Source organism: Cavia porcellus, unplaced genomic scaffold, assembly GCF_034190915.1.
Source record: "Cavia porcellus strain 051 isolate PalLab524CR breed Dunkin Hartley unplaced genomic scaffold, mCavPor4.1 scaffold_9, whole genome shotgun sequence".
In the NCBI taxonomy this organism is placed as follows: Eukaryota; Metazoa; Chordata; class Mammalia; order Rodentia; family Caviidae; genus Cavia; species Cavia porcellus.
In genome coordinates this window covers 65,203,312-65,267,870 of record NW_026947492.1, presented here as the reverse complement: position 1 = coordinate 65,267,870, position 64,559 = coordinate 65,203,312, and the positions used below count along the sequence as shown (strand labels likewise).

The 64,559-nt window shown below is 33.8% G+C and overlaps 1 protein-coding gene and 3 pseudogenes across 1 annotated transcript; all 4 read right to left on the bottom strand.

The window, feature by feature from the left end:
- Positions 1 to 7,343: 7,343 nt before the first annotated feature.
- LOC100712807 (olfactory receptor 51V1-like) lies at positions 7,344 to 8,960 on the bottom strand (annotated as a pseudogene).
- A 6,432-nt stretch (positions 8,961 to 15,392) lies between these two features.
- Positions 15,393 to 16,295, bottom strand: LOC100731814 (olfactory receptor 51V1-like; annotated as a pseudogene).
- Positions 16,296 to 23,770: 7,475 nt separating this feature from the next.
- LOC100732084 (olfactory receptor 51V1-like) lies at positions 23,771 to 29,988 on the bottom strand. The gene is made up of 2 exons (XM_013147603.2): positions 29,984 to 29,988; positions 23,771 to 24,725 (listed from the first exon to the last, which is right to left on the bottom strand). Exons 1-2 carry the CDS (start codon positions 29,986 to 29,988, stop codon positions 23,771 to 23,773), a joined length of 960 nt encoding a protein of 319 aa, XP_013003057.2.
- Positions 29,989 to 36,647: 6,659 nt separating this feature from the next.
- On the bottom strand, positions 36,648 to 37,687 carry LOC100713075 (olfactory receptor 52A1-like; annotated as a pseudogene).
- Between the last annotated feature and the right edge of the window lie 26,872 nt (positions 37,688 to 64,559).

Sequence of the window (64,559 nt, the reverse complement as noted above, 5' to 3'; positions counted from 1 at the left end):
TTGATAATATCGAGTCTAAGAGTAGAGGCAACCACTCCTAAAATGACAAGATGTAATAACATATCCATTCCAGTTTGATTATTAACTGCTTTTGAAGTCCTACAATGTCTCCAAAGTAGTGTTTTTATTAAAATAGCTATGTAATGCAATGTTCAATTATTATATGTCTGATGATGTGGACAACTTTATTGAAAATAACACGAGAAAGCATAGTAACTACTGTAGATCATCTAATAATGTGGTTTTATAGGTCTTTTTCATTTCATGTTTTTCTAAGAATTTGATTTTTTGTCTTGTTATGATCCGTTTTCCCCTAGAATACAGAAAGGATAGATATACATGTTGTATTCACACATGGGGAGAATTTCTAAACAGTTTCCAGGAACAGATTATATAATCACAATGTAATGAACAGATACTCTAAAGAAGAAAAGACACTAAGAAACCCAGTGCTAATTCTGTAACATTATGATATAAAATTTAGATAAACTATTATTCACTGTTCATAGTGATATTAGTCTAGTCTCTTATGTTCAATTTCAATGTACATAAAGATAAGGACATCTACTGTGAGGAGACATTATGGCAGTCACTATTGACTTTCCCAATGTCAGATCTTGAAAACCTAAAAAACCTCCATCACCCTGTTATGATCAGATTAGTACTATAGTGTTCAGTATGTATTCACTGTGTGTGAAGATGGGGACAACTATTTGGAAGAAAGCTAGAGACAATATGACAGTGAAGATCTTCAGTGGACTTGCATTGAAATCAGTGTTTCTTAAAATTGGTTTCCCTATGATCTGTTTTGTTCTGTTTGGTATGTTTAATCTTACCCTCTTTAAGATATGGGCAATTCTTTTGAAGAGAGCAAGAGACATTATAGTAGCTATTGTTGATCACCTTGTATTTTATTTTTCCATCATATGCTATGTCTATTCTTGTTTTAACTGACTCTATTTTGTTTTGTCACATTTGGTTTTATTCTCTTCAAACAAAGTAATAAGAACTAGAGGAGTAATAAAATCTAAAATATCTAATTGTTACTATAAAAAATAGAAGAAAAGAAAGTGCTCTAAAGAATATAACCGCATGTATGGTTAAGTGTGTAAAACAGGTAACCATATTATTAATTTTTGTTGGATCATTGAACAAAACTGTTTGCAGGCTCACTGTTTAAATGTCCACTTTGTATGCTTTAATTTTGTAACTAAGATGACAATATGTAATCTATCAACCAGTGATTTCTTACTGTTTTTTTTTTTTGAAATTCTGTATTACTTCTACCCTCTTTTCTGTTTGATTTTTTTTCCTCTTTAAATAAAATCCTTTATTAAAAATTTAAAGAAGGCTAAACCCATGTATTTATTATAGATCATCAACCATTGGAAGAAATGTAATAAATGTATTTTATAGGACTAAATATTATAAAAATCTCTTACCTGAACAAATACTCCACATATGTGTAAGAAGCGTATTTACTATTATCTTTTCCTGTTTAAACTGGGAATTCTTTTAATTTTCAAATTCTGAATCAGTGGATCCATGATGGTCTATTGAGTATTGACTTTCTAATATAAATATAACCCATTAATAATTCATAGAGTTCCATGCTATTTGCATAGTGTTTCACATAAAGATAATAATAATTGTGTCAAGTGCTTTTTAACTTCAAATGAATGATTTAATGACTATGCTGAAATATCACTATTCTTTAATGCTAAATGTCTAGAAAAGACTGTGAGATTTAGAAACACTGATTGCTTTGTGTTGGTAGCTTATTTAATTGCTATTTCTGTGGATGAACAGAATGCCCCAACTTTTATCCTGTGAAAACCAAATATATCATGAAATTTCATTGCTTTAAATAGCTGACACATGAGAAAGAGTATTTTAGACTAGAAGAAGTACTGTAGCCATGAGAGCATGTGAAATTTTTCCTATATCACATTATGGGCAGGGATTAAGGGTGGTGTATTTATATAACTAGTTGATTCAGATATAGCACAAGAAAAATGTTTTTAGAAATAGTTGTAGATAAATTTTTTTATTATTTTCACTCGCATAGACAGCATGGTTTTTCAAGAAATAGTAGATTCCTAAGGAGCGTACTTATAACACTAATAAATAGACCTAAAATGTTATTATCTACTCTGATAATAAGATTCTTACAAAAAATTCATACCTTTGGTGGGTGGAAACTACAGCCACATTCTATCTTTCTCCAGTTTGTTTATTTCTGTCAGACTTACTCATAACATGGGTTGTTAATTTTGCTAGGGTTTTTTAATTATTATTTTTTTTATTCCCCAGCATGGTTTCACAAATAAAAAACTTGTCTTGAGTCTATTTGATATTTAACAATTCAGTGAGCTTTTCTTGATATTATTGAAAGAATTCAGGGCTCAGCAGATGTCACCTATTTTCCTGAATTCCTCAGTTTTAGTTTCCTGGGATTCAGAACTCTATGCAGGCAGCTTCTGAGTGGGCACTAGGATCAAGATCAAAACTGTCCTTCCTTCCTACACTGTAGTTGCAGTGCAGACAAGGTTGCAGACACCTGGATCCTGTAATAGACAGTAGAGGGCTGCTGTGTTCACAAGGTGCATCATGAATTGAGTCGCAGTTCCAACTTAAGCACACTCCGATACAGGGGAAAGGTCTGTGCCTTTTTTGCTGCAGTGCCCACCCAGGTAGGAGCACATTTCCATTTCTTGTGAAAACATGCTTGTCACTGATGTCATCTGACTCCCTGGTCAGAAAGTTCTTTGATAATAGTTCATGAGAAACTAGTTTATGCCTTTGGTAAGAGCCTATATCCATGAAAAAGTATTATACTGGAAACTGAAAATGGAAGATGTCAAAATAAGACTTAATGAAAGAAGTAAGTCCAAGGTTTGTGCTTCCAACTATAGTCAATCACAAATTAGATTTCCTATAAAGGAGGGAATATCCCTTCTATTCCTTAGAATTTTACTCACAGGTCCTGTGTGGGTATCTATTCTTTTTCTCACTAAAGATGTCTTTGAAGAATTAAGTGGAGAAGAGTTTTTTTATTGCTTCATTCCAAACAGAAAAGGAAGTAACACAACACAACAATTGGTTAGATGTAATGATTGTCAAATGCAGTTTCTCAAGCTAGTAAGAACTGAAATTACAGAAGATTCTTATGGTAAAATTTTTCCACTGAGTTGTTTTAATTTTGCTTTTATTTGCTTAAAAATATCTCTCATTATTTGGCTTAGATTGGGTTGTAAAGCACATGGAAAAGATGCAATACAACAAAAATCAGTAGCCAAAGTTTGAGAGATATATAAGTTGTTCAAAATAAAGAATAAATATCTAAGGAGAGCATTTAGTGAAAATTCATTCCTAGTAAGTAAAATATTGATGAATACTACACTGCATGTATTACATAAGCTTCAGATTACCAAGAAAAAGAGGGTTATAGATTTCTCAAATCATTTGCTCACCATTATTTATGGCCTGTCTTTTTTATGCTATGGATATGTTTTGATCTAAAAGCTTCAATGCTGTGTTTGCTTTGAATGCAATAAACAGTGATCGTTAGGGAAAACTGCAAAACGACATGAGTCATAGGAACTATAGGGTTGTGGGTCACTTTTAGATCAACAATGAGTGAATGCAACATCATGGGAATCCCAGGTTGTGCACTTCACACTGTCGGCCCCCTCTGCTCATTTTATGAACATTAGGTAATAGAGCTGATATCTGCTGTAGTTTCCATAAGGAGCTTACTTCTTTTTATATATGGGTTTTATTTTTTATATCTATGAGTTTTAATACATGAGTATAATATTCACTGGAAGGTAAGATCCTCAGGACCTTTTAAGAGGAAAAATAGAAAGTGATTAAAAGGTCTGCGTGGAGAGGATTGGCTGCATGTGTTACTGATATGATTTCCATTTTGTATTTATAAAGATATGGCATGATCATGTCAAGTGCCTAGCAGCGGCTGACACAACTATTATGGGACTAGCAGAGATCCTAACTCAGATCATCTCATTCTGATGCACAGCTGCATTTGTCTTCCATGGACAATCCCTTTTATCAAGCTCTATTCTCCCAGCTTCCTTGATCTCATGATATTGTCTACTGTATTTTCATAGTTCTGCGCCTCCTTATCCATTGATATATCCACTGTGAATATTCTTTCATTGTCTTCTTTCTTAAGAGCCCTGCTGTCTTTAAGAGCTTTTATCACAGAATACCAATTAAAAATGAGATAATGGGGAAGGAGGATGGGATGCAAAATATTTTCCTTTTAAACACACACAACACTAGAACACTATTCAACATGAAGTGAGGGAAGAAAAAAATAGATGCAAAAGGGTCACAGGGAATGCATCATTCTAAGGATTCCCTTTTCAGTTACATATTCTCCTGGCCTCTCTCAAGTTGTCACGGTATGAGGAAGTAGTTCAATGTGCTTCTAGAGGGAAGCTAAAAAGGAAAGGGTCAGTAATACCAAGTTCCCTGCTTGTGTGTCTGAGGGAGCTTCCCTTGCATGATATCTGGTATCATGGGGGAAAAGCAGTGGCGTAAAACAACCACATAACCTGCTGAGTCAGAGAAAGAGGGAAAGAGTGCCTCAGATTTCCATTTCTACCACAGGGTGCTAGAGGATCTCAGCATTCTTCACAGCACTGCAAGGGTCACACAAGTCATGATGAACACACACTTGTGAAGCTACCAAGAAACTGAGCCTGAGTTTGTCCATTTTGGGCAAGAGATGTTTTAGCCAAGGGTCAAAAAAAAAAAAATGTATAGTCAGAGAGGAGGAGAAGAGGGTGAGTTCAGGGCTTGAATGATAAGAGACAATGTTTTGCATGAGAAACTAAGTGAATTCAAGAAAAGTATCAGGCATACTTTAGCAGAAGGTACAAAAAGGTGGAGCTCCATACAGAGAGGAGAGCAGAATGAGATTCTTCCAACACGGATCTCCCTTGCAATGTAACCCTAGACTAAAGGCTCACCCAGTTCTTTCCTTCCTGAAACACTTTCTCAGCTTCACTTTAATGAATATGTCAAGAAGGTTTTGGGAGTGAGAGGACAGAGACCTCTAAAGGAATGAAATAAACATCTAGCAGAGATTACCAACTTCCAGTTGTCTAAAATTTACTCAGGCAGAATATGATACATAGCAAAGATTTCTTTAAGCTTGCATGGATTAACTTGACTTAAAGGGAAAAGTAGGCAGTTCATACAAATTTAACACACCTTTACATAAAGAAAAATTACACAAATAAACAAGCTTCTTTATCCTTAACTTTAAAATACAGAACTAGTACATACAAATTTGGAATACTGTGTCATCAGCTGAGAATAGAATGATGTATTAAATAACAGCATCCGTAACACATTTGAAAATATATATTTACATAAATTACAAGTGAATACTTCTTACCTCATAGCTAAGTCCCACCCACAAAGTAACAGAACAATGAGGAAATCCCTACAATAATAACCAAGAAGCAACAGCAATCCTGGTATAAGTGCTAACCCTGAAGCCAAAATGACTCATCATCATTTTCTAGAACAACAATTTTAAATCACTCTATGGCAATATTCTTATAACATAACCAAATGGTGATGATTTGCCATGCAGATTTAGACTCTGGTTTCAAGCAAGAATCACTGCTGGTGCTTCCTAGGTACCTGGCATATAATAAACATCTAATAAATATAAATTATTTGTTGTTTTGAATTCCATCACAGTTATTGTTGTTATTAGTTTCTTAGCAGTCAAAATATAAATGCTAAGTATAATACCTACTACTTTTTGGAGAAAGGTTTTATGTAATATATTATGTATATTCAGAAGAGTGTTATTCAAGGCTAAACAACAAAACAGATGACCAACAGATGAGTGAATTGGTAGCCGCTTACATGTGATACATTTGGATAGTAACTACAACTATGAATACAAACAGCAATAAGAACGAATTTCAAAAGTATCATGCTATGTGATATCAAGCCTTTATAATGGAAATAAGGTTAATGGCTTTGACACACTGGAGGTTATGCGAAAGGATGGAGCAAAAGCAGGTACAAGGTCACTTTTGATCATAATGAAAGTATCTATTTCATGATTGTGTATTGGTTACATGAGTATAAATTCATCAATCTATACATATTATCTAACAAGGATGTGATATCATTTGTAGTTACGTTTTAATAAACTGACCTTATAGACAATACGAATGTCAGACACACATTATTACAGAAATAATGTTTTGATCTATTTAGACAGAAATATATATATATATATATACATATGTATTTCATTACCATATATAATATACATCAATTATTTCTACTTTAGCATATATATATATATTTCACAGTGGTTAATTAGGCATTTAGAAACTACATTTAAAAAGTAAAGGTGAAAAGTCAGAAAAAGACCTATCTTGAGACTTGAAATTAACTAAGACAATATGTTCAACTTCTAAAATGCAGTGACTACTAAAATTTTGGCATATAATTTAACCAACTTCCATTTTAAAATATCAGGGTATATAATAGAAAATAATAGTTACCATATTCATGAAGAGCAGATTAAACTATAAACATTTATATTACATTTTCAAAGTAACAATCTAGGCATATTATTTTCTTTTAGGTTGGGCAAGAGGTTCTAGAAAAATTAGTTAAAATTTAGAATCAAAATACACTTTTGAAAGTGATTTCAGCTGTATTCTAATAGTACCTAATATTTGATAAAATACTTAGTTCAGAAAATCTATTTCTTTTTACTGTGGCATTACACATTGTTTACATCCCTAGTTCAATTAATATTCAAAAGTTAGGGCTACATGAATTGCTGCATGAGTGGGTAATACAGCATCAACAGATTTGTTGTTTCTTTCACTATAAATTATTGAAACTATTCAGTATCTTCATTATGATTTCTCAATTATGTAGCTATGCGGATAAATAACAGAGTAATAAGACTAGATTAAGATAACTTTTGATTCATTAATATTACTTGAAAAGTATTAACCACAAATATTTACCTTGTTCATAATGAGTAGATCCAACAACTCTCATTCAATTGGTGATGATAGATCTAGATTTTAATACAAAATCCATTTCATACATTATGTGCATATTATATGTACATGTTCTTATTTATAAAATAAATATATCAGGCTTTCAAGGAAAGATATGTTGGATGTTAGAAAAGAGATTTAAAAATTGTAACATGTCAAATATCATTAAAATGGAAGTGAAAAAATCTATTTTTAATTACTTACTGATTCTCACCATTGTAAATTCCCTTGTTGACTGTTAAATACATTTACATTCCACCTCTAGACTTAAGTCCCTTTTGAGTAGAAGAGTCTCTGTACTCTCCCTCGTATCTGTTGGGTCTTGATGCTATAAATGATGGGGTTAATCAAGGGAGGGAAAAGGATGTAGATGTTGCCCATGAGGACATGAACGAGTGGGGAGAGGTGTTTTCCAAAGCGATGCACCATGGTCAGACCAATGATGGGGACATAGAAAACCAAAACAGCACAGAGTGAGACACATAAGTTTGCAAAGATTTGATTCTCTCTTCCCAGGAGGCAATGCCTAAAACTGTGTGCAAATCATGACATAGGAGATTAGGATGAGCACTGCATCCAACAAGAAGTTGCTGATGACCAGAGCCAGACCATAAATGCTGTTGAAACGGATGTCTGAGCAGGCCATTCGGATTAAGTCTTGGTGCAAACAGAAAGAGTGCGAAAGGATATGAGGGCGACAATAATTTAAGAACCTAAGGCGAATGATGACTGGAGGAATCAGTAAAGAACTCCTACATAAGACTGCGACCCCAATTTTCATGATTTTTTTTTTCACTTGTTAAGATAGAGAAATAGTGTAGAGGGTTGCAAATGGCAACATAGCGGTCAAAGGACATAGCAAGGAGAACTGAGGACTCCATGAAGGACAGACCATGGATGCAGTAGGACTGAGCGATGCAGGAATCCAGACTGACCTCTTGAATCAATCCCCATAGCATCCCGAGTACTGTGTGGATGGTGGTGAGCCCCACACACAAGTCGGTGAAGGACAGCATAGCCAGGAAGTAGAACATGGGCTCGTGCAGGCTCGGCTCTGGGTTCGGGTTCGAGCGACATGAAGCACCATGCAGTTTCCCAGGAACACTGTGGCGTAGGTGAGGTAGAAAGGAATGGAAAACCAAAAATAGTACCTTTCTAGGCCAGGAAAACTGGTCAGAATAAATTTAGAACTACTGAAGTTTGAGACTGAGATAGCAGACACTGATGGGAAGTTAAAAAATATTTTGTGAAATATTTTAAATTCTATAAATTTTTGATATCCTAATTTCCTTTAGTGTGGATCTGTCTGGTGAAGAAAATAAAGTGACAATGTTTGTAAGCTTCATAGATGCAGCAAAATTTCAACGTGATTCTTTTAATGGAAAACTCTCTTGTCAAGCCATGGAACTTATAGAATCAGTCAGGAGGGATGCCAAATATGAGGGAGTTTTATCCAGAAATGGGAAGGGACACATGGGATTTAGCATGCAGGCCACATTTCTGGGAGTGTCTGTTCCATGATAATGAATGAACATCATTATTCAGTAATGCAACACTTATGTACGATGACAAGTATGTACAGTGCTGCCACGTCTGATGTCACCCTCAGAGGAAGGGGGAGTGCCGAGGTCATTTTTGTCTTTGATACCACAGATGGGCCTTTCAACGTTTCCAAAAAGTAATATATTTTGGAAACGTAAAGAAATTAGCCAAAATAAGTATGTAAAACAAATAGAATTTAACTTTTTCACATTTATGTTTAGCTGTTACCTCATTTATATACATATTTAAATTTTACTTTACTTTATCTTCACTATTTTCATATAGCTTACAACCTGAGAGGTAACAGTTGCTTAGCATCACAAAGCTGTCACCTCTTGACATTGCTGATACAGAACATAATTGGATAACCACTGAACTAAGTGGTATATGTGCATTGCTCAGCCTGCTTTATTTCACAGGCCTGTGTCATTTCACTAATGATATCTATATATCCTGTTCTTGTGGTTTGTGATATAATATAATATTACACATTGGTGATTAGTCCACTATATAATTTTTTTCCAGTATTTAATTAAGAAAGTATCTGAGATACACATTTGATTGCTTTTGCTGAATCTCAGATTATCTTTTAACTTGTTCTTTTGAGTTTCATGTCATTCAGGAGTTTTTTTTATTGTTTTTAGGAGAGCTGCCATATAATATTATTATTCCTGGTAAGAAGTGTTGTTTGTAAAATTGCTTTTAAAGGGTTGGGGATTTAGCTCAGCTGCATAAGCGCCTGTCTTGCAAGCAGGCAGTCTTGAGTTCGATCCCTCATTCTGATAAAAAGGAAAAAGACAAAAAAAAAAAAAAGATTGCTTTTAAAGATAAACTTCAAGTACTCCATTACTCTTAAAATATAAACTACACACACGGCTTGATTTGTGCATACTACATCCTGCTATAATAGAACATTGCTCACAAAATCATGCAAACTGTGAAGCAAATGGATTCATTTTTACTTTAAGTTAAGTAAACAAAAATTGTAAGTGAATTCTTTAATAGCAACATAAATTCTATGTAATTAATAAATTAAATTCTTAGACATTTGATCCAAAAGCATGTAGTTATACTGACAAACTAATCAGTAATGTAACAGCTATAAGTGACTCCAATCCTTCTTAAATATATTGCTTGTGAGTTTTACAGTATTTCCCATAACATCAAGACCTATTTTCTCCATTATGACCATAATTTATGGTAAGAAACTTTTAAATAATTATATTCATCTATATATTTATGTGTAACATTTAACATATATATATATATATATATATATATATATATATTTATATATTATGCTTAGCAAATTTGATAATTATATGTATTTTATGCAAAATTGCACAATAAGAAAAAATTAAAATATAAAAATAAATGTTATAAATTAGGTATATTATACTCAAATTTACATGAATAAATGTAATAGCAGGGATAAAATAAGAGATCAGTTTGTAATTCAGAAACTACCAAAGCTCTTTACAAAAGAGTGTATGTAACAGATTTTGACCAGTTTGAAAATTTTATTTGAAATCTTTCAGTAAGTCATTCACCAGGACTAGTTGGATTTACCTGGTAAACATAACCAAATATCAGGAGAAAAATGATATGAAAATTTTGTAAACTTTTCTCAAAAAAGGTAAAGAAGAAAATGCTTCCTAAATCTTTGTAAGTGGGCAGATTTACACTGATACAAAATTGAGGCTATATCATTGCAAGGAAAAGAATGAACTTCGCCTTCTCACATTTGCAATTCTGTTACTAATGGTCTACACTTGGGGCCTTAATGATGCTAACTTTTTTTCTGTCTGCACATCAGCAGTTTGAAAAGGTTCCGTCTTGGAAAACTCTTGGGAATGCCTTTCCATGGGGATGTCACTTCTTCTAAAATCTTTGATAATCCTTTTATATCTTAGTTGAGGAATTGAAGTTCAAACCAGATTGATAACAACACCTAATGAAAAGAAATACTATTTCCTGAGGACAGACCTCACAGGTTCTTGTATCAGCTGATGCTAGAGTTATGGATGTTTGCTCTAAGATTTTCCTACACACAGAAGAAAAGCTGCAGGAACTTTCCTTAGCAGGACTCTGTTGGACAGTCATGATCTCCAGTAGACTTGAATCGTCATGCGTAGACCCTGGATGTATCAATAGGACTACTCATGAAAAGTGAGTTAAATGGATGAAAGACGTGGCCGTGTCAAATCCAATTTCTCTGCCACAGTGCGAATCCTCTGGATGATTTCTCTAAATATAAATATTGAAGTGTGACTTGGTAGTGATTCTCCAGGATTGTAGTGGGCTAGACACCTGAATACAAGCTAATCCACATCAACAGAGAAAGAGAAGTAGAGTGTTTAAGTTAAAGTGAGTGACATAGTTTAATGAAAAAAAAAAAAAAAAAAACACAGCCTAAAGGGAGATAAATTTTAAAGTGTCTACCCCAAAATCGAACTGCATAGTATCCAAAACAATGACATTGGCAAGGAAAGACAGTAATTTTGCAACCCTAGATATGGGTAAGGCTATGAGAGTTGGTGCCAGAAGGAAATCCCAAGATTCCAATCAAAGGAAATATGGCAAAGCAAATCAGAACATTATCAGGAATTCAGAAAAGAAGGAGTTCCCCAGAGAAGCAAGATCAGTGAATGCATCACAGCATACATGAGTGTTGCTTTAGGATATTTATAACTCACAATGGTATCTTCTTCTTTATTATGCCTTATATTTAACATCACACAGTCTCATCCTAGATATCTGAGCATCCTGCCACTGAACATGAAATTCATGATGTACATCAGACATGCTAGGAGAAATGGATTCCTGGAAAGAAAGTGTTGTTAGATTAGGCAGGAAAGTGAAATTGTTATAAGTGAGATTAAAAGGCAAAATAAAACAAGAGATGTCCAGAATCAAAGTAAAATTCATGAAAGGTAAGTCACAGGACTTTAAATGATTTCATTCAATAAAGTAAACTTATCAGGAAACATAGTTTATCCATTGGAATCAAATGCAGCCTTGTAACTAAGTGGATAACATCAGAGTCACAATGCAAAAACTCATATATATGCTCCACTGCTTCTCCCATAAAACCTTAGGAAAGTTAGCTTACTAGGTACAGTGTCAAAACTTAAGAAATGTAAGCAAAATATTTACACTACTGTCTGGAATACAATAAATACTATATAAATGTTAGAGTTTATTTATATATAATATAGAAATTACTTTGCAGAGACACCGTGGGTTGACAAATGGCTTCAATATAGCATATTGATTAAATTAATTCAAAAGTGAATTGATAGTATTTTATAAGTAAATGTTTACCAAATTAAACACATTAGGGAAAGCACAGAAACTACAGATAATACAGTATAGATACAAATACATTATATATGTGTGTGTGTGTGTGTGTGTGTGTGTGTGTGTGTGTGTGTGTTTGTGCTATACATGTACTTATATATTGATTTGTAAAATACTTTTGGAATGCAAAGTTACTTTTCCATTTGAATATTTCAATTTTATTTTTCTTTCTCTTGATCTCTACTATCAGATGCTTCAGCCAGATAATAATAATCAGAACCAGTACTGAGAGGAAGACACTTTGGCTTTAGGAAAAGTTCCTTTTAAACAGATGAAACTGTGGCAGAAACCCTTTCAGCAGGAAATAGGATAATAAAGATATTAATGGGAAAGGATAACAGGGAAGATGTAAACCCCCAGTTTTTCTTTATACTTTCTGCCTCCTTTCGTAAACCTGGTATGAAAGTACAGAAATCCAAAGTATTTTGAAAATAATGTGCAAGGAAGACAGTCAGGAATACCTTATTTCCTGAGTGATTATTTTCAAGAGAGTATCTGTGTTTTACCTCAGAATATAGGAGAGCAGTATAGGAAGAAAATAACCATATGGCATACTCAGACAGAGAAGGAAGGAAACATTCTGGTTTCCTGCACCTCCACTAGGCTGAAAAAGGAGTGACCGATGCAGTAAGCGTACGCATGATGACATATACACCCTCATAAAATTGCCAAGGTAGTTATGTTTATTTTTATAACCTTGTGCAAATAATTTTGAAGGCAGGAAAATTTAAAAAATGTTAGAGTCAGAGAAGTAAGAGGATATGTGTCAGGTTCAGTGCTTGCACAATGATGATGCACCAGGTGAATCTAGAAGATATCAGTCGAAATTCTAAACATAGTGCAGAGATGATGGGCCGTCCTGAATAAGGGATCACTATAGGAGTCAATCAACATGAGTCACTTAGGTAGCACAGCCCATGGAGTAGAGGCTCCCCCAGTCTTCACAGCCAATCCTCAGACCTATTAGCTTCCATCTCCTGCTGATGACAAGGAATTGTGTAAAGGGAGCAGACACTTGAGAAGAAAAATAAAAGGCTAGCACAGATTAAAAACTTATGATTGGGAGAAAAACAGAAGAAAAGTTTAAATTACACTATAGTAAAGAAATTTTGAAAGCAAAAGCATTCATTTATATTTAAGAGGAAAGTGTGCCGTTCAGGATACCATTAACATGAATATATTCACTTGAAACAAGATAAAACTAAAATAACAACTCTCCACATTTGCTTTTATAAAATGTAATACTATGCATAAATATAATATATTAGAATATTGGCCTAGAAAAGATAGGCAGTCAAATATAATTATTGGGTAACACACTTGAAAACATAGATTTACATAAACATACAATTTTAACCATATAACCATCACCAAGATGGTAAAAGAAAAAAATTAAAATAGTTCCAACATAATCTTATACAGTAGTAGCCTTATTCGAAGTATGACACAGTTACTTTCTGTCTCCCAGTTATTTTCTAGTAATTTAAAACACTTTCATCTCAATATTTTCATCTACCAAACTGAATGGTTCTGACTTATCCTGTAGATATAATCTCAGAATTAACAGCAAGAATTACACGTCCATACTTTCAATTTGCATAGTAAACGACAGACACCCAAAAAATATAAACTACTTCTTATTGTCTTTAAGATTATAATAATTGTTAGAATACTAGTCGCTTCATCATTAATAGTAAAGATGTGAATGATAAAGGTAGCAACCAATTTGAGGGAAAATGTTTCATAATTAGGTGTGATACATATATTTAAAGCTGCATTGTTCAGAATATAAGCAACAAACCAGTAAAATGTAGAATATTTGCTTCATGTATAAACTTACTGTGTATGATTCAATGTAACACAAATGGATATAAAATTCAATTATGGATACAAGCAGCAACAGGAATGAAACCGAAACAATTATTGGGAGTGTAGTAATCCAAACAAATAGGATTCTATTTTGCACAATTTAGTTTACATGATCTTCTCTTAATAACAAAATTATGATAGTAATTGAACTAGTGACACCTGATAATTTGAGGTCCTGGGAGTGAATGGATGAAAAACAGTTATGACCATATTTGTGAGGGTGATGGAAGAACTCTACATCTTGAGTGTGTGGTGGGAACGAGAATATAAATGTCACTCAGAGCTCATCAGGTGATGCATCTCTATCTAACAGGGCATAGTTACTATTTGGAATTGCACATCTGTATATCAGCCTTTGAAATATTAGGTAATATGCAGAAATATGCAGAAATATGTTGAAGAAATTTACATATATAAGCATAATGTATCATCCATGATTGACTGCAGTAACTTTTTGTTCTTTTATTTCCAATGTAAAAGTTTTATAATGGTTACCTAAACATTAAAAAATTGAATTGAATGAATTGTCAAAAAAGAAGAGCTACCATGAGACTTGAAGCAAACTAACACAAACAATATATCAAATGCACATCAGACATTTCCTTTGGTAATTTGGTACATTGTCTAATCTATGTGCTTTCAAGCAATCCGCTCATAATTTAAAAGTGTATCCACTTGATATCATTGATGAAATGGTTAAATAAGAAATACTTTTAGACTATTTATTCATATCAATAATTAAGGCTTTTCATATCTAAATATTGGGGTCAGATATTAAGTTAGAAAAAACAAGAAGTATGGACTCAAACATTTTCAAATGACTCAAGTGATTGTCTAATGATAGTTTTAATTGCTCTTATTGTTTGGAGGAATAAACCAACCTAAACAGCTTATTTTTTGTACTCGGAAGTTAACTGGTCATATACATTTTGCTATTTCCAGGTAGGGCTTGGAGATTTTTGGGTTGTTAGACAAACTGGCATCAAGAGTGTAACTTTGTCATTCATTTAACTAATTTTTAAGTGATTTAAACATCCCACAATCTATGGTATTATGCTAACTCATCTTAACACAATATGGTTGAAATGAGTATCAAAGACAAAGCACATACTGTAAATATATTGCTGAGAATTCTAAAATGAATTAAGAGACTAATCTTTGAGCAATTACCTGAATGAATTTAATCACTAAACTGGGCCGAAGATAAGGAAAGATACAAAAGTGCCCTCACTCATGGTCAGAGGTAAGTTGTGGATGTTAATAACAAATGCACTTACTTACACATTATTTGACTTTCCACCTATTGTACATGACTATTTCAATTTATAAAATTCATTACACATTAAGCATGAAAAGCATATAGACTTCCTATGGCTATTCAAAAAGGAAGGTATAATGTTTAAACATTGAAGAAATAGAATTTTATAACTGCATTTAAATTACTTACCCTCACCCTTCTAACTCCACTGTGTGACTTTAAAATGCATTCACATTTCATCTCAACACGTCGGCTCATTTCAAGAAGAAAAATCTCTGCACTCTCCTTCATATCTGCTTAGTCTTGATACTGTAAATGATTGGGTTCATCAAGGGTGGGAAAAGGATGTAGATGTTGCCCATGAGGACATGAACGAGTGGGGCGAGGTGTTTTCCAAAGTGATGCAACATGGTCAGACCAATAATGGAAATGTAGGAAACCAACATAGCACAAATGGGAGACGTACATGTTTGCAAGGGTTTGACTCTCTCCTCCCAGGATGCAACGCATAAAGCTGTGTGCAAGATCATGACATAGGAGATGAGGATGAGCACTGCATCCAACAGCAGAGAGCCTATCACCAGAGCCAGACCATAAATGTAGTTGAACCAAATGTCTGAACAGGCTGTTCAAATTAAATGTTGGTGCAAACAAAAAGAGTGAGAAAGAATATGAGAATGACATTAATTTAAGAACTTCAGGCTGATGATGACAGAAGGACAGAGTAAGAAACTCCTACCTGAGATTGCTATGCCAATCTTCATGACTTTGTCATTTTTTAGGATGGAGGAATAGCGTAGAGGGTAGCAAATAGCAACTTAGCGGTCAAAAGACATAGACAGGAGGACTGAGAACTCCATAAAGGACAGACCATGAATGAAATAGGACTGAGCGATGCAGGTATCCAGGTTGACCTCTTGAATAAATCCCCAGAGGAGCCCTAGGACCGTGTGCACAGTGGACCGCCCCATGGACAAATCGGTTAGGGCCAGTTTAGCCAGGAAGTAGAGCATGGGCTCATGGAGGCTCGATTCAGTCCAGATCACGCGGAGCACCATGCAGTTTCCCAGGAACACCATGGCATATAGATGAGGGAGAAACGCATGGAGACAGAGATAGTAAACATCTAGGCCAGGAAAACCACTGAGAACAAACTTAGAATTTGTATTTGAGATAAACATGGGAGACATTCGTAAAAGACTAGATATTTGCTACAAAGTTAAAGCAAATTTCATAAATTTTGGCATTAGTAAAATTTCACAAGGTTTGGGATTACCACATTTCTAATTATGTTACTCTGCTTTGTAGGAAAAAAATGCAATCAAATCCAATTTCCACTAGCAGCAGAAGAAAGTTCGAAATCTTATGCTTTAAGGCAAATGTCTCTTGTCTTAGACAACAGAAATTTGCAGTGCTAGTATTCAGGGTTGCCAGAAACTTAGTGATTTTTATGCAGAAACTATAGTGTCAGTAGACACGTCCTCGGATTTCCATCACAGGCTGGACCTGTGGGAGCTCCTGCTAAATTCTTAAGGGACACGATACATGAGCCTAGGTTTTTTGTTCTGCAGGGTCTAACTTGGCTCTCAAGGGATTGTGAAGTACATATTCTTTAGTACCATAACTGTAATTTTTACTTCTTCCCAAAGTCCAATGTTAAAGAAATAGATGATTTAAAACGTTCGCATTTTTAGAAAACAAAATATTGCCAGGAGAAACTGAGCAAATAGAGTGGAATGTGGATTTCTACCACATACTACATTGGCTAGTCCCTTCGTAAACCATTTACATTTTAATTTGTACTTTATCTTTCTTTTCTGTTTTTTGGTGCCTCTGCATTACACACGAGATTTATAACTTTTCTGAGTGCCAGAGCATTGTTACTACATATCTCTCACATAAAGTATAACATAATGAGATTACTTTTGAACCAGGAGCAATTAACATAATTAAATAACAGTATCTGTTACCCACATAGGTGGTAACTATTTCCAGATGGAATAATATTGATTATTCAAACATAATGCTGTCTTAAAATAAGCCAGGCGTCACATTCTATAGATACTTCTCAGCCCCTTGGCTATTATAGCTCTACATCTAATAAAGAACAATTTCAGAAATTCTCCCATATTGAGTAGATAATGTACCATGCTATGAGTTTCTTTGGTTAAAAGTGTCTGTGGATTACTAGAGCTTGCTTAGAGTAAGTCGAAGATTTCAGAATACAAGTGTTTCTCAAGTAGAATCAATGATTTGTATGGTTGGATAACCAAGAATTCTTTCTGACTAGGAATTAATGGAAATTTTAGAGATAATGCAAACATTACAAATGTAAATAAAATATTTAGATAATATGTACACTTAGGTATTATTCTCAGAATGCAATCAAATATCTGAGTAGAAGTCTTGGAAACAAGGAATCAATAAATAAAATAAAGATGAAAATGACCTATGTGAAACTATAATATTTTTCTCCTTTAGTACATTGGCTCATGTTTGACTATTAAATTAGCTGTACTATATTTGCTAAGAGTTTTATTTTAGATTTTTATATTCTGGAGGAATAATTTTCTGTGATTCAGTTTTTCTTGTTTCATGACTGTGGCTTTTATGCTACCCTGGGAGTAGAAATTGGAAAGTCTTTCATCCACATTAATTTCCTGAAAGACCATATGCAGAGTTGGCATTACTCTCTTCTTGTATTTTTTTTTTTAATCAGAGTCTCAAATGAGCCCTTTCCACCTGAAGTTTTCATTATTAGAATATTTGTAACTCATCATTTAATGACTAACCCAATGTGCTTAGGCTCAGGTTGCCTATTTTTTCTTGAGCACTATTTTCATGTTGTGTTGTCTCCTTCCTTTGTTTGTTCAGTATTTTATATTTTTATGTTGTACAAATCTTTCATCTTCTTCAGTAGTTTTTTTTTTTTTTTTGCCTTTTCAATGGCCTTGTGATGAGTTTTGTTTTCTTAAATTGTATCTTATTTCCTTATTTGTGCATTGGAAAATAATTACTGATTTTGTATTCTCTTACTTTAATGAAATTATGCATCTTGAGGAAATTCAAAGGACACTTAGTGTTTTCTAGGTATGCAATCATTTTGTCAGCACATAGAGATAATCTGAGCTGGCCTTGCATTATGTGTGTCCCCTTTACTTCTTTTGCTTGCCAAACAGTTGTCCTAAAATTTAAACAAGTATGTTAGAGTTGAAACTTTGTCTCTTGATTTTAGAGGATATCTTTTCAACTTTTCCTTTTGAAGAATGAAATTGGCCTTGAATTTACTATATGTATTACTTATTATGTTGAGGTATGCTCCTTCAATATCTAGCTTATTTACAGTTTTTATAATGAGGGGTCATTTAATTCTTTTATTCTTTAGTGAATTTATCCTAAAACATATGTATGAGAAAATAACAGTACTTTAGGCTCTGAAGAAAAACCAGTCAATATCTTATGAGTCATAAAAGACTATGTAGTGCTTTATATAGAATTTATAGTCATAAAACACTATAAGCTGATTCTGGGAAGATCAGGGAAAGTTGGGTGGCTTTGACAGATGGACAGATCTCTTAATTTACTCATCTTTATTTTTTTTCATTTTATTAGCAAATATTTTCATCACACGAGATTTGTGTTTATCTTAGGAAGTAGGTACATGTAGGGTGTACGTATTTATTCCTTTCATTTTAAAGAAACCAAATGTAAGGAGAGGGTGTAGAAGGGACAGTAAAAAGAAAAATATATAAGAAGGAACATTTAATTTTATTGAAATTTTATCTGCATGTGTTGAAAAGGTCATGTAATTTTTTCTTTGATTTTGATGTTGGATTTTATATTTATTTATTAGCACATGTTGAAACACTTCAATCTCTAGTATAAAAATGCCTACTTCTATATATGATATTTTTAATGAGATGATAAATTTGATTTTGCATTTACTTTTTGTGGATCGTTGAATTTATTTTCATTGGAAGTATTTGTCTGCATTTTTCCTTTTGTGGCATCAGTTTACTGTCAAAAGTTTACACAATGAGTTTGGAAGTTTTCTCTTTTTCTATTTTATGGATGAGTTTGAATAGAACTATTATGTAGAAAACAATATGCAATCTATTTTTGTTATTACTGTCCTACTGGATTTTCTTAAATCTCTGTTTTAGTGGTATTTTAAAATATTTTTCTCTTTAAAAAAAAAAGGTTCTAGTTTTTCAAAAGTCTGTTGAGCAGTGAACCCACATAGTCACAGGCTGATTTTTATTATGCTACAATGTAACTACTAATTATTGATCTATTTAATTTTTTTATATCCCTTGGATAACATTTGTCAGATCTTATATAAGACTTTGTCTCAAGCAATTTAATCTTATTTTTGTATGAAATTGACTGAAATTCACAGAACTAATCATATTTAGTCAACAATAAGACTACAAATGGAATTGTTCACAGAAGCAAGACCAGTTCATGCATCCCAGAATTATATAAGGATTGTTTTAAAACTTTAATGGCAAAAAAAATCTCCTTTCCTTAATTAGAAGTCTCTATTTATGGCAGGCAATTTGGTTCAGTGGCATAAGCACCCACCTAGCAAGCATAAAGTCGTGAGTTCAATCCCCTGTCCCCACACCCCTTAAGAAAAAAGAAAAAAGTTTATTTAATACTACATTAACACTTTCTAGACATTCAAATGTTCTGCTACTTAAAATGAACTTTAGATTGTCCATGAGAAGGACATTGGGAAACAATATAGAAAAGAAAGTGTTGTTAGAAGTGTGTGAGAGTGAGGATGCTGGAGATTATAAGATAAAATAGTGCAAAGGATGTACAGGATCAAAATATAAATTGCTAATGGAGACTCCTAGATCATCATTCAGTGCAATGATAATTATCAAGTTAGTTATCAAGACGGTCAATGTTTTTGCACTAGGACAAAATGTAGACTTATGAAGAAGGCAATCCCCAAAGACACATTATCACTAATAAAATTTCCACTCCACTATTAATAATCATACTATCTGAGAAATCATTTTTCCTATGTGCTAAACTTTTCAATACAGAAAGTATATGTAATGCTCTTTCAGTACCATTTGCAACATAATAAATGTTACAAGAATGTGAATAATAATTTATAAATATAACAAAGATTTTTGTTTTCAAAGTTGTGGAATTATGTGGATTGGTAAATCCTTTAAATGTAGTACAATGACAAATAAAATATGACGAAAGAAATTTGCATTGTCTTACAAGTGGAAATCGCAAAGTGTAGCATTTACTACCATAAAGAATCACGTAATTGAAAATAGAGTTTAAAGGCATTCAAAAACATATAGCACATACAAAAGTTATATATATATATATATATATATATATATATATATGAAAATGTAAAATGCAAGTACATTAGACAACTGACTATGCTTAACTGCTTAACTGTATTTGTTTTTTCCAACAGCTATTAGTAAAAATCTCTGCTACAGAATAAAAACTAGAACTACAATAGAGGGGAGAAAGTTAGATACGGAGAAAATCCCTTTTACAAACCACAGCAAAACAAAACAAAAGTAGGCAAACCATTCCAGTTTGAGATGGTAGAAGGACATAAAGAAGGAAAATAGGGAAGATAGGAATTTAAAGAATGGTTAAAGCTGCACATTCTCTGATCCCACTGAAAACATCAAGCTAAGAAAGGATAGAAATCCAGTGTGCTTGAGAAGCTAAATAAATAAAAGAAAGTCAGTAATTCCATGTATTCTCTTATCTCACTTAAATTCTGCGATTCTTCTCAGAACGTGGGAGAACACTGGGGTAAAAATGAGTATGTCACATAGTCAGTCAGGAGGAATAGATCTCGTCTAGTTCTCTTCTCTTCCAGTGGGCTCAAAGTGATCTAGGAGCTTTTTTCTATCCTTGTAGGAAACTCATAAGTCCGAATAATGGTACAATTATGATGGTGTCAAGAGGGTTACATAGATCATGTGTCAATTGGGCCATGAAAACACATTTCAATTCGAAAAGTAGGACAGTGTGGATCATGTTTCAGGACGTATTCAGTAAAAGCCAAGACGTGAATGGCTCACTGAAAGAATCCAATGAAAATAATCTGTCAAATTCCACACAGGGTACAGAGCTGACTAGGTTCCATGCAAAGTAATAAGGCATCATGCAATTCATCCAATATGCATCAGCCATGTAATTTAACTATGAGACCGTAGGCCCAGACTGTTCACTCAGCCAGTCCTCAAAGACATGTGGCTTCCCCTTTAACATAAGTAATGCCCAACATGGGAGTGAGTGAGCAGAGAACTGTACAGGAAATAATGTAGCACATACTATCAGCTTCAAATTAGCAAAGGAGTTACTGAAATAATTATATCACAGCACAGCAAAGGTATAATTATTGAAAACTAGTGACTTACTTTAAGGGAATAACTGTCAGTTCAGTATACCATTTCATAAGTAGGATCACTGTGGAAACAAAAAGGTATAAACCTCCCTACATGAAAATTGCAAAACCTAAGGCAAGCACTTTAGTGTATCATAATGTAAGTTGAAAAAAAAGATCTATTACAGGATATTTTCAGTTGATAACTCATTTAAGAGTTCACTTGTAAATATAAAAGTATACTTTTACCCAACATTTTTCTAGTGACTTTACAGCCTTTTCAATATTATTAGTGACAAAATTGAATGAGTATGATTTATCCACAAATTTGCCCTGAAGAGTAAATGCAGTTCTACTCTTTGCTTCCAAGATTCATGACATACAATAGATACCTGATTAGATTAAATGGATTATTTTTAAATTGTGGTGATCATTATTGTCTGATGGTCCTTGTCTTTATAATAATAAAAGTGTAAGCCAGGCAGAGTAGAAGTGAGGTTGGATACAATCAGAAAAGTTCTATATGTACAAGCACACAGATATCACAGGGAAACCAACTAATCTGACAATTAATGGGCTTTAATAATTATGTAAAGCTTTTAAATATGAATTCTTTCATTAAGAAAAAATGGTACGATCATGTGATATCTATGTATGGGCACATTTATTCAGAATCACCAAAACAAATCTAAGATGTAGATTAATGAATGACTAAATACATTCTGTGTATGACAAAATGGAACCATAACAAGCAGGGAAGAGGATGAGTTATGCATGTAAGCGGCAACAAGAACGAACGTCCAAAATGAAATGGAAGAGAAAGATCCAAGTAGAAAACGTTATGTTAGCTATTATATCACTATCTGAGCATTTTAAAGGCAAACCTCAACAACACAAATTAGATTATTGGCTGACAAACACTTGAGGTAATGTAAGACGAAAAACCATAAAACAGATGTAAGGCCCTTTGGAGGGTGACAGAAAACTGTTATATCTTGACTTTGGTATTTATGTGATTATAAATCATTCCAAAACTTTCAAAAATGTGTACAAAGATAAATTACTGTTTACAAATACAGATTGATAAGCCACCCTAAAATAATGAATAAGTTAGTCATCTATTGTACAAATAATATTATAGGATAATAAACGCACAAGAAGTTTTTACATGTATACATTTTATTATTATCCATGATTTACTTTGGTAAATTTTGAATTACAATATAAATATTGCAATGAGCACAGCATCACTTAAACACTTTCTATAAATGAAATATATAAGAAGCAGGAAAGAAAGAGCTATCATGAGTTTAAAAACAAATGAAACAGACAAAAAAAGTTCCAGAACCATAATGTATTACCTAATATAGTTTTTCATACCACTTAACCAATGTGTATCAAAATCTGTAATGATATATTGCAATAAAATATATTAGAATTGGAGATTAAATTAGAAACATTTACGAAGCTTAGTCACAGTAAAGATGCATAAATTTATGTCCATTTCATTATGATCTGAGGTTTGAATGAGCTTAGCCAATTACCTGGGCTCAAGTCACTACTTTTAATGACTCAGATGATCTTCCGATGGCACTTGCTACAGGCATTTCTTAAATACAGACACAAATGACAAAAGGTTACTCAGTCCAACGCTTGTTCTTACAAACAAACTCGATGAAAATCTCATTCACCATTCACAGGGTAGTTCTGGGGAAACTCTTGCTTTGGTAGAGTACCTGTAAGGAGGATTTCATTTTGGACAGTTGTTTAACTACTTGTGATTTAAAGAGTCCAATTTTTTTTACACTGCTTATCCGCTATATATTCACCTTGTGGAAATAACAGCATAGTTAGGATCATGCATAAAACACAGGATTATGCTATAAAAGTTGAAAATAGACTAAAAACTGAGGATCATTTAGGAAATATTTGAAGGGTTTTGCCACCAAAATTGAATGTGGAATGGGAAGATTAAAAAAAAAAAAAAAAAAAAGAAAAAAAAAAAAAAACCCTCACAGCAAGATGTGAATATTACTAAAGAAACAGCATCATATGTTAATTTGAATTGCAGCATATTCTCTATATGTCTTACAGTACATAAAACTGATTTTAGTAGTATAGAAGAAAATTTCACTGACACAGTATTTGTAAACATGACAGAAAATTTCATATAACATAAAAAACCCAAAATCACTACTGAATAAACACATTATTATCTTATTACGCTTACCATGGTGACTCCCCTTGGTACTTTCTAAATATATTCACATCAAATCACAAAACCTAAGTTCCTTTCAGGTACAACCAGCTCTGAATTCTCCTTCGTATCTGTTGGGTCTTGATGCCATAAATGATGGGGTTCATCAAGGGAGGGAGGAGGATGTAGATGTTGCCCATGAGGACATGAACGAGTGGGGAGAGGTGTTTTCCAAAGCGATGCACCACGGTCAGACCGATAATGGGGACATAGAAAACCAAGACAGCACAGATGTGAGACACACAAGTCTGCAAGGATTTGATTCTCTCCTCCCGGGATGCAATGCCTAAAACTGTGTGCAAGATCATGACATAGGAGACGAGGATAAGCACTGCATCCAACAGCAGAGTGCCAATCACCAGAGCCAAAGCGTAGATGCTATTAAAGCGGATGTCTGAGCAGGCCATTCGGAGTAAGTCTTGGTGTAGGCAGAACGAGTGTGACAGGATATGAGGACGGCAGTAGTTTAAAAACTTCAGGCGGATAATGGCTGGAGCAATGAGTAAAGAACTCCTACCTAAGACTGCTATGCCAATCCTCATGATTTTTTCATCAGTTAGAATGGAGGAGTACCTCAGGGGGTTGCAAATGGCAATGTAGCGGTCAAAGCACATAGCTAGGAGGACTGAGGACTCCATCAAGGACAGAGCGTGGATGAAGTAGGACTGAGCAATGCAGGAATCCAGACTGACCTGTTGAATGAACCTCCACAGGATGCCCAGCACTGTATGGACGGTGGACAGCCCCATGGACAAATCTGTGAGGGCCAGCATAGCCAGGAAGTAGAACATGGGCTGGTGGAGGCTCGGCTCAGTTCGAATCACATGGAGCACCATGCAGTTTCCCAGGAGCACCATGGCGTAGACGAGGGAGAAAGGGATGGAGACCCACTGATAGTAACCTTCTAGGCCCACAAAACCAGTTAGGATAAATTCAGAATTATTTAAATTTGATATAGACATAGCAGATCTTGATAAACATCTGGAATTTTTATTCAGAGATGATGCTTACTACACAAGTTTTCAGTTTCCTGTTTTTCATTGCTTATTTGCATTGGAGAAGAAAACGCAGTACAACTTCCATTACCATAAAATAAAGTTCAATAAAGCAAAAAGAAATGTATAAAAGAAAGCGAAGTGTTCTTGGCTCATTGTGGCAGCTGTCTGCTGTCTAAATACCACTCTTGCAGAGCTAGTGATGAGGATGCTCGAGAATTTGAGAATTTGATGCAGAAGGCTTAGTGCTTATTAGCACATGAGGTTTACACTGAGAGGGTGAGACTTCTGGGAGTCTCTGACCAACCATTCAGCAAGATGATGCAAGACCAGAGACCAGCAATGTGGGGTGTCAGCCTCAGGAGACTTTGATATACGGAGGTGGCTTTGTCTTCAGTACCACAGCTACACTTTCACTTCTTTCAACACAGTACTAAATCTCAAACGAATGGCCGAAAGGGCTGAAATTTGCAGGAAATAAAATTTTCCAAAACAAGCTGTGCATATTGGAATGTTTTTTTTTTTTTTTAACCAAATTCTACGTTTGCTTGTTTCTCTATTCATTCTTTATCTAGGTTGTGCTTCATTTTTCTTCACTAATTTTCATCACACATGAGCTTTATGTCATTTCTGAATCTAAGAGATTTGTCATATCTTCCACTAAGACAAAATATGAATGATGTTAATTTTGAACTAAGGAGACCTAAACAGTTTTTTTGTTGCAATGTCTGTGTTATCATTGGCATGACTACTTCCAGAAGGAATAAACTTGCTTAGTTAATTTTAGCTCCACCTTACAATAAACTGAGAGTCATAAAGATAGCCTCTTACAGCTTCATTTGCTGTAGCTACCACAGAATTATTTCAGAACCTCTACCACGATAAATACATGGTGCAACCAGATGTGGTTTTTTAAATTTTTGGTCAAAAGTTTGTGAAATAGTGTTTGTAAAAAACATTTCTAGGATTTCAGAATATAAATGAGTCTCACATGCAGCTTAAATAATTTAGACAACTGAGCAATTGTGGTCTTTCTAACAAGGAGTAATTTGTATTTCTGGAAGAATATCATAGGTACAAATATAAAGATAGTATTTATATTATATGAAAACTTAGGCATTATCCTCAGAACACATTTCAAAAAGAGAGGAGCCTTAGTGGAGGGAGTTACTAAATCTAATAAAATTTTAAGAAACCCTACATTACTCTTATAGTATATTTCATTTTGAATCTTTTGATGCTATTTCCTACTTTAGCTCTTGTTTATATATTATATAGTTTGTACTACATGTGGTCTAAATTAATACTTTTCAGTCATTTAACTGTATGCTGTTCTATTTTCTCCACTTTGCTATTGCCCTTAGATAATCAGATGAAAATTATTCTATCTTCTTTAATTCTCTGAAAGAACTTACCTAGAATTTTTATAATTTTTAAGCTAATTTTATCAGGATGATGTGATGCAGTGCCCATGGTTTTCATTGTTGGAATGTTTGAACTTAATATTTAATGCCTGTAATAAATTCTGTGGTACTTAAATTATCTATTTCTTTTTCAGTACCAAAGCAGCTTTGTAGGTTTCTTTAAAATTCTTTAATTAATTAACAAATACCTCTCTGTATTATTGCATTATTATCCTCTAATGTCAGCCCAATCACTAGTGAGGTCATTTATCAATTTTGATGATGATTTGTATATGTCATTTTTAGCTTGATTTAATAGTGGAAATATCTTAAAAATATTTTCAAAAATCTACTTGTTTTAGTCTTCTCAGCAATTTCTAACATTTGTGTCCATTCTGAACTGTTCTCAATGTACTGTTTTATATTCCTTCATTTATGGTCATATTACTGTTTGATTTTAATGCCTACTAATAATTTGCATGGATTCTAGGTGATTAATTTCTTTGTTATCTGTTGGTTAGCTTTGTATTCATATATACAGTCAAAAGATTTGTTCCTGAAAAACTAGAATTGCTAATTTGGTCAAGGAGTACTTCTGTGAATACTTGAAAATGTACTTTGAGTCAAAAGATTTCCCATCAGAGGTACGATACTGAGCTGGGTCGACACCCTAGTGCATTAATCAGGGTTACACATAGGAAGCTGCTGAGACATTTCTCATGATCATGCACTTTTATTGCATGCTTTTGTCTGTTGCCAAGCTGTGCCCTTTCTCTAATTTTTGCTGTTCTGTTCTTTCCCCTGTATTCAGCTTCTTCTCATCATCCAGACAGTCTACTGTACTCCTTTTCAGTTCCTTTTACTTGTTTCATGGCCTTGTAACATTCACATCAGTGAACCAGGAAAATCTCAGTTTATCACTACCTACGGCTCAGAGGCCTCTCTTGTGTGTTCATTTCATCTATGTCTTTATCGTTTTCTTGTCTTTTCATCTATTTCTAAGAGAAGTGTTCAAATTTCAAGTTAAATTTGGAGATTTTAAATTTTCATTTTTGTTTTTTCTTGCTTCATTTATTTTGAGGCTCTATCTTCAAAGCCATGAAAAGTGTCACATTGCTGTGTCTCTGTGAGATTTAACAACGTCATAGCAGTGATTACATGATCATCTTCAATGCCCATACATGCATGATAATGAAATGTAGTGTATGCACAACAAATTATTATACATCTATAAATAAGACCAAAAGCGTATCATTTGAAGATAATAGGTGCAACTAATGATTATTATATGAAGTGAAATAAACAAGACTTTGAAAGATACGCAGCACATTTCTCTCATATGAACAATGTAAAAAGAACTTTAAAAGTTGACATGAAAGTTGATCATCAATTCTTTGCTCATTGTGAGTAGTGCCACGGTAAGCCTGGATATGTATTTCTCTTCATTTTATAAGGACATTCATTATGCCACACACATACTCAGGAGTGACACAACTAGATTTTGCAGTGGATCTGTTTTGAGACTATGAGGAACATTGACATTAATTAATATGGATGTACTAGTTGATATTTTTACCAAAACTTTGTGTTTCTTTGTTGCACATCCTCACAAATATTTTTGTGGTTTGTTTTCATGACTCTGGCCATTCTGAGTAGGGTGAGATGAATTTCAGAGTAGTTTTGTTTTGTCTTTCCCTAATGATAAATATATCAAGCACTGTAAAACATATTTTATGTGGGTCTGGGGTTTAGCTCAGCAGTGTAAATCCCTGCCTGGCAAGTGCAATGTCCTCAGTTTGATCCCTGTTAACAAGAAGAACAACAACAAAAAATATTTTTCCTCTTTACAAAGATACATTCTGCTCTCATGATAAAGTATCCAAAGGAATATTTGTTCTGTTGTGAAACTTTTTGAGATCTTTGCATAGTCTGGATAGTGGTTTTATGTCAGAACAGCTGAGTAAGATTTCCTCCCATTCTGAAGACTGCTTATTCCCTGTATTGATTCTTTCTTTTGCTGTGAAACTTTTTATTTTATCTAGGGCATTTCTCATTCTTGTCTATTATTTTCTGTACATTGGAATCCTATCCAGAAAATCATAGTCTACAGCAGTATTTTGAGTGTTTCCTGCATGTTTTCTTCTAATGATCTCAATATTTGAGAACATATGTATATTTAAGCCCATGTTGTGTTTTAAATTTGCATATACACAGTGTGTAATACGGAGATTTAGTTTTTATCTTCCATATATGGATGACCAGTTTTGCCAGCACTCAGTGTCAAAGAAACTCTTTTACAAACATTTTTGGCTCCTTTTTAAGAATCAGATGGTTGTAGAAGTTCAGATTTATTCTTGGATCTTCTTTTCTTTTGGTCTACATGTCTGTTTTTTATGTCAACAAAATGTTTGTGCTGATTGAGACTGTGTAGTGTATTTTTATTATCAGGTATTACAATGTTTCCTGCATAATTCTTTTCACTCGGAATTCCTTTGAGAATTTGGGGTCTTTTTGCTTCCATATAGGTTTTAGGATTTTTTCTTGTACTGTGATGAATGTCATTGGTAGTTGATGGGAATTACATAGAATCTTCAGATCTGTTTTGGTTATGCAATCATTTTAAAATCGTTACTTTCCTAGTCAATGAACATGGATGATTTTTATATTATTTTATTGTCACTTTCCCGTTACTATGTGTTTCATTTTTTTTTTTTTTTGTATAGAACTTTTATCTGCTTTGGTAGGTTGTGCGATTTTTGTTTTTTTGAGGCTATTATGAATAGTATGTTTTCATGAATTCTTATTTTGTTAATTATTTGTGAACAGGAATGCTTGTTTTAATACTATTCATTTTGTAACCTGCTACTGTACCAAATTTATTAATGTAAGAAAATTTTAGAAGATTCATACTGTTTTCTAGATATAGACTCACATTTTTCCTGCAAGACAGAAAGGATTTAACTTCATCTTTATCTATTTGGATATCTTTTCTATCTTTGATCTCCCCAAGTTTTCTAGAAAAATTGATGTGATAACTCTTTCTTGATTTTAGAGATAGACTTTCTGTTTTTCTTCACTCACTATTGTATGGGCTTTGGGTTTGTCAAACCAACATTTATTATTTAGGGTAAAATCCTTCAATGTGTAGATTATGGAGGGTTTTTTCCATAGTGACATTTAATTTTACTGAAGGCTTTATCTCCATGTGTTAAAAGAATTCATGCAATTTTTTCCTCTTGATTTTCTGTGTTGAAATGTATCACATCTCTGATACAATAACCACTTGTTACCTCTCTATGCAGTTTGGTTAATATGATGATGTCTGATTTAAAGTTATTTTGTTTAGATTGTTGCATCTATTTTCATTGGGGATACAGCACATATGTTACCACTTCTTTCACGTATCTAAATATATTTTAACTATTTGTCGTTTTATTCCTCTCATAAATAAGATACTTTGTGACATTTTTTAAGTACAGAATTACCAGAGAATGTTATCATAATTGTTTAGAAGTATTTATTATCAGTTTACCATCATGTTTCAGCAATGAAAACATATATATGACTCCAAAATTTTTAGTCTTCACTGTATTTTTTAATTTATATCTGAGTGTTCTTCAACATATCTAAGTGTCTCAATTAAAGGACTCATTCAAACACACCTACCATGATCTGTAGATGAAGCTACTATCCTCTTGTGAATTCCTTGAAAATGATACATTTGGGAAAGAGAATTTCTCTAATCACTTGTATATCTCTTATTTTATCTTAATGTTCTGTCTCTTTCACACATTTGGCTAAAACATTCAATTATTTCATATATTTGACCTTCTTCACCTACTTCATTGTGCAAAATATGTAAACTCTAAGTATCAAAACAGTGCTTAATTTGGTCATCATAGCAACCCATATTGATAGATATTTCATTTACAGAATCATTGAAGCTGTTAAATAAATGAATATATTATTGGTTCATATATAACCTCACTGAAGATATATTGTACAATACTAAGTTGTTTAGATTTCACTCTAAATTTTATGGTATAAAAAGTTTAAAATCTTGGAGAATTTGAATTTTTAAAAAATTAAGCAATATTGATCTGCAAGCATGGAAGATATATTTAGCATGAGACTTTTGTATTTCTAAAATAAGTTTCTTGGGAGGTGTATTTCTAATATATAGCTCAAGACATAAAGACTTATGTTACCCATTACCGTATGTTGAAAATAGAAAAATTAATGAAACAAAAATGTTTGGTAAGATAGTTATATTTAAGTTAAAAAGCTGGAAATGAGGAAGATAACTTCTGCTTACCATTCTCTTTAAACTTTTAATTGGCACCTGTTACATTTGCTCTAAATATGGCCATGAGACTTGTTCTTGTTAAATATATTACCATAAAACATACAGAAATTTGAGTAGGAGATAGCTCTTGGAAAAGATCGGCCTAACTAGAAAACTTCACTAAGTATATCAGAAAATTCAATAAAATTATTCTTGGTGCTTTCAAGGTTCAAGACATGTAATAAACACTTCATTAATATAGACTATCACTTTAATCATTATAAAACTTAGTATTTAATAGTTTTTATTTACAATAAGAAAGACAATGTAGAAGGGCATATGGACAGAATCAGTCAGTATGTTATGTATGGAAATGTCAAAGAAAAACCTATTAAACTGTACAATTGTTGTACATTACTTTTACATAAATTTTTAAAACAGAAATAAATTCTGTCATTTTGGAAAAAATGTCATCATACTACTATCTATCTATGTTAGTAATATACTTACTCAGAGTTAGTAATAAAACAAAATTGTAAGAGGAAGGTTAATTGGATAATGATTAAACACTCCTTTGTATGCCTCAATGGAAACAGAAGAACAAAGGTAAAAAAAAAAAAAAAAAAAAAAAAAAACAGTTATCTATGGATTCAAGCAACAAATACAATAAAAGTCCAAAGCACTATTGTAGCTGAATAACACATAAAGGATTACATGACTCATTATTTTGTTCTCACTTTCTTTTATAGGCAAACTTATATGGCAGATTAGATTACAGTGGCTGCCAAAATCTTCAGGCAGTGGATGCAGGTGGCTCAAAATATACAAGATGGTGCTCTTGACAGTGATGGATGTATCCTGTATCCTATATGTTGATTTTGATGCTGATTTTATGACTGTTAGTATTTGCAAAGCTTGCTGCACTGTGTCTATAGATCTAACGTGGGTGAATTACTGTTGATAATTGTACTTTGATAAATCAGACGAAAATATTCAATAAATTAGATATCATCAGAATAATAATTTTTTAATGTAACAATACAAGAAGAATCTAAATGTGTATACTTAATTAACATGCATGACATAATTGTCAAGTTCTATGCCTTTATCATACAAATGTTTTATGATGGTCACATAATACTTTAAAAACTTTATATAACAAAGAACTACAGCTGGTTGCGATGGCACACACCTGTAACCCCAGCCCTAGAAAGGCTAGGCCAGCAGGACTGCCTGGAGTTCAAAGCAAGGCTGCCTTACATAATGAGTTTGAGTCTAGGCTGAACTATGGCAAGATTCCCGGCTCAAATTTTTAATTAATTAATTAAAAAAGAAGTCCATGGGAAAAGTAGGCAAGAAAGAACTGTATGAAATTCAAAAGAAGTTGAAACATGTAATATACCCAAATCCGTTATGTATTACCTTCTAAAGTTTTACATATCATTTAACCAACACAGAAAAGTCCATTTTTACAATATAAAATAAAATCTATTTCAGAGACTTGATAGACTTACTCATAGAAACAATGTATTTATTTTATATTCTTTTATCTGTGACACATGGATTGAAAGTAAATACTTTCAGATTATCCCAATAATGGATAAAGAAAATAGAGTAAAACAAAACAGAGCAAAGAAGATCAGAAGAAATAGAACACTAAAATACGGTTGCCACAGATTCTGGCAAGTTGTAATTGTATTTTCATTTGCTTATAGGTATTGTTTAATTTCTTCTTTAATTTCCTCTGTGACCCACTGATTGCTCAAGAGTGTATTATTCAATTTCCATGTGCTTGTGGGGTTTTTACAGTTTCTTTTATCATTAATTTCTACTTTCATGGTGCTATGATCAGATAACATGCATGGGATAATTTCAATCCTTTTGCATTTATTTAAGTGTGATCTGTGGGCTAGTATATGGTCTATTTTAGATAAAATCCCATGTACTGCTGGGAAGAATGTATATTCTGATATTGTTGGATGGAACATTCTGTACATGTTTATCAAGTCTATTTATTTACAGGTGTGATTCAGTTTTGTTATTTCTTTGCTGATTTTCTTTCTGGTTGCTCTGTCCCTTGGTGTCAATGTTGTGTTAAGTTCTCCTGTTATAATTGTGTTATCACTTATTTGATTTTTCATTTCTGCTAATACTTGCTTTATATAACTTGGTGTTCTAGACTTTGGGTCATATATATTTAACATTGTTATCTGTTCCTCTTGAAGTTTTCCCCTAACTAGTAGGCAGTGCCCTTCTTTATTTCTTAGGATCATTCTTGGTTTGAAATTCACATCCTCTGCAAACAGAATAGCTACCGTTGCTTTTTTTGAGGGTTCCTGTTGCATAAAGAATTGTTTTACATTTTTTGACTTTCAATCTGTGGGTATCTTTTTGGATTAGGTTTCTTGTAGACAGCACATAGTTGAATATTGTTTATTCATTCATTCTGCCAGTCTATTTCTTTTAATTGGTGAATTGAGACCATTTACATTATTGATTATAACTGCCATATATTGGTTTATTATTGACATGTTATCTATCTGCTGTTGCTTCTTTATCTTTTATTCTGTTTAATTTTCTGCTTTGATCAGTGGCTTTTTTCTATGTGCATCTAAATTGTCTTTCAGTATTCTTTGCAGGGTTGGTTTGATGATCATGAAGTTCTTCAGTTGTTCTTTGTCATGGAAATATCTTTTTTCTCTATCCATTCTGAAGGACAGTTTTGCAGGGTCCATCAGTCTAGCTGGAAATCATTTTCCTTTAGGATCTGAAATACTTCACTCCATGCTCTTCTTGACTTTATTGTTTGTGTTGAGAGCTCTGCTGTGATTCTGATAAGTTTTCTTTATAGGTGATCTGTCTTTTGTCTCTCACAGCTTTTAATAATCTATTCTTATGTTGGATTTCTGGAATGGTGATGATTATATGTCTGATTGAAATTTTATTTTGGTTATGGCTATTTGGAGTTCTATGTGCTTCACTGATCCTGATGTCAGTTTCCATTCTCATGGTTGAGAAATTTTCAGCTATTACTTCTGTAAACAGAATCTTGATATCACTTGTGTTGTCCCCTTATTTTTCTTTTATCCCTATAAATCTTATGTTGTTTTTCTTTGCATCATCTTCCAGCTGTTGAATTGTTATTTCCTGATTCCTTGTTATTTTTAAAAGATCTTTCCTTTCCTGTTCACTAGCTTCAATCTTGTCTTCCAGGCCTGAAAATCCATCTTCACTTTTGTTGAGGCTGTTTTAAAAACTTTCAAAGGAATTTTTGTTTTCCTTTATATGTCTTTGAATCAGCTTCATGTATTCTTTTTGTTTCTTATATTGTGCATCCAGAGATTCTTTTTGTTTTGTTCCTCTAATTTTTTTATCTGTGTCTTCTTTAGATGTGTTCAGAATCTCTTTCATTACTTTTATCATTTCTTCTTTTATCTGGGAGATTATTTCTAATTTGAATTCTTTAAAGCTTCCTGTAGTTATTTCCTTATTTCAGTTGCTATTATTTCAGGTATTTCAGGTGTATGGCATATATTTTCTTCTATATACATGACTCCTAGGCTTTCTTGGGATGTGCTGGAGGTTTGAGATTGCATTTTGGTCTTTCATTTTGTCATTTTTCCTGTATTTCCATGTTTCAAGTGTTGTTCCAATGCTTTCCCTGGGTGAGTTGGAAATCAGCTACTATGCCTTTGGCTCCAGGTTGCTGAGCATGGTCCAGTCATGTTTACAGGACCTCCCTACCACATCCAGTGTTCCAGGAAGTTGGGCAAGCACCTAACCACTGTGGATGATGGGCCATAGCTCTCCATGGTAAGGACCAATGCACTGGAACTGAAGTCACGTGCCCTCAACTCCCCTGATTGAACAAGGTAGCTAGGCATAATCTATTCTGACCTCAAAATCTCCCAAGCCTAGTCTAGTGTGACTGGAAGTTGTGCAGGCCCTTGATCACTTGTAGCAATGATCTTAGACTCTCCTGGGGCTCGGAGAGTGTGCAGGAACTCATGTCCTCTAGCAGCCAAGTTCCCCAGGCTGAAAGAAGTTTACTGGGCATGGCTCAGGCAGGGCTGAAACCTGCAGACCTCAGTCTAGTGTGGATACAAGTTGGACGAATCCTTAACCACTGGAAGCAATGATCTTAAACTCTCCCCAGGCCCATGTCTGGTGTGCCGGAACTCAACTCATTGCTGGTAGGCCTATTCCCTGAAGAGGCAGAGTTTAAATTCTATTTATTTATATAATTTACACATATCTGTATGAATCTTACAGGATCTGACTTTATAAGACAGGTTGTAAACAATTACCAGCATTATATTGTTTATTACAAAGTATTTCCTTAATTTTTGTTTGAAAGACCCTTTCCAAAGACCCTTTTCAGTCTTTCTAGCAGTATCAGATATTATGCTGAACATTTCCCCAATTTCTGATGCAGTATATGTTTCCAATTTATTTTGTTTTTGCGAAACCTAAGCCAGGAAACAACTGTTTTACAAAGAAGCCTGGTTTCTGTTTATATAGAAACAAAGATATGAGAAATACCATTTACTGCCACTGTTAAATTGTTAGTGATGCAGCTCAGTGTAAAAACTTGGGTTCAAGTCTCAGCACCAAAACAAGAAGAAAAAAGTATTTTGCAACTTTCTAATTAATGGAACTATGTTATAGAAAATACTTTTTACAATTCATAATATTATTCTTTGAATTTTGTGACATTTTTCAGAAATTATGTATTTCACAATATTTCAATGTACATACCTACCTAATAACATAATTAAGTACTACTGGCTTGCCTTATAGTCTAAATTGTCATTGTTCTAATTTCATGGAATTTTGCTTAATCCTGATAAGAACATTAATCCTGGTGCTGCACCAGTTTTACTCTTAAGTAAATGATGTTATCTAAAAGTAAATTAACTATCAATAACCCTTCAACAACTCTAATAAATACATATACCTAGATCCCCCAAAGATGTATTCTACACTTATTCTGTAATCATCCTCAGTAGCCACAGGAATCTGATTATACTCATTTCATAAAGGAAGTGAAAATATCCACCAGATTGTGATATGTGGTCCACTGAATTGCACATCGGCCAAGATTGTAATTTGATAAATCTGTGCATGGCACCAGTACAACTTAATTTTCTATAACCTTAAAAATAATATATGATCTTAGATTTTTAGGAGCAATCATCTAGCTCTAAGTTCTCATGTCATTATTCTTAGACAAACAGTATAGTAGTAAAAGAGCCTACTAATATAAGGGCATGCCATTTATACCCACTGAAAGAGTATTCTGCCCTCATCCATGCCAGTGATTTCCTTGTTGGGATAAAGCCTCCACTGAAATATTGTATCTGAGGAAAGACTGACACCTATGCACAGCATTATTAACCATATTTCCTATAAATTTTTTTTCTGTCTCCCACGTTGTGTCTTGCAATCAAATTACACTCAAAATACCCTCTGCAACCAAGAGCTACATTCTCTAGTTGCAATGGCCTACCTGATTTTCTGTGTCTCTATAACTAAAAAACAAAATTCTTTTTTCCTCTCTTTCACAGCCTTCTTCTTTTTCATCTTTCTTTGTATTCTTTCCTGTTCTCTTCTTCCAGAAAAAAATTAAGCTATAAACTCATAAAATATAAGATATGTACTAAATTTATTACCGTATTACTATTTTCTTGCATTAGATTTCTAATGGAATGGCTTTCACACCTAAAGAAATAAGATACAGAAGTTAGGGTAGTGAAAAATTATTGATTCAGTAAATTCAACACTTAGCTCCCCATATATTTGTGACTACAATATTCCTGTGACCTCGGGAAATTTATTTTTTATAATTATTATAATGGGTTTCATAAAAATTTTTCCAAGTGAGACCATATTAAAGAATTTTTTTCACTGTTTTAGTTAGCCAAGATTTTCAAAAGGAACACATTGAATAACTTGTATTCAGTGCTGGACATGACACAATGATGAGTTTGGAAATCATTTCATGTCAGTGACAGATGTGTACTTCATGAATGCTTCCAGAGAAACATTCCCAAAGGAGCATCTAAAACAAGGATTAAAAAGTAAAAAGGAAAAAGAGGTAAAATACATTCACTATTTTGTTTCATTTATATTCTTTAGCCTCATTTCTTATTAGGAGGCACAAGTCCATTGATTGATGGCTGTCATGGACTACAGCATTCATACTGAAAAATATCACATGTCAATTCTTGTAAATGGAAAACTTTGGTATCTCTAATAATGTGGGCTTGTGTTCTTGTTTTGTTCTGAAAGAAGGTTGTATGGCTGAATGAGAAAAGGGCAGATCGTGATAAACATCACATTTTACCATGCTAACGCGGATCTGATAAGTCTTTATGCCTTAGATAAGTGGGTTGAGGAATGGAGGGACAAGCAAGTAGAAGCTAGAAAAGAGGATATGGATCCATGGGAAGATGTGAGAGCCAAACCTGTGTGTGAAGAAGGAGAAGAATGTCAGGAGGTATAACTGGAGGAAGACACAGATGTGAGTAATGCAGGTGTTAAAAGCCTTCAACCTCGCCTTCTTCTGGGGCAAATTAAAAACTGTGATAAATATCTGGATGTAGGACAATGTGATGTATGTAGGTCAAACCCTGCAACAGTGAAGGCCACAAACAAACCATAGATTTTGTTGACCCTGATATTTCCTATATAATTTCACAATGGCCATATGCTTGCATTAGGAGTGGGAGATGACTGTTGTATGATGAAATTGAAACCTACACTTTATCAGCACCAGGCATGGGGCCACAAGGATGGCAGCCCTCAAGGTTACAACAGCTCCTAATTGAGTGACCAGCTGGGTTGTGAGAATGGTGGCATGTCTCAGTGGATAGCAGATCGCCACATAATGGTCAAGGGCCATGGCAAGTAGAACGCCAGATTCTCACCCTGAAAGGTGTGGATGAGCCACATTTGAAACAGGCAGCAATCAAAATTGATGTCTGGAAAATGAAGCCAGAAGACTCCAAGCATCTTGTGCATAATACTGGTGGCAAGCACAATGTCTGTGGCACCTAGCATGGCTAGGAAAATGTACATGGGCTGATGGAGACTATGCTCTGAACTGACGATAGCCAGAAGCAAAGCATTTCCAACCACAGCGATAAGGTACATGGCACAGAAAGGGATTCCGATCCAGCACTGCACAGGATCTAGACCTGAAATTCCAATTAGCATCAAGACAGAAGGCATGAAAACTGTAATGTTGGAGCGCAACATGGTGTTCTTGGTCCTCCTGATGTCAACAGAAGATCCACACAGCTACTGTAGATCTTCTTTGTGTTTTTATCCAAAGCCACCATACTGAGTCTGTTTGATATTTCTGGAACACCTCAATCATATCAGCCATCACATTAATGCTATTGAAAGGGAAACACAGCTCCACAGAGACACGTCCCTGCTTTAGAGAAGGTGTCCATGAGTATTGTCTCACAGCAAGATGTTCTGTACATAAGAAAATGACTTCAATGAACCAAATTGCCTGTATCAAGACTCTGTTACTGCGTGTCTGTTAATTTATTTCTAGACCTGTGGATAAAAAATTAGACTCATTTACTTGTATTAGAAATTCAAAATATCATTAGATACTATTATGTCTCACTATATCCAGCATTTCACCTGTTCTTCTAATACTACTCTTATTCCAGTCATTTTTTAGTGAGGATCACTTGGTTTGGATCAGCAAATTTTCAGGTAAGACATATTACTGTACAGTGGACTCTAGAGAGTAGAGATGGAAATAGTTGAGACTCAATAACATAACATAAGCCAGGTATGATGGGGCTCATAGGTAACCCCAGAGCTCTGGTAGGCTGAGGAATTAGAATCTCAAGACTTTATCACACATTTTAAAACTTAGGAAAGGATGAGGCTGTGGTATCAATACATAGTACCACAATAAAGAAGGAATGAAAAGGTAAGAAAAAAAAAAGAAAGAATACAAAGAAAAAAGAGAAAGAAGAAACAAAAAGAAGAAACAAAGAAACAATATATGTATGTGTCTATATCATTTGTGCCTATATAGAATTTCAAATCATAGCAGCAAAACACATGTCATAGGGTGTTTAAAGAAATCCTTTCAAAATATTCTGAAAAAAAACCCACTTCAGGTATGATAATTCACATATTTGTCAAACTTTTCACTTTTCTTCTTTTGATTATTGTTACATGTTTTAGGTATACAATAAATGCATCTAGTGGTGGATTGATACACATACATAACACATCTATGAACTTCTGATATGTGTAAGCCAGTGTGCTTTGCCAGTTTGAATTTCTACTTTAATTACACTGTACTTCCAGTAGTTGACATCTTTACAATTAGTAGTCTTTTTAAAATGTCTAAAATTCTGTAATACAGTAAAGAATTCTAGAAATAAAAACCGCTAAGAAACAAAATAATGGACATGTGTAATATAACTGATGAGAGAACACATTCATGATGAAATGCAAATATAGGAAATTGAGTGGATGTATAATTCCTTCATTTTAGATGCTAATTGTTTGACTTTAACCTTCCCAGAGTTATGACTGTAGTGAGATGTGGACCTTAGAAATTCATTAGCTTGTAATGAAATATTTTTCTTTTGTTAGGTTAGCTATAAAAAATAATAAAAATAAAATGGTAAGAGATTAATTTAGAAGAATTAAATAATGAATCAAATGTACTAGTTAAGGAAATTGGATACCAGATTTTGGGATACCAGAATTTTTTGGAAGAGAACTTCACAATAACTTGGGAAAGCTTAATTACTTCCAAATTTCTCTGGTGACTGAATTTTCTCAGACCTTGCATTCGGGTGCCCGATATGAAAGTTGTTTAATGAAAAATGTCACCTGTTAAAAATTACAAATTTTAAACCAATAAATTGTTAAACTTCCTATTAAATTGTTAATGAGTTTGTCAAAAATAAGTTATTTTATTCAGTCCTATACTTTCTAATCAATATGTATTTCAAAGTCTCAGGATCAGCTAAATTATATTTCATATAAAAGTACACCAGTAATTCTATAAGCAGTTTGTCCTAGTGATCCCAAATCTTAAATAAAAGATTAGAATCAGCAACACTATTTGATAGGAAACCTCTATCATATGGCATGTGTTTATGGTAAACTCATCAGTTAATTAAGTACCATGGTTTACACAGATTGCTTTCAAATGCTTAGTGCTATGATATTACTATCCATGGACAACTGATGTTTTCTTTTTCTTCTTTTTTTTTTTTTTTGTATTTTTTTTAATCTTTTTATCGGTACTGGAGATCGAACTCACAACTGCCTGCTTGCAAGGCAGGTGCTTGTGCTGCTGAGCTAAATCCCCAGCCCCAACTGACTTTTTCTAATAGGGGAAATTTTTATCTCTTCCACAGATAATCAGAATTAGAGGAGCAATTCTTTACCAATCATCTCCTGACTTGTTTCAGAGTAACCAGTGACCTATGAGCACTACTGTACTGATACATGTGTACAAAGGTGGCAGATGAGGGGAGCATGTAATTATCTAGTTAACTGATTGTGTCACTGAAAAAGCTGGTAAAGAGAAATTATGGAGAGAAAACTTCGAAACATTTACATTTATCCGATAGATAGTGTCTGTGAGCGGGCTTTGTTCTTACCACATGTCTAAGAGTACCATCAGTTCTGTCATTTTCACTCATCACTCCCTCACTGATGCTCTCCTAGAGATTTCAGTCTCATTTCTTCACACTTTATGCTGAGTGTTCTCTGTAATGGCATTCAGGACCTGTCAATCAGAGAGTGTAAAATTTTGGGGACAGCTTCTCAGACTTTTCTGTCTCTGCAATTCACATGCTTTTATCCTCTCTCAGTCTGTCTGAGTCCCTGCTTTCATGTTCCCCTTCCAACAAAACTCATGACCAGGTCTGCAGCATTCTAGAACACTGGTGAACAGAGCTGCTGGCTGTCACCTCTAATGTTCCCTAATGAAAGACTGGAGAAGTTGAAAGGCTTATGATCCTGGGATAAGGGACCTTCTTCTCCCTAGAGAGACACAAATGAGTACCAAGGCAGCCCTCTTAGGTTCGCCTAATTAGGCATACCTAGTGTGCCTCTAATTCTCTTGGCAGTTGCAGAGGTCTCACTCCATTTTTTTTTCCTTTATCAAAAGCTGAATGCAGAGGGACAGTGCTGCATAAAGTTTATTTATGTAAGCTCAGTTTCTTGTCTATAGATTTTAAATAAAATTTAAATTTCTCTTGCTTGGATTAAAAAAAAAAAACTTTTGGGAGCAATAAGGCTGAACCAAAGAACTTAACACTGAGTTATATCTGTGGTATGTGTTGGTTTATTTGTTTATTTATTATGACAGGACTTTCCTAAGAAATTAAATTTCTTCAGATGGGGTTCAAATTTTTAATCATTTTGCCTCAGTCTCCCCAAATGGAGATTATAGCCAGAGTGTAAAGTGTAAATCACTCTTAGATACAGACATGTTCATATACAAATTTCATTCAGGCTTAAAAAATACTTCTGATAACTTTCATGGAAACAATTTTTAATTTTCTTTTTACAAGGAAAAAAGCCTATCCTATATAAATCCCATATTTACTTGCTTGTCTTTGGCAGTCTTGTTCTTCCAACGTTCATCTTACTTAAGACTTCTTTGCAAATTCTGTAATGTCTCCAGCATGACCCATCATAACAGACATTCCTAAGTCCTACTACATAAGCAAATAATTTCTACTAGCTTGGTTCCATTCTCCTCTTCTGCTTTGCTGACCTTAACTAAAGGTATTAGTTCTCTAAGATTCCATCTTAGGTCCTTTTCATTCTTCTGCTATGCACATTGCCTTGTAATTCCTTCCACTTGAATAATGTAGCTGCCACTTTCATTAAGCCAGCTCTGATAACAGTATTTCTAGTTTTATCTCTTGATTCTTGGCTCAAAGGAGGACCATGACTCATTCAAATTGTGTCTCATATTCTTAAGAAATTGTAAGCGACAGCTTTATTGAACTCTAGAGCAGGTAAAATATGTCATTCCTGCATTTTCTTTTTTTTTTTTTTCGTAAAGTTTCAAAACAGCTTCAAACATTAATCAGAGTCCATCAATCTAAATAATTTTTTGTCAGTCCCCTGCTTATCCTTGAAGGAGTCATCATTCTAATTTGCATAACCCAAATGCATAGACATGACTACCTTCTGAAATATTCATTGATTTGGCCATACTAGGATATCAGCCGATAAAATTGATTAGAATTTTGTTATTTGATTTGATTTGATTTGATTTGTTTTGTTTTTTCTCCCCTATGAATTGAACCCAGTGTTTTCAAAACAATTTGTGCACATATTTCTAGAAGTTCTAAGCAGGCTAGACATTCTCTCTGTACCCACTAGCACTTTGAATCTTTAGCACTGCATAGTTCCCATGTTGAGGTTTACTGCGTGTCTGTTGTAAGTGTGCTATCATGTCTTGTACTACAGAGAAACTTAAACCCATGTTTGCACAAAATCAGTTATATTTCTCAAAATGAAGTAAGAATTCATCCATAGAGCCCATTTCATTCTCATAAGCCCCTTGTGCGATCTAAAGTACTACAAGCTGACTTTTTCATAATTAAATGACAGGAGTGGGACGTTGAATGAGTTGTGTTTGCCTGTGGAATTATTCGCTCTACTTGGAGCAGCCCCAAGCTCTTAAATTACAAACATGGTCTCCAGTGCATCTAAGCATTGTTATACTAGAGCTCACAACATGCTAAAATCAGTTCAACACTGGGTGAACAGAAAGGGCTGCATCAAAGTATCTATTTTTTCTGAGGTAGTCTTGCCCTAGATCAGGCAACCAGCTACAGAGGTGCTGTTTAATTTTCTTCATTTGTTTCTTTTGATTGAGGTTTGGACCCAGGGACTTCACACTGAGCTTTATCCACAGCTCCCCTTTTTCGTTTTGCATTTTCTCTTACAGCCTCACTAAGCCACCACGTTGCCCCAGCTGGACTCAGTATAACAAGTCTGCTTCTGCTTACTCATTTATCAGAGCATACTCAGTTTTCTCTCTGGAATAGAGGAACTCTGCTGTAGACTAAGGTCATATATAATTCCCTAAGACCAGAGCTTTTCCAGAAGGTAGAACAGAATGACTAAAAAGGAAATGGGAAAATTTAACTAAATTTTGGAAATATATACAACTCTTATATGTCTATTTCTAGATACATTAAAATGAAAATTGTATGATACCGGAGATTAAATTTGATCTCAGTGTCACTATTTTATCAGCAAGATAAATAGAATATACATAAAAGAATATTCTTTATTATAATAATATATTATATAACATTATCATAATTAAGATAACATCTTAATTAACCAAGTAGTAAAATCTCATGATAACTCAAGTTTTTAAAAATATTAATCAAATTAATCATTATTTATGCAAGGATAAAATTATTTAGGTATTAGATAATCAGAGAAGAATCAATAGCACTTTTTAAAAAAATTTTATTTAAAAGGAAAAAGAGAAAAACACAAAACAAAACAAAGCGGTGTAAGGGTACACGTAATACAGAACTACAAAAAAAAAAAAAGTAAGAAATCACCAGTTAATAGATTACATATTATCATCTTAGAAATAGTTGCTCAAATCACAGTATCAAAGAATACAAAGTGGACATTCAAAAAATGAGACTGCAAACAGTTGTCTTCAATGATCCAACCAAAAACCTTAATATGGTCAGCTATTTAACACCCCTAAACACACTTGCTGTTGTATCCTTTAGAGCTCTTTTTTTTCCCTCTCTTTTTTACAACAAAATTTACACATTTTGGGTTTTATTACTCCTTAGTTCTTATTACTTTTTTTGGGGGGAGGAGAGAATAAAGTCAAATATGGCAAAACAAAGCTGTCAGTCAAAACCAAGAATAGACATAGCACATAATGTAAAACGGAGTACAAGGTTATCAACAATGGTTAGCAATAATGTCTCTTGTTTCCTTAAAAAGAATTGTCTATCTCATTAGATATTATAAAGTTGAACAAAACAGTAGAGAACAAGACCAATAAAACTTAGGCATTGTAAACATTACAGGACTTCCAAAGGAGACAATAGTCAAACCAGAATGGGCATCTTAGTGAATCTTACTGCCTTCAAAGTAGTTGCCTATACCCTCAAACTTGATACTATCATACTGAATGGAACAGAGTCTAATCAGTCAAAACAAGATGTGGGAGCATTAAAGGACTTCAAAACAAGTTAATAGAAATTCAAATAAAGTTACTATTATATATCCTGCTATTTTTTTTTAATTTTTCCCCTTAATTAAAACAAACATAAGAAATAACTAAATAATTTTTTTAAAGAATAAGGGAGAGATTGAAATAAAACAGGACATAACAATATAACAATACAGGTCAAAGCATGACTGTTTCACCAACCTAGTGCTTCACCACCAAATAACCCGACTCAATAGTAGTTACCATAGTGTCTGTCCTTTTCCTTGAAATATTTGAATAAAACTTCATATACTATAGCTTCAAATATTTCTATATCAAGAAGCCCAGAATAAAGCCTTTCCAATTAATAAGTGAAAACTTTATAAGGCTTCAAGGCCACATAATGGGGAATCATGATTACCACATATTTTTATATATTTGAATCATTACTTGCATTAGGGAAACTATTCGGTATTCACACATGCGAGATTGATTTATTTCACTTATGAGTATGGTCTCAAGCTGTGCCCATTTGATGATAAATATCTCAGTGTGATCCTTCTTTATAGCTGAATAATACTCCATTATATAGAAATACCACAACTTTTATATCCATTCCTCAGTTGATGGACACTTGGGTTGTTTCCAAGATCTGGCAATTACAAATTGTGCTGCTATAAACATAGGTGCACATATATCACTGTGGTATGATGCTTTCAGTTCTTCTGGGAATATGCCTAGAAGTGGAATAGCTGGAATAAATGGGATTTCCAATCCCAAATTTTGAGAAATCTCCAGACAGAGCTCCACAAAGGCTGCATCAGTCTACACTCCCACCAACAGTGCAGGAGAGTTCCTTTTTCCCCACAGCCTCTCCAGCATTTGTTGTTGTTGGTTTTCTTGATCCTGGCCATTCTTTCAGGAGTGAGATGGTATTTCAGTGTGGTTTTAATTTGCATTTCTCTAATGACCAGTGTTGATGAACATTTTTTCATGTATTTATTTGGCATTTGCATTTCTTCATCTGAGAAGTGCGTATTCATCTGAGATGCCCATTTTTGGATTGGATCTTTAAATTTTGGGGGTCTGAGTTTTTTTTTTTTTTTTAATTCTTTATATGTTTTAGACAAGAGTCCTTTGTCTGAGAGAGAGTTCACTAAAATCTTTTACCAGTTTGTGGGTTTTCTTTTTACCATGCTGGAGATTTGCTTTGACATGCAGAAACTTTTTAATAAGAAGTGGTCCCAGCTATTGATTCTGGGAAGTATTTCCCATGCGGTTTGAGTCCTGTTCATGAATTCTCTACCTACTCCTATGTCTTCAAGGTTTCTACCCAATTTGTCTTTCAATAGATTTAGTGTTTCTGTTTTAATATTCAGATCTTTGACCCATTTAGATTTTAATTTAGTACATGGTGATAGACATGGGTCTAGCTTTAGTTTTCGGCAAATGGAGAGCCAGTTTTTTCAGCACCATTTATTAAAGAGACGGTCGTTCTTCCAGTGAACCTGCTTGGCTCCTTTATCAAAGATAAAGTGGTTGAGTGTGTTTGTAGTTGTGGTTGTACCTTCTAATGTATTCCATTGATCTTCGGCTCTGTTTTGATTCCAATACCATGTTGATTTTACTACTGTTGCTTTGTAGTATAACTTCAAGTCAGGGATTCTGATGCCTCCTGCTTTGTCTTTGCTGCTTAGAATTGCCTTTGCTATTCTAGGTCTCTTCTGGTTCCAGATGAAATTTAGGAGTGATTTCTCTAGATCTATAAGGTATGTTGATGGTATTTTTATTGGAATTGCATTGAATCTGTAATACAATTTTGGGAGAATGGCCATTTTCACAATGTTTGTTCTTCCTATCCATGTGCAAGGGCTGTCTTTCCATTTTCTGAGATCATCTTCAATTTCTTTTTTCAGTGTATTATAATTTTCACTGTATAAGTCTTTCGCTTCTTTCGTAAGAGTAATTCCTAACCCTAACCCTAAGCCTAACTTAATGGGACTGCATTGAATCTGTACAACAGTTTTGGGAGAATGGCCATCTTCACAATGCTTGTTCTTCCTATCCATGAGCAAGGGATGTCTTTGCATTTTCTGAGATCATCCTCAATTTCCTTTTTCAGTGTATTATAATTTTCACTGTATAAGTCTTTCACTTCTTTCGTAAGAGTAATTCCTAAATATTTTATTTTTTTGCTTGCTAATGTGAAGAGTGCAGTTTCTCTTATTTCCGTCTCTGTGATTTTGTTGTTTGTGTATAGGAATGCTATTGATTTCTGAGTATTGATTTTGTATCCAGCCACATTACTGAATTCATTTATGGTATCTAAGAGTCTTTCAATGGAGTTTAGGGGTCTTCTCTGTAGAGTATCATGTCATCTGCAAACAATGATAATTTAACTTCTTCTTTTCCTATCTTTACCTCTTTTATTTCTCTTTCTTGCTTAATTGCTCTGGCTTGTACTTCCAGTACTATATTAAATAGGAGTGGTGATAGAGGACATCCTTGTCTTGTGCCTGATTTTAAAGTAAAGGCTTTCAATTTTTGGCCATTTAGTATGATCCTGGCTGTTGGTTTGTCATAAATGGCCTTTATTATATTGAGGTAAAGACCATCTATTCCAATTTTCTGTAAAGTTCTTATCATGAATAAATGTTGGACCTTATCAAAGGCTTTTTCTTCATCTATAGAAATGATCATGTGGTTCTTATTTTTGGCTTTATTGATATGGTAGATTACATTTATTGATTTGTGTATGTTGAACCATCCTTGCATTCCTGGGATGAATCCCACTTGGTCATGGTGTATAATCTTCTTGATGATTTGCTGCATCGTATTTGCCAATATTTTATTGAGGATTTTTGCATCTGTGTTCATTAGGGAGATCGGTCTATAGTTCTTTTTTTTAGTTGGGTCTTTCTCAGGTTTTGGTACTAGAGTAATATTTGCTTCCAGGAATGATTTAGCAAGGATTGCTTCCCTTTCAATTTCATTGACTAGTTTGAGGAGTGTCGGCATTAGGTCTTCTTTGTATTTCTTGTAGAATTCTGCAGTGTATCCATCTGGGCCTGGGCTCTTCTTGGTCGGTAAGGACTTAATTACATTCTCAATTTCATTAACAGAGATTGGGTTATTCAACAGTTTTACAACCTCTGGATCTAGCTTTGGTGCTTCATATGTTTCTAAGAATCTGTCTATTTCTTCTGTGTTATCAAACTTTTGAGAGTAGAGGTTTTTGAAATATGTGTTGATGATCTTCTGTATTTCTATTGGGTCTGTCGTGATTTCACCTTTTTCATTTCTTATTGCATGAATTTGAGCTTTTTCTTCCCTTTTTAAAATAAGGTTGGCTAGGGGCTTATCGATTTTATTTATTCTTTCAAAGAACCGACTCTTTGATTCGTTGATTCTTTGGATTGTTTTCTTAGTCTCTATTGAATTGATTTCTGCTCTGATTTGTATAATTTCCTCTCTTCTTTTGGCTTTGGGCTTGACTTGCTCTTCTTTTTCTAGCTGTTTGAGGTGTAGCATCAAGTTATTTATTTGTATTCGTTCTGTTTTCCTGATGTGGGAACTCAGTGCAATAAATTTTCCTCTCAGAACGGCTTTCATTGCATCCCACAGATTCCGGTAAGTTGTATCTGCATTTTCATTTTCTTTTAGGTATTGTTTAATTTCTTCTTTAATTTCTTCTGTGACCCACTGATTACTCAAGAGTGTGTTATTTAGTTTTCATGTGTTTGCGGAATTTTTGCAGTATCCTTTGTCATTAATTTCTAATTTCAGAGCACTATGATCCGATAATATGCAAGGGATGATTTCAACTCTTTTGCATTTGCTTAAATATGTTCTGTGAGTTAATATATGGTCTATTTTAGAGAATGATCCATGTACTGCTGAGAATAATGTGTATTCTGATGTTGTTGGGTGGAACATTCTGTAAATGTCTATCAAACCCATTTGTTCACAGGTGTGATTCAGTTCTGTTATTTCTTTGCTCATTTTCTGTCTGGTTGATCTGTCCCTTGGTGTCAATGGCGTATTAAGGTATCCTGTTAAAATTGTGTTACTGGTAATTTGAGTTTTCATTTCTGCTAATAGTTGTTTTATGTAACGGTGTGCTCTGGAGTTTGGTGTGTATATATTTAAGATAGTTATCTCTTCCTCTTGGAGTTTTCCCCTTACTAGTATGTAGTGACCTTCTTTGTCCTTTATGGTCATGGTTGGTTTAAAGTTCACGTTGTCTGCAAACAGAATGGCTACTCCTGCCTTTTTTTGGATTCCTGCTGCATGAAGTATTGTTTTCCATCCTTTGACTTTCAGTCGATGAATATCCTTCTGGGTTAGATGGGTTTCCTGTAAACAGCATATGGTTGGATTTTGTTTCTTGATCCATTCTGCTAGTCTGTTTCTTTTGATTGGTGCATTGAGACCATTTACATTAATGGTTATTACTGTTAAATGCTGGTTAATTGTAGGAATGTTATCTCTCTGCTGTTGCATCTTTATCTTTCTGTTCTGTTTGATTATTTGCTTTGCTTAGTGGTTTTTTCCTTTGTGTATCTAAACTGTCTTTCAATATTTTTTGCAGGGTTGGTTTGGTGTTTATGAAGTTCTTCAGCTGTTCTTTGTCATGGAAGTGTCATATTTCACCATCAATTTTGAATGATAGTTTTGCAGGATATATCAGTCTAGGTTGGAAATCATTCTGCTTTAGGATCTGGAATACTTCACTCCATGCTCTTCTTGACTTTATTGTTTGTGCTGAGAAGTCTGCTGTGATTCTGATAGGCTTTCCTTTATAAGTAATCTGTCTTTTCTCTCTGACAGCTTTTAATAATCTATTCTTGTGTTGGATTTCTGGGATGGTGATTATTATATGTCTGGGTGTAGTTTTATTTTGGTTATGACTATTTGGAGTTCTATATGCTTCACTGATCCTGATGTCGGTTTCTGATCTCATGCTTGGGAAATTTTCAGCTATTACTTCTCTAAATATCCTCTTGACATCCTTTATGTTGTCTCCTTCTTTTTCATTAATCCCTGTCATTCTTATGTTATTCTTCTTTGCATCATCTTGCAACTGTTGAATTGTTGTTTCCTGATTCCTTGTTATTTTTAAAAGATCTTTCCTTTCCTGTTCACTTGCTGCAATTCCGTCTTCAAGGTCTGAAATTCTATCTTCACTTTCATTAAGGCGGTTTTTTCAACTTTCAGTGGAATTTTTTATTTCCTGTATATCTCTGTGCATCTGCATTATATATTCTGTTTGTTTCTTATATTGCTTGTCTAGGGATTCTATCTTTTTGTTTAGTTCCTCCAATTTTTTATCTGTGTTTTCTTTAGATATATTCAGAATCTCTTTCATTTATTTTATCATTTCTTCTTTTATCTGGGAGATTATTTCAAGTTTGAATTTCTTTAAAGCTTCCTGGAGTTGCTTGTTAATTTCAGTAGCTATTGTGTCCGATATTTGAGGTGAATGGCATATATTTTCTTCTATATACATTGCTCCTAGGGTTTCTTGAGATGGGCTGGAGTTTTGAGGTTGTAATTTGGTCTTTCGTTTTGTCATTTTCTTATATTTCTGTGTTTCAAGTGTTATTTGAAAGCTTCCTCAGGATCTGTTGAAAATCCCCTTCTATGTTTGCAGCTACTGAGATGCTGGCACCACGCTACCCCAAGCCACTGGGCCTGCAGAACCAATGGCCCTCCTCTGCCTGCTCAGAACTCCTCAGTTCCAGACAAGCTGGGCCTCAGGGACACTGTGCGCCCACCTGCCCCTTGGAAGCTCCACAGCTCTTCAATCGCAGCCAGGATATGGAGGCAGATGTAGACGCCTCAAACCCACCTCTCCACTTCACTGCACCTGGAAGCCTGGAGGGACCCAAACAGTCTGGGCTCTGGGCAGAGTGTGCTGAGCACTCACCACAGGCTACAGGGCCTCTGGAACCCGTGATGCTCCACCACCCGCTGAGACATCCACAGTCCTCCAGACACAGGGGGAGGCCGATGCAGGGGCCCCAGATCTGCCCAGCCCCTCCTCTGCACACCAATGTCTAGGCTCCTCAATAGCACTTTTATAAAAACCAAAAGAACAAATTCTTATAGGTTTTCTTTAATAATTATAAAATTCATGTAAAATTTCGTTGCTTTTTTTTAGATTTTTGCAAGTATTAAAGTGTAAGCATTTTTATATTTTTCTCTTCCTTCTATTTCTTTCACGGAGGCATTCAGTATTTTCTATTAATATTGCAAGGATCACAATCCAGCCATGTCAGTATTTGCCATATAATTTCAGAGATATGAGAAAAGATCAAAATAAAAGATAACTAAAAAAAAATAGGGAGACAGATCTTTTTGTGAAAGGAAAGGTTACAAAGAGATGTGTAGAGAGGAATACAAGAGAAACAGAGGATAAAGGAACAACAGAAAAGAATCTAGACTTGTTATTTATAGGCATCAACATCCTATGAAGAATGTAGTCATTTTTATTGTAAACATGTACTAACAAAATTAAAAATTAGAAAAGATAAAATGTCTTTGTACTTTGAAAAGAGATTTACATACAAATTAACAGTTCTATATTATCTGTTTCCTTTGATTACACAGTTCTAAGTCATTGTTACTTAGTGAGCTACAATTTTCCTCCTAACAGCAGTGGTTTGTATGATACAGATGATGACCTACTGAAACAAATGTTTGTGTTAGCTACCTTTACAACATCGTATGTGGAACTTAAAAAAGCACTCGAAATTTCAGCACTCTGGCAGAATAATGTTATTTCTAAAAAATGAATTTAAAAAAGCAAAACTAAAGAACGATTTGCTTCTTATATCCAACCAGAAATTAAACCTCAGGTAGAGAAGAATGTGGATATAAATGCTCAGAAGGTCATTTCAATGTAATGTGATGGCTTGTCATATCTGTTTTTATTCAAATTACATTTCAATATCAAAGTAAAATGCTACATTTGTAAAGAAAGTTAAATGCATACATTTATAGGCACCATAACTATATGGCAAACAAATGCTTAAGATTCCATGTTAAACATTACAAAATGTTAAGAAGTATATAAATGAGGAGGCATAGCAAATATACATATGGATAGTCATGGAAAACTTCTCAGATCGTGACCAAATGTTGAGAATAAAAGTAGTATAAAATAAATATCAACAATTTCCAGCACACTCTGTTGCAACATACTTGTGCCTCTAGAGACATAATGAATCATCTGTGAGGTGGGACTACCCTCCCCCATGAACACAGAACTCCGTGACGCTCCTTTGGCTCTATTTCTCCTTCTTAGAAAATATAGAGACTAAGGAGCATCGACTCTTTTTCCAGAATTCTCAGTTTATCCTGGATTGTATTCAATAGTAGTAAGATTATTATTTTCTTGAACCCATGTGTAGATCACAATAGAACTAATTTTGGAGTGAATAAAAATGCAAAATTCCCTGGCAGATCTCCTTAATTTTCACAGGGTAGATGATTGGGTGGAGGACTGGTGGAACTGTTAAGTAGGTATGAGCCATGAAAATGTGGATGAGGGAGAGGAATGCCTGGCAAAACTATGGCCAATAGATAACCCTATCATAGGCACATATGGAGTGAGCATGGCACAGATGTGGGAAGCACACATGTTGAGTAACTTCAGTCTCCCCTCAGGAGATGCAAATTTTAACACCGAATGAAGGAAGAAAGCATAAGATACTAAAATGCCCAGAGTCCAGGCCCCATAGCAGAATAATCACAACTATCCCATATATAGCATTAAATTTAGTGTCAGCACCGGCAAGACAGATTATGTCTTGGTGTAAACAATAGGAATGAGAAAGGCCATGGCAGATAACAGTATGTTCAATATGCATTCATTGTGATGGATTGATCCTGATGTATAAAGTAGCATTTTATGCTATTGCTTCACAGAATATGCCTAATATAATTAAATGAGTTACCACTGCTTATGTATCAAATGGCTTAAGTAACAAGGCATTGTGTCACTCAGCATATAAATTGTGAAGCAACACAATATTTTTATATTATGATGTTGATTTCAATTGAAAGATGCAGTTCTTAACAGCTTTAAATCCTTGATTAATATCAGAATATGTTTGTCTTTGTTACTACCTGACTGCTTTTAGAAAAAATACCAGACATACACAAGTTGAAGCAGGAAAATTTGTTTCAGACTGCAGTTAATAGTGTCTTGCTTCGATACTTTTCTGGCTCCAAGCAAGTGTGACATGTCATGGGGTTAGCGGTAGAGAGCATGACAGAGAAAAACAGTCTTTGTCAAGGTAGGTAGGAAACAGTAAGCATTGAGCTTGTATTCTTTCTTTTTCTGTTTTATTCCATTCAGGTTACACTCTCTTAATTATTATGCACTCTCAATCCGTATTCACACACTTTAGGTTTTGCCACCTCCTAAAAGCCCAGCTATGACTACATGAGTCTTTTGAAGGAAAGTTAAGTAGAAGCCACAACGATGTTATTATCCTCTTACCTGGAAATTCTGTTTGGCAAGTGCATGATAATGCATGTATAACCATAAAGATATTTTTAACGCACATCAAATAGGAAGGACAAACATGCTGGAGGTTTCTGTTTTCTTGCGATATTATTCAGAAAGAAAAATGAATATAACACAGATACAAAAATAACTTACATAAAACTAAGCAAAAGATGTTACATGTTGTCTAATTCCATTTACCGGAAGTTAAATAATGAGCAGAAATGAATTACAAATGTAACAATGCTTGATTAGCTTGCAAAATATGTAGAAAAATGGAGAAAAATATAAGTTTATCACATGCTATCATGAAATTTAACTTTGTGGAATGTAGTATATTCATGAAGGAAAGTTTCCAGGCTTTTATAAAGTGATTGAAGATTTATTTCTTCATTTGGATACCACGTTTATGGTTGCTTCCTTTATAATAATTCAGGGAAAAATTTTTGTTTATGAATTATACAGAAAAAGAACAATACACTTTCAATATTTATTTTTTTCTCATCACCTAACTCAAAGATATAATGGCAACTAATTATTCAGAGACAAATTGAGGGCACAACCTCACATATATTCTCTTCTGCACATTCTGTTCTTACTAATTGATCTGTATCCATCCATTTTACATACAAAAAGGAGGTACTAGCTAAATATGTGATGTATTGTTTTCTTTAATTACAGTTTCAAATGATCTTATTGCAATGCCATAGTTTCTTAAAGCTATCAATTTTTCATTTAAAAATTATTTTTTTCTACATGACAATTTAAAGATTGCAATGTTTATTCCCCTCATATTTAAGAAAATGAAGGAATCCAACCATTTTAAGTAAGGGCACATATATATATATATTTTTTTTTCCTGATATGATGAACTATGTTTTTCTTGTAAAAAATCTTGAAATGAATTAGCATATTTCTGAAGTAATTTTTATTTTTGTTTTCATTAATTTTAGAAAGATAATTCTTTATGAAATTTTCATTACATACTGATACCAAAAATAATGAATTATCTAATTTTCTAATGCAGAGTTAAAATATTTTATGTATTACTATCTTTGATTATCATAATCATAATATTGTCTTTGCAGACTACTGGTTAATGCTTTTATCATTCCTATGATTATACTTCTGTTCTTAACAGTTTATGTTGAATAAATGTTATTAAAAACAACACACATCATGCCACCAGTTAAATATTAACAAGATTTTTTCAAACATAAAATTACTTTCTCTATTCGTGTTTTGAATAATACAGTTTTTCTGTGTATGAGAGAGGTAGAAATAGAGCAAGACAGACAGAAAGGCAGGTCTTTTTGTGTTCTGTCTTTCATTGACCACATAATTACAAAAATTAGCTATTTAGACATCTATCCCTATCTGACTGTTCATTCTCACACAGTTTTCATGGCACCACCCACATTCTCACGTCCTCCTGTGGCTCTCTGCCCTTCACTGGTCACCTTTTCTCAGAACACCCAAGACTTTCAGAGCCTTCCGTCTGTGTCAGGAGAGACCTGCATGAGGATAGGAAGGCTGCTCTGTCGTCTAAAAGTCAAGGAATTTCCTTCCTGACAGCCTGTGTTTCCACTGCCCACAACATGCATTTGCCTCCATTTCAAGAGGTACTTGCATCCCAGGATATGGAAATTATAAAACAGCTTACAAAATACATTCTTTTTCTTTTAGTAAATATAAACACAGTTTTGAAACCATTTAAGTAGAGCTAGAAATATGTAAATATTGTGAACATGTATAAAACAACAGATGGTATAGAGCTATGAATATGGTATTCAACAGCCTCTATTGCTAATTAGAAACTCTCTTCGCCAGCCCTCCTTATCATGTGCAAGTATTTTTGTTGTTGCTGTTGTTGTTATGTTGTCACACAGATTAAGTTAAATTGTTTCTGAGAGCTGAAAGGGCACTATAATCTAGGCAAAGTAAATGGCAGGAGTATTTGCTACATGTCCTACAAGTTAAATATCTAAGAATTTTTGTACTAATAAATAAATATTAAACTAAAATTGGCCTTAAATAAGAGGCAGTGCATAAAAGATTTTTACCTAGTAACTCTATTCAGAAATATTTCTTAGTTATCTACCATTTCCAAATATTGTTTTGAAACATTTGAGACAGATAAGCTCAATTAGTCTGTATTTATGAAGCACCCGGATTGTGTTAGATAGATGGAATACAAAAGGCAGCATCTACCACTTAATGCATATGCATTAAATATCATTTAATCTCTTAATTTCTTTGAATGTTATGAACTAATTTACTTTATTAAGTTTATGACATTGATATCATCACCTTATGATAGTGATGGGAAAACTAAGAATTATTATAGGTAAATTTCCTTCATGCCATAATTTTTCACAAAATACAAAAAAAAAACAAATTTGCACTAGATTTTTCATAATTAGTCAGCTCATAGAAAAATGACTATATGTGTATATTTTCAGTCATGTATAAGTGTATGAATATTTCTAATCCAGCAGATTGTTACTTATGTGTGTTAAAAGGTGGGGTGTTCCAGTTGGGATTCTGAAACTATCCCATGTAATTTTCGTAATTTATAAGATAGGTATGAATGATACTGAATATGCTTATGTTATGCTGCCCATCTCATGTATGGCTACATTTCTAACAGTACAGCATTTCTATAATGCTCAGAAATTTTGTATTTTATCTGGATAATACTTATCTTCCCCACCAGGAATATTAATTTGTAAAACCTAAGATTACAACAAGAGCAACAGTTGACTTAGAGAACAACTGAATCCAGTCTATATGCAGGAGCTCTGATAAAATACATTTTTGGGAAATAGCACACAAAGAAGTGTGAAAGTTTGTAAGAATTAAGGACTAATGAAGTGGAAAACAAACCCAATAGAAAAGCCTGTTTTCAGTGTATTAGACCACAGATCTTACTTTGTGATCATTTTGTGAATGTAAGTTATCAATTTTGTACTTCCAAGAGGTCTGACTTACACTATGTTAGGGCAGGTTTCCCAATTCTCAACACAATTGACATTTTAGGCCAAACATATTATTATGGAAGTTTCCTCTGTATTGCTCATAATTTAGCAGTATCCCTGATTCCTACTCTTTAGATGCTAGAAGCAAACTCTTCTAACAAAAACCAAGGATGCGTTTTACTGACAAACATTCCTTGGATGTGGAGAGAGTGACATACCTCAGCCACATGCTTCCCATTGTGTTAAAGTCTTAACAGTGGGGAGGGGAGGCGATTCCACTTGAATAAGAATTAATCACTTTATTTACCGTTAATCAACTTTGAAAGAATTTAAGTGCACAGACAAAGAAACGATTCTTCAGTCTATATGCCGCAAAGCAAATAATTCCAAGAACAAGAAAGAGCTTCCTCAAACCACAGGGGACAGAACACTGCTGCCATTTCTAATCAATCAATATTATAGCATATAAATTGTCACATAAGCAGAAATAAGGAGTTAAGGGTAACGAACAGGGGGGGAGACCACATGTAATATTACCATTTTAAGTCAAATACTTTTACACATTTGTTGGTAGCAGGTGGCACAGAGTTTCTGCCTATTATAAATCCAATCAGCAACAGCTTTGTGAATAACATAAAAGGCTTCCATGATACAAGGCAAGAAGATTTTGACAGAAAGCTCTTTGTGAGGGTTCAAATGAGGTACAAAGAAAGGAAGTGTCAGCAGTGAAGGAACGAAAAGGAAGCAAAATCAATGGGATCCACTGACTTAATGCAAATCCTTGAGGGAAATTTGTCTAAAAATGTTCTTGAATGGAGAATTATTATGCTGGATGACAAACAGTAATCTAGGGAAAATTTGGTGCACACAAATACACACATCTAAGAAAAAAATAAAGTTTCCTTTGACCATTAATATCCTTTAGCAAAGATAAACAAATTTGAAAACTGTAGAGCACGTGCATTAGGATTGGTGTTCATAAGCTGATTAGATTTAAATGCTAGTGTCCTTCAAATGTTTTAAATCCTTTGGGTTAGCCTGAGTCAGAACTAGAGCTTTAATTATTCCTAATGATTCCCAGTTTATATTAATAGAGAGAAAACCACATATTCAAATTTATTATGTTGAAAGCCCTTGATATCATATGTTCTCATTAAATTTCCAAACTTGGTACACCATCTTCTAAAAACAGTAGTGTAGCTGGTTTGAGGGCAGACATGTGCTGGAGAGAACTCCTACTTGGAATGTCAGTTGCTCACGTGTCTTCCAGCTTTGAACTTAGTGACATTATGCTGGTAAACTGAAATATGCCATTACCGGACTACCTACAGGAGGAAAACTAGCAAACAATACACACACACACACACACACACACACACACACAAAAAAAAAAAAAAAAAAAAAAGAGAGAGAGAGAGAGCCAATCCATCACCCAAGGAACAGTAAAATAACTCAAAATAAAATGAAATACTTTTCATGGAAAACACGGTAAATATTTTTCAAATATTTGGGTAAGGTCAATGACTTTTAGTAGGCATTTACTGTTCTTCATATGTAAACTTATTTGATGACTCCCAAGATCCGTTTGGAAATGTGCAAAAAAGGTCTGAACTTTGAATTATAATACTATAGATTTGTAAGAAAAAAGTTCGTTTAGATATTGGTTAAATAAAGTGATCCAGATATAATCAGTTTTAGAAATTACATGACGGCTTATACTCATTCCTGGTATGTATCTTTACGGTGCATACTGGGAAGTACCAATTTGCCTGGGTTTAGGATCCAACCTGGGGACTGTTGAACCTCACTTCTCTGTGTGCTGGGCTTTCTCATGCAGACATTACTGTGGGTTTCTGTGTCTGGACCCTCACCCTTCCCCTCTGACATTGCTCAACTGCTCTCTTCCCTGCCACCGTGAACTCAGCATGTGATCTGCTCTAGTCTCCACCTTGAGACTTCTGCCTCCACGCCAGGTGACCACCAACTGGACCCGCTGAAACACTGAACCAAATTCAGCTTCTCTTTTGATTTTGAATGTGGGCTATTTTGTGCAACATCAGCAAAGCTGGCAGTACAATCACAACAATATCAGTTTTAAATTTTTCAAATCTATTCCATGCAAACTTAGTGAATGTAAATCTCTACAAAATATGAGGATATTTAAAAAGCAAAATTAAAAAAAAAATCTTCCTATGTTTTTCAGAGAAAAAACAGAAGTAACACATTGAATTATTGCACATAAAGGATATAGAAGTATATTTTAAATAGCCTTTACAACTGATAATTGATAAAATCCATCAAGAAAAAATATAATTTGATAAAAACTAATATACAAAATACAGGGGCCTGGTTTGGATGTATATTAATTATAAGCTTTGCTGAATTAAAGTGAAAGATGCTATTAGGTAAAAAATAATGACTATGGAAAAATTTGACTTTGCTAAATACCTTACTTGTGTTCAAAAATAGTCTCAGATACTGCTGTAAAGTTAATATTATTAACCCATAATAAATTATAGTTAGGATTTCAGAAAAAACAATCATAAACCCCTGAGCACATGCTAAATGAAAGAAGCCAGATGTAAAAGTGCACATATTGTGTGACTGCTCACATGTAAAATATGCATAGTACACAAATGTGCGGAACATAAAATATATTGGTAATTACTTGAAATACTGGGAGCAAATGGACAGTGACTGTCAGTTTTGTATGCTATTTTTTTATTGTTGTGATTAAGATATTCTAGATTGAGACTGTCATAATATTTGTGCAACTTTGTGAGTATAGTAAAACACATGGGTTTGTATTCCTGTAAAGTGTAAATTCTGTGATAAATAAATTATATATAAATTTCAAAGAAAAAAGTAGCCATTTTCTATTGGTTCTATGAATGCAAACTAGCACAGCTACTACAAATTTTAGTACAGACATTCTTCAAATATGTACAAATAAAAATTCCATTCTACCCACCTATTCCCCTTCTCAATAGCATCTAAAGAGATTTAAAAACATCATATTGCAGTGATACGTGTACACCCATGTTTATCCAGCACTGCTCATATTATATCCATCAACAATGAATGAATTTAAAAATGTGATTTTTGCACAAAATGGAGTACTACACTGCCATAAAGAAAGACAAACGTGAATAATTTGTTTGATGTAGTTCGAGGCTATATTGTAAAGTGAAATAAACCAAATCCACTTGTTTAAATATGGTTTCTCTTATATGAGAAGCCCAAAATATAAAAACAAAGTAAAAAGTAATACCAAAAAATAACACACACAAAGTAAAAGAATGAGATTTATCATCATGGGACATACAAATATAAAGGAAAAAGTGCACACATGTGTACAGTATTACAATAATGATGTAATTTGACAACCAAGATAGTATAGTTAATATGCAAGTGTGAAAACTTTATCCCAGGAGAATAGATAAGAAAGTTCCCTACTCTCCACTTAATTTTCTAGTAAGTCAAATTTGCTTTAAATAAAGCATGTTGTTTTAAATACAGTAAAAGTTTGAAAAATTTGTACTCTAGGTTTGCAAAATATTATGTTCTCACACTAAATTTGGGCTTTCTGTTTCCTTACGTATTCTAATTAAGAAAAATACACAATTCTATAGCAAGAGTTCATGCTTATTGTGCAACTTTTCATAAAACTTTTAATGTCTATCTTCTCTCTTTTTTCTTTCAATATATGCTTATTTACCATTGAAATATGTGATTAACAAATCATAGTAATCTTTTAATAAAATTTTTACTTTGAGTCAGTATCTCTCCTTAATTTATATTATCTGCACAACGAAGAGTGACAACCTGCATAAATCAAAAAAATAAGAAGGCAACCTGTGTAAAATCCGCACAGTGTAAATGATAAATAATAAAATCTCCATCACCAAGGAGATAAACATGACCTTCACTTATCGATATGATAAATTGAATAACCCTTTTTAAGGCAGATTATGTGAATAATCATTTAATAAAAGCAAAATTAAAAATAACAATATACAACATAAACAGATTCCAAAACTCATTATAAAATAAATTGGAAAAAAATTTGTAAGGATAAAAATTATTGGTATTTTTAAGGATAGAGCAAATATAGACAAAAAGACTCATCTACTATAGAGATAATGTAATTGAATATAATAAATTGCAATTTCTGTAAATATTTATACTATTTATAAGTTTAGCCAACCAATTCTCTTTTGGGGACCACAAATTCACAATGGATAATTTAACTTACTTCTGTAAGGGACGATAAAATGGAGTCTTCAGACTATCAATAACACTCATTTGAGATTTTCCATTGCATTTTCTTAGCATATGATCAGCTATGTTCATTTGAATCATCTTGGGATTGTACTAGAGGACAAATTTCTTAGCATAAGATCATCTATGACCTCTTGAGTCATCCCAAGGTTACATTTCAGGACGAGATCCTTCTTAGCATATGATCATCACTGCCATCTTGAGTGTGAGTGTCACCGAATTGTATTTTTCACTAGCCACACTTATCACAAGATACACCCAATAAATAGTGGTTGTTAGGGGTGTGAAGAGGAATGCCTCTCCAGAGACACCGACTTCCCAGTCACTCAGGTACTGTACAATTTGTCTCTTTAATTTTCTCAGTCTCCTTAAGACAGATAATATGGACTTTTTTTTTTGGATGCCTGATTATATTCCTCTTGATATTTTATGGTATTAATGCACTGAAGAGAAGTTAGCAGATATGCAAGTATCTTGTAACAGTGGATTTTAAATTTTCCATATTTAAAGTATTTACATTACACTCATCCTGGTTAGTTGGTTCAGGTTCACACATGTTATTTCATCCATTTTCTCTCTCCTTCTCCTTCACTCCATTTTTTTTTTTTTTTTTGGTCTCCATTCATTTTGAAAAAGATCCGTGTCTCTGTTTTGCATTGTATTATATTTTGCTGTTAAAATATTCATATGTTTTCTTTAAAAGACAAAGAAGAATATATTTAAGCTTACATTTTAATATTGAAATTTTAAAATATTCCAAATGCTCACCAATATTCAGTTGACTGAATGAAGTCCTCAATGTGCATCCATGTAATAGAAATAATTTATCAGTTTTTTTAAATGGTGAATGAAATTTATGTCACCAGTAAAGATGATTTCCAGTACATTAGGTTAAAAAAGACTTTCATACACTATTATATTTTTGCGAACAAGCAGTAATTTCATATCAAAGCAATCTAAAGAAGCAACATCTTACTGTTTAGAGTGGTTGGATAAGGAAGATGTGATTCGGGTTCAGTCCCACTCTTGTCAGTTACCCTCATAAATGCACACCCACACTCACGTATGTATAGCTGCACACACACACATTTACCATTACCATCACAACCTCATTGTACATAACTTGTTGTGTGAGTGTATATGCCTATGAAAAACAATGAATTCATACCATTCCAGTTGAAATGTGGATCACTAAACTTCATTTTAGAAGCAAATATTTTCACAAAATTAAATTCTCCAAAAGTATAGAATTTGGTTTTCATTTTTTAAAACCATGTCTTCCCATTATCTGGAGCCTAGGATATACAGGAAGCAATTTCTATATGGCCAGCAGGAGTCAGGTTCCAAAGTAAACAAACTGTTGGGAACTCAGAATTTGTTTAAACAGTTTTTAAGTGATGACAGTTACATGGTATATCTTAAACATATATTCTGAAGTAAATACTTCTTGCTACTTTATCCAGATAAAACACAAGATTTCTGAGCATCGTAGAAATGCTATACTCTTAGAAATCTGGCCATAAATGAGATGGGCAGCATAACATAAGCATAGTCTATATCATTATACCTATCTTGTAAATTATGAAAATTATCAGAATAATTTCAGAATCCCAGTTGGAACACATACTAAAACAATTTTAATGCTCATTTTCTAATTTTATTGAAATTGCTTTATTTCTCTTCTAGAATCTCTTTCTAGTAAACTGCACCACTTTAGTACCGTGCACTTTCTTCCTTATAATTTTTATTTTGCATACGATAGAGTTTAGACCTTGTGCACCATGAAGCCACCAAAGGATCTTTGATTAGAGCAATCTATTTTGAAATGAGAACAACTTGACATTGATCCTAAAGATCTGAAAAGAAATAAATGATTAAAGAGAACACCAGTGAAAGTCTCTGCTTGCTTTCCATTCTTCCACACAAGTGAAAATATGATACCCTATATATGTTGTCTACTAATAATATGGTAATGTAGTAAGCATTATTTTGTTGTTCTCTATATTTATAATAAATTATGGATATTTTATCTACCACATTAATTTTTATATCAGTACCAGGGATCAAACCCTTGACCACATGCTTGCAAGGCAGGCACTTATGACACTGAGCTAAATCCCCAGTCCTCACCACATTAACTTTAAAGTATTGTGAGACTACATACTTTCCACTGAGTTTCACTCCATGTGATAGTTTCATTTAACTTACAAATATCTTTTTCTTTTAGTTGCAAGAATATTATCTAATAAAAATAAGTTAGATAAAACTAAGCAAAGGATGTACAAAACACATGCTCCACTTATATAAGGTTAAATGATAAGAAAAAATGAATTACAAAATGTAAGATTGCATGATTAAATTGTGTTACAATTGATACATTTGATCAACTGGACAAGTTTGCAAGTTTAACTGACAGATTCAGTATGGAGCCAGGGTTCTTACTTTGTAAATTTCATGGGATTACGTTTTCTCAGGTTTACTGGACACAGGGTGCTTGATAGGCAGGGCCTTTGTTTGGTGGGATATTTTTTGCATTTTAGCCCTAGTAATGTGAAAATCTGATCCACAAATATTTTCTCTTTTCTTCCTTTATGGTTTTCTTTCTTTTTTTTTTTTTTAAACTGGGGACCAAACTCATGACCCCATGTTTACCAGGTAAGTGCTTGAACCACTGAGCTAAATGCCAGGCCCCATCCATGCACCTATAATGGCCTATAGAGTTCATATTTTCAAAAATAAATTGTGGTACTTTTAGATGTTATTTGGCTTTCGTTTTTCTTGTGCTACCTAGAAAATCTTCTCTTTATCCCTAAACATGGTGAATTTGTGTACGTCTCTTGAAGTACACCTCATCCATTTGAGATTATTTGGCCTTGGACATTACTGTGGCTGGATGTTTGTGTCTTTCTCTAAGTTTGGGAAAGTTTTTGTTACTGCTTTTTTAGATAAGCTGGCTACTTCTACTTCTTGGACATTCGTAAGTCACTCTTCAATTTTAATAACATGTTATTTCCCATTTAATGCTTTTCCTAATGGCTTAAGGAACTCTCCCATCTTAGTCCTTGAGTTTCTTTCTCTTCCTACAGTGTATTTTCAAATGATCTGTCTTGATTTCACTAACTCTTTCTTCTATTTTGTCTAGTATGCTAGTAGTCTCCTTTTTGACAAGCTGAATTTCTCTTAGTGCATTTTTCACATAAGAATTGGCATTTAGTTTTCAAATTACTTCAAAAAGTCTGTTAATTTTCCACTCTGTTGACCTGATGCTTGCTGAGTTTCTTTAAAACATTTATCTGACTGTTTGAATTGTCCACCTGAGATTTGCTATAAGATCAGTATTTGTCACTTAATTTTGTTCTTTAAGTGATCTCATAGTTCCCTGCAAGTTCTTGACATTTGTTAGCATACAATAGCATTCATTAATTAAAAGATTATACACTTATTTCAATCATCACAGACTGTGAATATTTCCATGACGTTACCACAAGAGGGCACCGATAGCCCAGGTTTGCATTGGACTGCATGTTCACATGTTGTTCTTTCAGCACTAGAGGGTAACCCAAGCCGGGAGTTGCCTAAAATATTTAGTGTGTTGTAGCAAGTTATCAGGGCCTGTGAGGAAAAAGAATACTACACTTGGCAATGATATAGGCTGAAACTCTATGCCCTGTGGTCAAGTACAACAGGATTCTGCCCTTTAGGCCTTTTGGTGCTAGCCTTTCCAGCAAATGACTCACAGGTGATGACTTGTCAACTACTTCCTTTTTCTTCTTCTGGGTAGAAAATACACTTTTTGTGGGCACTTCATAGGTTTAATGATACCAAAGAGTAGTCATTTCCATACATACTACAATGAGTGTTTAATCAGCTCCATAGGTATTTACACCTTAGTTTACACCCCAACAACAACAGTACAAATTTGTCCAGGAAAGTAATAGTCTTTACAATAACAATCTTTTCCATAAATGTGCACTAACTGCATCTTTCAAACAGAAAAAAAAAGTATATTCAATAGGTATTTCATTGTAATGGATTGATCCTGATATATAAGATAAAATTGTTTGCTATGACTTCTCAGAAAAATGCCAGGTTTAATCAGAAAGAGTACTATTTATGTATCAAATATTGAAGATCAAAAGGCTCTGTGCATTCAGTGTATAAACTATGACACAAAATAATATTCCTATATGATGATGTTGATTTTAGTTGAAAAAGTCAGTTCTTAAATGTTTTGAATCATTGGTTAATGTCAGAATGTGCTTGTCTTAGTTACTTCCTCATCGCTTGGTAAAAATATTGACACACACAAGTCGAAGCAGGAAAGTTTATTTCGGATCACAGTTTATAGAGAGTTCCTTCAATATTTTTCAGCCTCCAAACACTGTCGCATGCCAATGGGAGAATGGCAGAAAAGATGCCAGAGGAGAAACCATCTTTGCAAAGCAGACAAAAAGCAGCAAGAACAAATTTTGCTTATTTTCTGTTTGATTTTTTTTCCACTCAGTCTACAAACATGTTTGATGGTGCCACTCACACCCATTATGAGTTTTTCCATTATGTATGCTCAGAACCATGTTAAAACAAATTGGTGGATTTACTTAGTTATTGTACACCCTAAATTCATATTCACGCACCTTAGATTCAGCCACCTCCTAAAAGCCCCAGCCATGACTATATGAGTCTTCAAAAGAAAATCTGTATAAAAGCTATAATGTTACTATCCTATTAACTGGAAATTCTGATTGGTAAGTGTATGATGATACATGTATAACCATAATAATATTCATAACTTACCTTTCTTAATGCATATCAAATAGAATGGGTGACTATATTGTAGTGTTCTATTTCCTTTGGATACTATTCAGAGATAAAAATGGATATAACACTACTACAAAAATAAGTTAGATAAAACCAAGCAAAGGATGTACAAAACACATGCTCCACTAATATAAAGTTAAATGATAAGAAAAAATGAATTACAAAATGTAAGAATGCATGATTAAATTGTGTTACAGTTGATACATTTTATCAACTCAACAAGTTTGCAAGTTTTAACTGACAGATTCAGTAGGGAGCCAGGGTTCTTACTTGTAAATATCCTTATACTGTGCAAAGGAGGGCAAGGAGATTTTCTAAGTGCCACAT